Source organism: Asparagus officinalis, chromosome 6 (genome assembly GCF_001876935.1).
Source record: "Asparagus officinalis chromosome 6, Aspof.V1, whole genome shotgun sequence".
Taxonomy (NCBI): domain Eukaryota; kingdom Viridiplantae; phylum Streptophyta; class Magnoliopsida; order Asparagales; family Asparagaceae; genus Asparagus; species Asparagus officinalis.
This window is the reverse complement of record NC_033799.1, coordinates 27432186-27504274: the sequence shown is the minus strand read 5'-3', so window position 1 is coordinate 27504274 and position 72089 is coordinate 27432186. Positions and strand designations below refer to the sequence as shown.

Below are 72089 nucleotides of genomic sequence, written 5' to 3'. Positions count from 1 at the left end.
CCTACAGAACCCCCTCCAAAGTTTTCGAAAGTTCGCGGTTGACTGGGACGAATTTTCGGAATACTTTGGATCTCAACTTTGATCTTGGAGCTGTTGATTCCTTGCCACAAAGAAGTTGTTCTCTACACTCGCTTCAAAGGCATCTTGATTGAAGAGATTTGACACGCAGGACCTGTGTGATGATGAGCTTCAAATAGAAACTGTAGCGACGGTACAAGCTACTCATGACCAGAAGCTCTCAAACGTCATGTCACGGCTCATATCCATTCAGCTAATGGGTTCGAAAACTGTCATAGGATTTTTGACAAATCCTCAGCCATCAACGGATTTGATGAGCCTTTACCAACTACCGTTTGAGTCGGGCTAGCATGTGAATTATTTGAATCCGTTTCACATGTAACGTTATGCTGAGAGAATGAACTCTTTTAGACTTGATGTTATGATTTTGAATACATAGACTTTGTCACTGTTTCTTCCTGTGTTATGTTTTTTACTTGTAACACTGAAAGAAAATTGAAAGTGCCAGAGGTGTAGTATTAACTTGGCGTGAATTTTCACTTAGATTAAAATTCAGAAATTTTCTTCACTATCACTAGGATAATTCCAGAAAATCTTTAATCCATTGGGGATTTTATAATGAAAACTTGCTATTCTTATTGAAAAAGAATTAACAAGTTCATTGGGGGGGTTGACTGTTAGATGTGTGATGTTAACCTAACAGTATTTTATGGACCTATCGCTCAATTGAAGAGAGTTGATAAGCTGATTCGGTCGTCAGAGGTGTGGTGTTAACTTGACGGGTTTGTGGACCTATCGCTCTATTGAAGAGAGTCGATAAGTGGATTTTGTCAGAGGTGTGATATTAACGTGACAAGAAGAAATTGCGATCGGGGCAATTTTGAGGACTTATCGCTCTATTGACGAGAGTCGATAAGTTGATTTTGTCAGAGGTGTATTGTTAACGTGACAGGATTTGTGTTGCGATTGGAGCAACTTTGTAGACTTATCATCCTATTAAAGAAGATTGATAAGTTGATTGGTTGTCAGAGGTGTGATATTAACATGACAGGAATTTGTACTTGTGACTTGCACAAGATTTTAGGAATTAGAGTCTTGCTGGGGAAGATTGTGATTTGAGCAATTTTGAGGACCAATCATCCTATTGAAGAGGATTGATTAGTTGATTGTCAGAGGTGTATTATTAACGTGACAAATTAGGAGTGATGTAAACTGAACTCATACTCTGTGGGGGTGATGATCGTCAGAAGTATAATGTTAACTCGACGATGTGAAAGATTCGTTACTAATAATCCAGTGGATTCTAAGTAACCAACCCCCAGTCTTAATTAAGACTTAGCAGGGGAATAAAAAGAGGTAGACAAGACACATCGCCCAGTGGGGCACTATCCATGAAGTCAAAATAGAAGCACATCACCTGGTAGGCCATTATCTGATGAGTTTGACTATCAAAGGTAACTGTTAACGTAATAGTTTTGTAGACATGCTATCCTATTGAAGAAGACTGGCAAGTTGATGGACTATCAGAGGTAACTATAAACGTGATAGTTTTGACGGATTTTGTGGTTGACAGAGGTATTTTATTAAACGTGACAACTCAGAAAATTTATTATTCATAATCCAACGGATTTTGTGGTTGACAGAGGTATTTTATTAAACGTGACAACTCAGAAAATTTATTATTCATAATCCAATGAACTACAAATAAACCAACCCCCAGTTTATTCATAATCCAATGAACTACAAATAAACCAACCCCCAGTCTTGAACAAGTGTAGGGGGAAAAGGAGCAGACATGACACATCGCCTAGTGGGCCACTATCAAACAAGTTTGACTATCAGAGGTAACTGTTAACGTGATAGTTGTTCGACCTGACATCCTACTGAAGAGGATTGGCTTCAGTGGTCATAGTATCTTCCTCTTCTGACCGAGAAGATTAGGCTTGGTCCGATTGCTCAGGTTGATCCTGCTTACTTTGTTCTTCAGCTTTGATCCTGGCAATAATCTTTTGAGCCTGTTCACCTTGAGAGATTAGTTGTCTCCAGGAACGACATTCTGCAACCCCTATTCGGGCTAGAAGGTCGGTTTACAAATTGTGTCGACAGGTCTCCACTAGGGTAGACTGTGTCATACCTGTCGGACATCGCAGAGCCATGTTTCGAAACCTTTTGACGAAGGCTTTGACGGACTCCCTCTTCTTCTGCTTAGTGGCGAGAAGGGTATAGATGGAGACTTCTGTATCCTCTTCAAATAACCTTGACAGAAATAGTCTCTCTAGATCTGTCCACTTTTGAATACATCCGGCAGGAAGTTTCCTGAACCATTCAAAAGCAACTCCCTTGAGGGTGCCAATGAACAATCGAACCAGTATGGCGTCGTTTGATATCACATTTCCAGCCTGTGACTTGAAATGATAGATATGTTGGTTCGATGATCCCGTGCCGTCAAAAGTTTGTAACGTCGGGACTTCGAACTTTGGAGGATAAGGGGCTACATCCCATTTGGCAAGATAGGGCCTGATAATTTCCTCGTCTTGGAGCTCGCTTCTGTCAGCAATGGTATTAAGACAGGCTTCCAACTCTTCCATTTTGGCCGACTAGAGATTCTGCTCATTCTCCGTCTCTCTTCCTTCATCAGAGAAAGATTCCAAGTTATGAGCTTCTTTGTCAGAAGCAGCGTCATCAATCACTTTTTCCTTCCCTTTGCTTGTGTGAAGTCGGGATGAAGACGCTTTTCTCCTCCGGGAAGATTCTTGCCTAAGCGGCGAATCTGTCTCCTGAGATTTGGCCTTGTCTGCGATGATTTGAGTCAACATGGCCATGAATTCATTGATGGCCTCCTGTTGAGATTTGAGCATGGCCTCCTGTTCATCAAGTCTCTTCGCGAGATCTTCATGGTTTCCCATCATATAAGTGAAGCTCTCATGTTCAACAAAAGAGCTTGATGACTGGAACTCTGCAATGGCTGAGTGTTCGTCATCGGAATTAGTTCCTTTGGCTAAACTCCGATAGTTGATAGGAGGAATGGCTCCTGTTCGAGTCCGAGTGCGTTGGTAGACTCCTTCAAACTCGTTAGCGATTTCTCTGACGGTCGGTGAACGACTTGTCTTAGAGTCATCAGAACTAGGACCCGAGGCTTTCCCTCTCCCTATCACATTGATAGTGACCCCAGGATATTCGGTCTCTGGAGACTTCTTCCTGTAAGAACGTCGTCGTTGGTTGGGCAAAGCAACGTTCGTAAATTGGTCGATTACTATGAAACAAATGAATAGAATTGGAAAATACTATTTTGTTTCATGTTTATATGCCTATATATGATTTCACCTTTAACAAGCTTATATTTAATGAAATCATATTTAGTGTTTTGAATATATTGCATAGAATATGCAATTTTATGAAAATATTGTATTTCTAGGTTATAGACTTCATAACAACATGTTATATCTTTTATCAAGTCTATACAATCATTTCATAAGGTTTCAAAATGTTGTTTAAGTCAAAATATCAAAATATCAATTTTCAGGTTTTCATGTTTTTGAACTATTTTGTAAAATGATGATATTTTTCATTTGGGAAGTCCTTTTTGATAACCAGTCATTGTAGCATGTTTATTATCATGTCTACAATCATTCCCCAAAGTTTTACATTTTTTGGAATTTATTTGATATTTTTAAACAGTGTTTTAAAATCAGCTTTATTTTTCTGGGATGTCAGTTTTCGGTCGACCGGTACGGTCGACCGGTCAATTGACCATTCGTCAGTATTTTTCCAGAGAGTCATCGGTCGACCGGTCCGGTCGACCGAGAGCTCAAATCGGTCGACCGACGACCGCACCGGTCGACCGACGATGGTCCAGAACGTTTTCTTCGTGTTTTTGCTCTCATCGGTCGACCGACGGAATTTTCGGTCGACCGACAATATAGCCGTTGGCTACTAACGGCTATTTCTGAGCTATTTCTCTGGGGGCTGTTTTGTCATTTGTTTTGGGGTTTTTGCTAAGATCTTTAGAGGGTATAAATACCCCATTGCTGTCATCTTTCAATGTATAAGAGAATGTTTTAAAATAGTTTAACAAGCGTTTAAACTTGTTTAGTGTTTGTTTAAGTTTGGTTTAAGAAGCTTTTAAGCAAATTGAGGGTTTGAGTTTGTGAATTCAATTTCACAAGAGCAAGTGGAGATCATCCTTTGGTGTTTGAGCATTCACTCTTCCCCTACTCTCTTGTCATCTTTAGAGAAGTGTTTCTAAACTCATCTAGCAATTTATTTTTGATTATAATTTCCATAAGCTAGATTTATATCTGAGTTTAGTTTAATTGTTTTATTGATACTCTTTGTTCACACACAACCTATTGAGCTTATTGTATTTACATTCATAGTATAATTTAGGGTTGTGAGTTTGTGACATTGAGAGTGAGCTTAATTGAGTTATCACCTTGTTTTGAGAACAATCATTTGTCATATTTATGCTTATTGTGAGAATCACTTTGTAATACACTTGTACACCGAGTGAGGAGTGTGTGGTGAGAGTCGGGGATCGTCCCAAGAGGAGTGGCGTCGGTTGACGTGCCTAGGGAGAGGTTGTAACCGAGCACTTGAGGGAGACACGGCTAGGTCCAACACTTAGTGGGTGTAGAGTGTGATTGCAAGAGTGTGAGTTGTAGAGTTTTCGGTTAGCTAGAAAACCGAGTGTGTAGAAGAAGTTCCGGCTTCCAAACCGGATTGTGTTAGTGGATTTCTCCCCGGGAGTGGGGAGCGGAGACGTAGGACGGAAGGTCCGAACTCCGTGATCATATTGCTTGTTTGAGTGTGCTTTGGCGTTCATTCATATTTATGTTCATATCTTATATCGCCATTGTCATTAGCTCATTATCTATATCATCCACTATCTTGTTTAGATTGTTTACCCCTTGTGTTAGTTTACATATCCTATACATATATCATATTGTATATCTCTTTGATAGGATCATATTGTTTATCCTAGCTCACATATCTTGTTGTATTTTATACTTGCTAGGATAATGTATTAATTAATTTTAATTGGTATTTAATCGGATTAGATTAGCATAAGACCCTAATCACCCCCCCCCTCTAGGGTCTAACAGGTTGGGTAAAGCAACGTTCGTAAATTGGTCGAACACCAACAATTTGGCCGCATATGTGCAGCATTGACATCGCAAGAGGACTGTAGGAATCAGTCGTTCACATTGGAATGAACGAATGACTTGTTGCATCGGTCTTTCTCTCGATATGAACTCTCTCAAGTCTATTGTAAAGACTCGAGAATTACTCACTGATCGTGAGGTTTGAATTGGAACCCTCAGTCTATGATTGGACATGACTGGCTCCTGGTGAACATGGATCTTGGATCCACGTTGATCTTTTTGAACATGACGAATCGCATCGTGTTCTGAAGAAGAAACACGAGGGTCGTGTTCTGTTTTACTAACGCTAGACCGAAGTCTGCATTTTGTTGATGAAACGCACATTTGTCGGTTGCGTTTTTGTCGGTTAACGCAGTTCGTAAGTCTGCATTTTGGATCTTGAACGCACTCCTGAGAGTTGCATTTTGGTTCTGAAACGCACTCCTGAAAGTTGCGTTCAGTTTGTGGAACACGGCCCTGAAGGCTATGTTTTGATTTTGGGACGCACTCTTGAGAGTTGCGTTCTGCCAGATCAACGCAGTTTTGAGGTCTGCGTTTTGATGTTGAAACGCACCTCTGAAGGCTGCGTTTTGATTGCACAACGCGCCACTGAGGGGTGTGTTTGGCATAAACCGAGCCCACTCCTTCGGAGGAGGGGCTGCTCGAGCAATCTCGGCTAAAGGAGAGGGTTTCCTTTGGCATAGGAGCAACCATTGGAGCTTTAGTCTCCTTGGAGACTTTGTGGATCTTACGCATAGCCTTGAGGCTAAGGGATCCGGAGGAGATGGACTCCTCAAACTTGGCTTGATCAAACTCTACTATGAGAGTTTCGACGGTTTTTCAAGTGAGATGAACATCGGATTGCGCCACCACTTCTTCATCAGAGAAGCTCGTCCCCAGTGGAGTCGCCATCTTTTGTTTGTGGAAAATTTACAGTAAAAGAAATAATGAAAGAAAAATTAATTTGTATTCTCTCAAAATCGATTACAATTTGGATTCCGATTACAAAAGAGAGGAGAATGATCTGGATTCTCCCCTTTGTTTAATTATGGGTTCTTCACGGTGGCGATGGAGTGCCTCCCTCGATTGCTCGCGTCGAGTTTGCTCTCCGTTGACGATCCGAACGTCTTAATTCACTAAAACAATATCTTCTCCTCACGATTTGACGCTATGGAGAACTTGCGTGGGAAGTTTTAAAGAACTCTGAACGAGTTGATAACTCTAAACGAGTTTGAAACTCTATGAAAGAGTTGATTTAAACCGAAAGTTCGGTTAATAAGCCAAGGATGAAGGAGCTCACGTGGCCGATCTCCAAAGCTCCAAGAACTTTTTTGTTACCAAGCCGAAAGACCAAAAAGAAGGCTGAATCTGAGAGCCAAATCTCTAGCCAAAAAGCTCCAGCCCAGATCCCCAAAAGCCAGCCCGAACTCCATTGAGTTTACCCCTATTTATAGGGGATTTAGGGGTATAACCACCCCCTTAAATCTCTCCTTAATGAGGGTTTAATGGGGTGTAACTGCCCCCCATGAATCTCTCCATGATAGGGTAGTGATCCCCTCAAATCGTGGGGAGAAAACGGTTCTGGAACCATTCAAATCGTGCTTGAACAAGTCAAACTCTGAAAACAGCGTTCTGGGCCCGAACTGTGCGTTTCTGGACCTAAAACGCACAGTTGGGCCTGTTTCAGGCTGAAAACGCACAGTTGGGCCTGTTTTAGGCTGAAAACGCACAGTTGGCCTGTTTCAGGCTGAAAACACACAGTTGAGCCTGTTTCAGGCTGAAAACGCACAGTTGGGCCTGTTTCAGGCTGAAAACGCACAGTTGGGCCTATTTCAGGCTGAAAACGCACAGTTGGGCTGTTTCAGGCTGAAAAACGCACAGTTGGCCTGTTTCAGGCTGAAAACGCACAGTTGGCCTGTTTCAGGCTGAAAACACACAGTTGGACCACGCAGAGATGAACTCTGTGTTTTGGACATGGGACACAGAGTTGAGCTCTGCATGAACTCTGTGTTTTGATGTCATATCACAAGGATGACCTCTGCGTTTTGAGGTTATAACACAGGTCCGACCCGTGCGTTTTGATGTTACAACGCTGGTTCGACCCGTGTGTTTTGATGTTGCAACGCAGGTCCGACCCATGCATTTTGACTCTGTAATTCAGAGGCGAACCTTAGGCGGGCTTGGTGAGCTTCAGGCTAAGTCCAATGTTATGACGAAGTCCAGTCTTGCAGACGGACTTCAGAACATAACTTGCTGCGAAGAATATGTCATAACTTTCAAACCGTAAGTCGGAATTGAACGAATTATATATGAAAATCAGCTATATCGACAAGACAGAGCCGGCCAAACCCACCCCATAAGGTTCGGTTTGCTCTGTCGGTATTTCCAAATTTCTTGCGGTTTGAGAGATATCTGTGTTTTAATATGAAGAGACCGTCAATTTGTAGTCTCTTTTGCTAGAGCGTTGCAAAGATCGTCACCTTGTAACCTTCGTCTTGGCTCCTTGAAAATATGAGAGTCGTCAGATTATAACTCCCGATGTTGATTGTGAAGACTGTTGAATTAGAGCTTTCATTAGCTGTTGTGAAGGTCGTCAGATTATAACCTTCTAGATTGTGAAGACTGTTGAATTAGAGCTTTCATTAGCTGTTGTGAAGGTCGTCAGATTATAACCTTCTACGTGAAAGTCTTCAAATTGTAGCCTTCTGGGAGTCGTCAAATTATAACTTCCGTCATCGGTGTTTGATGGGGATAAGATATCTGTTGTGATTTTTAGACAGCCTACAGTTATTTGTCATTAAATGTATCCTACACATCAACTTTGAAAATCTTTTACTATAATAATCACTAAGAGAAATTTAATATTTATTTGGGATGGGTATGTGATCTTTCTGAGTCCCCTTATCTTTCATGATTTGTAATAAATTATTTGACAAAATAAATTATGTTGACATTCTATATTACTCACGTTCTTATAAGTTTATGAAGCTCATAGCTTGGATATGAATATTGTTGCAGATATTGTATTCTTCTAACTTATTAAGTTAAAATTTTGGATGTTGTTTGACATTTGATAGATATAAATTATTTTATTAAAATACAATCAATATGATCGCATAATATGTATAAATCATTCTCAGACTATATCATATAATTTTTATGAAACTAGAGAGTAATTGTTTTGACAAATCAATTAGTAGTTGGGAAGAAGTAAAAAGAGTACAACATCATACTTTGGAATTGATCACATAATTTATATTTTCTTTCTTGATTGATTTTGCACATTCTATTTAGAAAATTCTAGAACAATGTTTTTGAATATCTATAATACTTGGTCGCCGGATAAACAACAATAGAAGTAAATCATAGGTGGAAGTGATTTTTTTATAACTAAACAAAATCATTGATGACTAGATAAAACCTACCATTTTTTTTGATGAATAATTCAAGAATTTATTTTTTTCATTAATAATAATAGTTTTTTTAGTATCGCTCCTTTACATCATTAATATTTTGAAATTATACATTCAAATTACTAATTAATCTTAATTTATTAATATTTTAAGACTTTTAGCGTAACTATTTCTCTGGTAGAAAAAATGTTAAAACCACATAGGGAAATATCCAAAAAAATTAATATATTATTATCATTATAAAAAAAATTCAATCATGTAATAATAAATAAATAAACTTAAAGTAAAAAATTTTAATATTACCCACGTGCAATGAAGTGTAACATTCAATTGCTTAAAGTTACAAATAACATAGAAGTGTAACATTTAATAGTTTAATTTCATAAATAATAATGAAGTATAACATTTAATAGTTTAAATTCACAAATAACAATGAAATGTAACATTTAATAGTTTGAAGTCACGGATAACAAAGAAGTGTAATATTCAATAGTTTAGAGTTACAGATAACAACGAAGTGTAACATTTGATAGCTTACATTTAATAGTTTGAAGTCACAGATAACAAAGAAGTGTAATATTCAGTAGTTCAAAGTTACAGATAACAACGAAGTGTAACATTTGATAGTTTAATGTTACAAATAATAGAAAAGTATCACATGCAATAGTTTAAAGTTACAAACAACATAGAAGTATAACATTTAATAGTTTAAATTCACAAATAACAATGAAGTGTAATATTTAATAGTTTAAAGACACAAATAAGGAAGAAGTGTAACTTTTAATAGTTTAAAGTTACAAATAATAATGAAATGTAATATTTAATAGTTTAAAGTCACAAATAACATACCTAAGTTACAAATAAAAAAGAAATGTGACATGTAATAGATTTTGCACGTTCAGCATCAGCATGAGGTGAGATAATATTATAACTAAAATCATAAAAAACAAGTGTGCATTATTTTTTTGAAGGTTTGAACTCATCATCTTTTCATCTATTTTCTTATTCTTCTTCTTGATTTACACTTCTTCATTTCTTGAAGAAAACTCCCATAAATTATAAAGGTGAATAGTAAAGTACAAAAGTGATAATTAAAGAATAAAAGTGACAAGTTGGGGGCAAACATGACAAAGTAAGATTAAATGTGATAAAATCCAAAAGATCACAATTAAATAAATAAGTAGCGACAAAAATTCAAAATAAAGAAAAATCGACCAAGTAATAGTAAAAGAAGCAAAATAATGTTTAAGAACTTTTTAGATGAAGATTATGTTTGTGTAGGCGTCTAAAAATGGCTATAGGTATCCGCACACCGCTCAAGACGGAGAGAAGATGACGAACGTCGTTATCCGAGTCTAAGAGGATTATCTGACGCTGACAAGTGCATGAACCAGAATGGCGAACCAACTGTGTCTCGTGCGCTCACCGGCCACCTCCAATTGGTCGTCACACCTGTCGGTCAGCTCGCGTGTCAGTCAGCTCCAAGTGACTGAACACGCTCATCAGTCAGCTCGTGTGCGTCGGTCAACTCCATGTGACTGAACACGCTCGTTAGTCAGCTCGCGCATGTCGGTCAGCTCCAAGTGCCCGCCACGCTTGTCGTCAGCTACAAGTGTCATAAAGAAGCTAACGAGCGCATGAAACAAGTTAACAAAGCGTACAAGTCAACAAGACGACCAAATACACAAAACGACAAAAAATACAAGTCCCGGAAAATCGAAAAACACCAAAGAGTTCAGCAAAAGGCCAAAACTCCCGCGCCAACGTAGGACAGTGGCAGCTGACCCGTGCCGCATGAGTCAGTCGACACCGACCCGTGCCCCCTACGGATCAGCAGCGCATGTCGCGTAGTTTCGACCCTCAAATGCGTTTTCGATGGTTCTGTTGTTGTTTTCTCAGGATTTGTTCATTAGAGCTTCCCAACTGATTAGATATCATCCACAAACATGGTTAGGCCATTATTGACTGAACATAAGGCCAAATCACTCATTCTTATCCAAATACCCCCAACCGAAGCCTATAAATATAGACCTAAGGGCTCATTTCACATGGAGGACATCAAGAGGGCGAAGCGCTGCCGAATTAGAGAGTGGAGCCATGAATTTACGGTGAGGGTTAGCAGATCTTGGTGAATTCATGTGCATAAAGAGTGGAGTTCAAGAGATCTGAGACTCATCCCCTATTTCTCCGGATTTAAGCTTAGTCTTAAATCTCGAGAAGAGCCGTGATCACGCTTGGTCGGGATTATCACTGCAGTGATTACTTTCTTCGTGAATTAAGAGCTTTGATCAACTTAATCTGTCAATTGGATCTGATCCATGGTGGTCCACAGATATTAACGTCCCCGGCACAGGCGAAGTTCCCACGCAAGTAGCGGGTAATAAACGTCTGTTGCGCTGTTTGACAAGAGTTATACTTTTGTATTTTCATTGTATAAAGAGATCTTATAAAAAGATTAACTTTTCTCATTTATTTGAGTTTATTGTAATGACCAAAGTTGTAATAGATTCGATGACAATGAAAATAATGACTTTTGACCCAAACACGCTGGCGACCACAGTGGAAACCAATAGCTTCACTGCCAAAGCTATCGTGCCGCAACCATGGATTCGGATCCCGGTTGACGAGGAGGTCGAGTACGAGTTCGACCAACAGAAGTTCGAGGAATATCTGTCGTCCTCCTCCTCCAGATCCTCCTCCATTCGCAAGCGCAGGAAGATCAACACCCCCGTTGCTACTGCATTCACGCATTGTAACGCTCCTACGGCCTCCAACAAGGTCGGATCTGTAGATCTGGACTCCTCAATCAAGGAGATAGCTACTGGAGATGCGCCCACTTTATCAAAGAGAGCTCGCCAAAGACAACGCCAACGCCTCGCGTGCCAATTTACCAAGGCTTTGGAGCCTGTAGACGGGATCCGTTACGAAGCAGATCTGAAATTCAAGGAGCGTCGAGCGCCCTAACAGTGGACGAATGAGCAACCGTCCAAGTCCTCAACAAGTGAATGGATCCAAGTCAAAAGGATCCGTTCGACTCTTCGGGAGCGGATTCAGAAATACCGTGCATTGCTTGCACATGCAAGAATTCTTATGCAAGAAGCCAAAAAATTATAGAAGGAAGAAGTGAAAAAGAAGCCACCAAGACTGCAAAATGTATGGAGGCCAAAGTCCAAGACGACGGCCAAAAAGATCAAAAAAACACGGGTCACTTCAATCTGACCCTCCTGGCCGCGGGTCACTTCAATCTGACCCTCCCAGCCACGAGTCACTTCAATCTGACCCTCCTGGCCACGGGTCACTTCAATCTGACTCTCCAAGTCATGGGTCACTCAAGTCTAACCCTCCAAGCCGCGGGTCACTCAAGTCTGACTCTCCAAGCCGTGAGTCACTCAAGTCTGACCCTCTAAGCCGCGGGTCGCTCAAGTCTGACCCTCCAAGCTGCGAGTCATTCAAGTCTGACCCTCCTAGACATGGGTCACTCAAGTCCGACCCTCCCAGTCGTGGGTCACTCAAGTCTGACCTTCCAAGCCGCTGGTCACCCAAGTCTGACCCTCCCAGCCGCGGGTCACCAAGGTCTGACCCGCGCCAAGGCCAAGACATGAGACATTCTGCACCTGTTTTTCTGACTTCATCGAGTTCCTCCCCTATGTCAATTAATCCCGCACCTCTGGTGGATCCCCACGACAGCATGGATTTGTCCCGATTTAAGATGAAGATCATGGATCGTCTCGGTCCTTCGCACGTAGATCGAGGTAGAGCCCTAGTTAAAGAACGCTTAGGCCCGTTGAATGAATCTCAAGCAGTTTATCATGTTGGGGGTCGTAATCGTCCTTCTAAGTAGTGGAAGAGACCGCATGGTAGGAAAATCTCCGTAACCGACCGTATGGGATTGCGCATTGAAGTCCAGAAGCCCGTTGAGTTCCCGCGGTCACGAGAGCATAGATCTAAACAAGTGACTCTTGAACACACTGACAAAGTGTTATGTGCCCATAAGGAAACGTATTCGTCTGATGACGACATTACACCTAGGGATTCGTGCCAACACTCGATGGGTTGCTCCGATCATCAGACTGACGAGATGTACTATCGGGCTAGGGGTACGAACAAGTCTCAAAAAAGAAGTACCCGGGGGATGGATTGTCACTGTCCGTGTGTCAAACTAATCAAGGCAGTGTTATCAGCATGTAGCTGCCCCAAGACCGCTCCGTAGATGGTCTCGGTATTTGAGAGGATCTCTAACGGAACGACTAAGTCCAAGCCAAAGCATTTCCGTAAGAAACGATCAGTCGTTCAAGGTGACAAACTTTCAGAAGTCACAATTAACATGGCTGATAAAGAAAAGTCAGCTCGACCTTCTAGTTCTGACCCCCTCGTATCGCACCGTCTAACTCGGCTATGCGCAGGGACTACTAGACGTAGGGATTATCAAAGAATGCAGAGGGGATTATCCTCGGGTAACGAAGCATCAGATGCTAACTCCGCAATCGCTTTTGACAAAACTATATCCAGTCCAGGACAATCCGGTGAAGTGTTTATGATTAACACCGAGGAAGTAGCCAAAATGGTTAAGGATGCTCTAGCTAAGCAGAAAGAAGCATTCAAAATCAAATTGGAAATAGCCATGATGTGGATGAAGGAAGAGCATGACCAACAGATTCGGGCTCTATCCAATCAACTTGGTGAATCAAGCCGTTGTAACATTGCTAACCAAATAGGTAGCGATTCAAACATAGATGAACATCTCGATGCTAATAACCCTCCCGTTAACCAAAACACTAGGGGTAGCCCCACTGATAATAACGACGTCGGGGGTGGTCCCACTGAAGATAACAACATTGGGAGTAGCCCCGTTATTCCTCTTAAGAATCGTCCAAGACCTGATATGAGCGAGGATGAGAAAATGAAAGATCTTGAGAGTAAAATCAACGCTCTAATATCTACTCAAGAAGTGAAGAAGATCGGTATTTTGTGTCCTTACCCAAGGGAGTGAGATTCGATCTCGTACCCAGTGAAGTTCAACCTGATCAACTTCACGCCATTTGACGGGAAGGGTTCGCCTACTCAGCATCTAATTTACTTCAAGTCTCACTTGGGTGTGATTTCTGGGAATGAACCACTGATGGTTCGGTCATTCGTTAGTACCCTTCACGGGCCAGCCTTCGATTGGTACCGTCGTCTCAAGCCAGGAAGTATCAATAGCTGGGATGACCTAAAGAATTTTTTTCTTGGTAATTTCTTTGATGATGAAGTCGAGGTGTCAATCAGGACACTCTTCGGTGAGAAATAAGAAGACGATGAGACAGCCGACGACTTCGTTAGAAAATGTGAAGAGGTGTCATTATCTATGGTTTGAACTTTCCTTTATTTTACTTGCAGATTCACTCTTCACATTTTCTAATTCACCCTTACATTCTCCCGCACTATTTTTACGCTTTTCTTGCTTAAGACATTAACATCCGGATGAGTAAATTAGTAATTATATAGATTTTACGGTGAACCGAAAATAGCAATAGATTTACAGGGTATTATCGTATGTGAACAAAACATCCCTTATTTTTTCATGAAGCGGGAGGTACTTTTCATTTTATCTATTCTCGGTTTGAAATTTAATTATATCAAATGACAAGATGTTACCCCCTCGTCATTTTATCTATTCTCAGTTTGAAATTTAATTGTGCTAGATGACAGGAAACTTCACCGAACGCAGAAGAATGTAAGCATAAATTAGCAATGATTCGTATTCTATAGATGGATTGATAAGATAAATTTGGGTTTATATGTATAAATGCTTTTTCATTGGTGAAGAGGTGGGGACAGATTTTCAAAACCCAAAAAAAATGAGAATTCTCAGTAAAGCAGTTCCATGAAGGAACTATTTAGTAAACAACATGTTGCAAAAGCGCAAAGGGATAAAAAAAAGATGAAAAGGAACCGATGTTTCTTGACAATAGCAAGTCATATGGGTTGTGAACATGCTTAACATTCAGCATTGTATTTAATTGAAAGAAAGTATAATAGTTTTGGGCCCTTTTTGTTTAGCTACTTGGTGTTATCACAGAATGCTTGCCTGTATTATCGAGAGATTAAAACTTCTCATTCATTGGTCAAGATCAACATCTTAAATTATTGAAGTTGCTAGTTAGTTCCCCCATTCATATAAGTTAGGGTAAATTAGTTCCCGTGGTAACTTGTCATGATGATTGTATAAAATATTACGTTAAACTCTTAACTGAAAACTAATAGACTAATTTAGAGTGACTTATAAGACTAACTCTTAACTGAAAACTAATAGACTAATTTAGAGTGACTTATAAGACTAACTAACAATTGCATGATTAAACGGGCTAATTAAAACTATGAAAGATTTCAAGTGGACCAAGTGTGGCACAACAGAGAATTCCCATATTATTTATTGCCTTAAAGAAATAAATTTTCGTTAATTCTGAGATTAAATAAGCAAAATATTTTGATAAATTGCAGAGTAAATTAGGCGGTGTGTTATCTTTCAAATGCCAGAGCTCGAGGGGCTGAAGACCCCTTTTTGTTGCATATTGTATTGCTCAGCCGAAAAGCTGGAGCATCCTCATGTACGTTATTCCATTATTGGTGACCATTAATTGATTCTTTTGCGTGATTGTTTTTTGAAAAATTAAAAAATGAGATATGCAACCACGTGATTGAGTTTTCAAAAAACAACCATGAGTATGAATGTGAATGTGTTGTAATCTATGCAAAAAACAGAAACTAATTAAAAGCTTGAAAAGAAAAAAAGAGATGAGAAAAATGTATCTATTTCCTATTTCGGTTTAATCAAATAACAATATATATCTAAAATTAATATTTAAATATTAAACATAACAGATTTACCTTGATAGATGGGAAGAACTTGGCAACAATCAATATTTATATCCTCTAAAATTCTAACATGAAAATTGCAAGAAATTTAAAAATAATTTTAAAGTGCCATAACAAAGTAACTATAGTGTAAAAAAACAAATATCACCATTAAATCAATAGACGAACAATTATTTCTAAAGTAATAATCATATCATGAAAATAAAAAAGAAACATACCATGTTGAAGGAGATATGAAGTTAACTAATAAAAATTGTGTAATTTTTTTGTTATATACTAGGGCATGAGGTTATTGCATTGTGATAGGATAAATGTCTATATTAGAGTTTTAATTAGGATTAGGATTTGAATTAAAAATACTCTTAATACAATCGGATCTGAGCAATGATGAAAAAGTCTTTAGACAATTTAATCTATTTTTAAAATTGGCAATTACAGCGTGCTTCAATTAATCTGGAGTGCTAGCAGTAGAGTCTAGAGATAAGAATATTAAAGTAAAAGTTTGTTTACAGTCTAGAGAAGGATTATTACGTAGGTGGCTTGAAAATCACTCTTTAGAACAGTTATTAATCGGAATTTATCAATAAGAAAATATAAGCGCACCATAACAAACCCATAAAATAATCATAAATTAAATTTAAAAATTAGAATTTAATTATAGATAGGATAGTTCAAAACTTTATAAGGGTTATATTGTCCTAAAAAAGATTTTTCCTAACTCGTGCTCTTTAAAGGGAGTTATGATATTGATCATACATACTATTATCTGCCTCTCTCTCATCTCACTCGTATCCGAAAGCCGCCGGCTCTCGCATTCCTGTCTTCCAACCCAAGATCCGACCTGCCCAGCCGCGCACCTCTCTCCTTCTTCTGCACGCCCGACGAGCCTCTCCCGCGAGCCAACTCCTCCTGCCATGCCACTGCAACCTCGCCCAGTCCAGTCACCGATCGCCTGAGCTGACAGTCGAGCCCACGCTGCCAGCTCTCCCCTCCACGCGTGTCTAGTTTCTGCCCCACAGCCCCACGCCGTCTCCCCCCAGCAGCCCAGATTCTCCACGACTGGACCGGCCCCTTCGTCGGCACCTGTAGCCATCCGCCCGCGCCCCAGCACCAGCCCTCGACCCCTCCACACCCTCAAGCCAACCGCGCTGCTTTCGTTCCTTGCGGAGCCGTTCAACCGCCAACACACACCCTCAAGCCGACAGGCGCCCCGACCAGCCCCACGAACATGTTGCCTCGTCAAGTGCGCTCCAGCCTTGCATCGCCTAACGCTGCCGGTCCACATCAACGCAAACCAGGCAGGCTTGCCTCGCGCCGCTTTTTCAGCGCGGCCAGGCCAACAGCCATCCCCAGACGTACGATTCCTGTGCCTGGTTGTGTGTGTCTCATACCGCTCGCCGACTACTCATTCGACAGCCCCTACACCGCCATCGACCTTCGCGCAGCTACTTGTCACCATCGCCTCACCCGTAGCCTCACGCGTCAGCGTCGATTTGTTCGACGAAAACCCGAGGCAAGATCCCGTTGCTCAGTTTGTCATTCTTTACATTTTAGATTGTTATGAATTATCTGCATATTCTGAATTGTGAAATAATTATCTGCGTGGGTTGTTTGGTGAAATAATATTAGATAAATCATGATAATCCGATAAATAATATTTTCTGAATGATTATAATCTTAAAAGAAGTTATTTTGGTATCAGAATTATTTTGAGATGATTATGCTAATTTAAAAAGAAATTATATTGACAATGAAATCATTTTAGATAATTATAATAATATAAAAGAAACTATCTTGGAAGAAGAATATTTTTAGAATAATTATAAATAAATTAAAGGAATTTATTTTGAAAAGAAAATTATTTTAGATTTATTTTAATTAGAAAAGAAATTATTTTGTAAGAGGAAATATTAAAAAGAATGTTTTTAGAATTATTTAAAAGGAGATATTTTGGAGAATGGAACTATTTTTGGATAATTATAACAAGAAATAAATAATTTATTTTGGATAAGGAAATCATTTTGAAGTAAATAAATTTATTAATTTAAAGGATTATTTTTTTAATGTGTGATTCTCATTTTAATTATGTGATATGTCATGATATCGTTGCGCATGATTAGTTGTACTTATTGCTTGTGTGATTCTCATTTTAATTATGTGATATGTCATGATATCGTTGCGCATGATTAGTTGTACTTATTGCTTGCTATTGTGTTTGAGAACCATTAGTAGTTCTCATGATATCGTTGCGCATGATTAGTTGTACTTATTGCTTGCTATTGTGTTTGAGAACCATTAGTAGTTCATGACTTAGTGGCCTCGTGCATCGTGAACAGACTTAGTGACATGTGTGGGTGTGTTGACTGAGTTTAGGTGGTGAACCCGAGTTTCAATGAGGATTATGGTTGATTTAGAAAATACAAGAGAGTTGGGATGGGAAAGTCCATGTTCATGTGATCGGATAAGGCTGTTGATGTATCTTCCAGGCCTCCCCATGATCCAGTGTAGCTTAGGGTTGGTTTGTTGGGTCAAAGTGGAGCCGGTGTAGCCACTTTGGTCCGTGAGCTTGATATTCACCTGATTCTTGCTTGAGTTCGAACCAGGCCGGAATCGGATTGCGTGTAGCCCTCTAACCGATCCAGTGTAGCGGCGTATTGGGTGCACGTAGGGGATTTATGAACAGCCAGTTATCTGATGACAGGAGCGTTGACTCTGTGTGAGATGTGGACCAGTGAGTTGTGAATAGGATGCCAGTTGTTTTCTTTTTCATACATAGATCGGATTAATGTTTAATTATCTTACAATTAAGGCTATGCGGTATATACATGAGCGGTTCCTTGTTGGATTATTTCCTCGCACGTACTACGGTCTTCGAATGCTAGATTTTTAAGTATTAATTCCATCTATTGCTTACGATCTTGTGACCTTGGATGATTAGACTGATCGCCTAGCCGCATGATCTCGTTACCTGATCGATTTTGGATGCTTTATGTTATCATGATTTAGTAGTGTTTTCATGTTGATTTGTGGATTTTAGTTGTACGTTCTTTTGTTGTTTCTGTTATCGTATCGTTTTTCGCATTGGATTTCCGTTTGTTCTATTTTCTTTGTGGGGTCGGGTCTTGTCGTGCGTCATGCACCTGACGTACACCTGTTTTCTCTAGTGTACGTCAGACTTAGGAGAAGAACAGGTTCACCAGGAGCCAGATGATTCTCAGCAGGAGTGCCTTGTAGACGGAGCAGGAGATGGAGTCGAAGCTTATTCTTTGATGGTTCCAGTTTATTTTTGTAATTCTTTCTTTTTCCATTGATCGATGTATATTTGTATCTCTTCAGTATTCATTTGTTCAGTTTTGTATAAGGGCATGTTGACCCAAATATTATGTCTCGGATGTTATCCTATTTGTGATATGGTATTTTTATTTTAAGTTTGTCTATTATATTCTTGCTGATTGTGATTGGGGATCTGTGGCTTCGCATTGTACTTATTTCCAGACGCTTAGCATATTAGGTTAAGGAGAAACATTTATTTTTATTTATTCTCCTTGATCTAATACGTCGCGGACTTGTTCACGTTCCGATTCCCTGGTATTTTGGGAAGCGGGGCGTGACAGGTTTTTTTGGTGGCCTATGTAGGTCACGGTTCCGATCACGGTCCCGAGTCCTCACTAGTGAGAATATAATGGACAATTTAGAAACATATCATATTTTATCCATGAGACTAATCTTGAGCCATTATCCTATTCTCTTGATAGATTTTGTTTCGTCCCTATCTTATCACTCTTTGACTCCGGAGTTTTCCACAGTTCTTGTCCCATCGCTTCACGATTACCCTCTCTTTGTATCTCTCATCTATCCTCGTACCGGTTATTATTTTATGTATTATTATTTTTACAACTATATTTTTCCTTGATTTGACTTATATATCGATTTCTGCATTATTTATTATATTATTTTATGCATCATACATAGTGTTATATTGTGTGTTTTTATTAAAAATATATATCATTACTTATATATTTTAAATTATTCAAATCATATTATTAAGTGTTTTGCATTATTCTAGACTCCACGTATACATCACATAGCATATCTGATATTCAGATTATTTTCTTGTGTTTAAATATATTTTTGCATATCTAAACTTGTGTATGTGTATGTTTTTCTATCATATTATCTATTAATTACTTATGTTTAAATTATTGTATATTGTTTGTATTTTCATGATATACTTTAATAGATTCATGATTTTAATATTCTACATATACAGCATATTCTTATCATTTACATTTTCAGTATATAGTTTTTATCAGTAAGTTTGCCTTGTAAGATTATTTTATTATGTTCGCATTGGTTTTGTTATTTCTAAGAATAATGTATTTTTTATTTTGATATTCAAACACTTATTCATATTGTTAGGTTTGGATTGAGTTACTAATTATATAGTTTTGTTACATTATCTCGTATCATTGGTTATTAATCTTTTATTCCTAATATAAAAGATTTTTCTAAATAGCATTTGTGAGTATGTAAAGTATTTATTCATGGTTTGTTTATAGTGTAGTTGCATATTTGTTATTGTTTGCTTCGTTTTCGATATGTATTATTTTATCATTGTGACAATATACATTGTATACACGTGTCATTTTTTAGTATTTATTTTATGGTAATTTTTAGATTTTTATGTCTTTTATTGTGTCGTTGTTTGTTGTTCATTCTCCCTTCATTATTTTTGTTACTTGTATTATGTTTTACTTTTCATTCTTTTATAATTACTATTCTCTTTTCATTATAGTGTATTCACTTAGATTATTATATTTACGATGTTATTGATTTATAGTCATTCATTATTTCTAGTATCAACTGTGTAACCATGTTTATCTAAAATATATCGGTGTTTTTATTATACGGAATTATGCTCTTCTTATGTTTTCATTTGTTTATATACCTATTTTAACTTTTATAGTTTTTTTTATATATTATATTTTTTATCTAGTAGTATGTTTGTGAGTTTCAGTATTGTTAGTAAGCATTTATGTTCAGTGTATTCTACGATCTTTGTATGTGTTAATTTATTTTGAGTTTTATACTGTCAATTTGTTCGTTACTTATTTGAATGCATTGAGTCCTTCAATCATGTTTTTCTTTATTAGATTTGTATTTTTTATTATTTTAACTTGTATTGTTTTACATCATGTTACTCTTCTGTTTCGTTTATCTTATTTTTGTATTTTTTCGTAGATCATATTATATCAATATAGTTTTATTTTTATATTTTTCTTTGAATAGGAGTTGTTATTTTTCGGTATGAGTGTGTGGTGTTATGGCTTTATAGTTTGTGTAATGTTGTTACAATGTGTGTGTTTATTTAACTTTGATTTTTGTGTTTTTACATATTGTATTTTGGTTATGTATTTAGTCGTAATATTTTTATAGTTGGTGTGTCTTATATTTTATGCAGTGTATTCTTACTCATGTTTCTTTTCACGTTTTAATTTGTGTATTGCTATACTTATTGTGATTTAGTACTCAGTATGTTTCTTGTTAAAATTTTTATTTATTTTTTTATTATTTGTGGTCACATTATAGTGTAGTTGTTTTATTTTGTGTTGCATATATTTTATTAATCCTACGAAGTGTACATATTACTTATACATGTTTGATGTGTATGTTACCACATAATTTTGGTCACATTTTACTTTTCATGTACGCATTTTGTTATCATTATTGTTTGGTTATTTATCAAGTTATATGTTTTTATTATATGTGTTTTTATATTATCTTTAATTTTATTAATTTATTAGTTTATTTGTGTTATTTGGGTTATATTGTTTATTGGTTAACATAGTAATTTCTTTTACGTTTCATCAGTAGTTTCATAGTTTATTTTAGAATGTGAAATGAGTGTTATAAGTTTATACAGCTTAGTTGTAGGTTTTGCACATTGTAGATATTTTGTTGTGTTTATTAGTTGTTTTTCTTTTTGTTAGATTGTGTATATTTTACTTTGATAATGTATTTTATTTATCTATTCATTAATTATTTCAATTGATGTATTTATTAATTTTTTATATACACAAGTCTCTGTATTACTGTTTTAGATAACTGTTTATGTCCATAATTGATTATTGTTTTGGATATTATTACATGACAAATCATATGTTGTATTATGTTTATTCTTTATGTATATTGGGTTTATAGTTTTTGTATCATATTGGTTATTCTAACATGTATAATGATATAATGGATAATGGTATATTTTGATATTGTGATCGTTGTGTAAATTTATGAATATATAATTACATGATTGATACATATAATTTTATGTATTTTATCTACGTCCATTATTGATATGCTTTTTATTATCAACTATTATATGTATTATTTTTTGATTTACAGATTATTATATAATATCATACATATCTTATTTTAATTTCGAGGGCGAAATTTATTTTAAGGGGGGTAGAATATAAGGACCATGAATTTTTGATAATAGTTAAAATAATTTTAGTATTTTAAAATATTTAATTATTATTTTTAAAAAAGTATTTGTATTTTCTCAATTTTCTAGAATTTTCAATGATTTAAAGTCCAAGTTTTATATTTATTTAAATGATTTAGATATTCATAAACATATTTAGTGCAGTAAAAATTTCTAAAATTTATCCGTTGTGTTATTGATACTATTACAAATCATTTTGAATAATACGATGTATTATTATTATTATTATGTATTATTTCGTATAATATGTTGTATTATTATTACATATTATTTTGTATAATATGTTGTATTAATTCTAATGTTGCATGTTATCTGTCGTATTAGTATAACTGATACGTTTTATCACGTAGATAATTATCCTAAAATTATTTAATTTTAAATATAAGTAAATATATTTTATTTATTAATTATTCTCGTTTAATTATACAATATGTGTATATTTTGACTATTTCGTATCAACTGTTAAATTAGCACAACATGTACGTTTTTAATTGTAGATAATTATCCCATAATTATTTTGATTTTTAAATGTCCATAATTATTTATTTTAATTATTTTGTTTTAAATACTTAACCCTAAACCCTAATATAATAATATATATATGTATTTATGAGTTTCTCTCTCTCTCTCATCCTCTCTCTCTCTCCTCGTCTCTCTCTCTCTCTCCATCTGTTCACAAAAGCCGCCGCCCTCTTCCGTCTTCACCCAAATCCGACCCCGACGCCACCTCTCTCCTTCTCTCTACTTCCGACGAGCTCTCCCCGAGCAACTCCTCCTCATCCACTCCAACCTCGCCCAGTCCAGTCACCATCGCCTTAGACTCGATAGCCGCCCAAGCTAAACCCCGCTCCAGCTCCCCCTCCACCGTTATTCTCCCGCAGCCGCACCCATCTCCCACCACGCCCAGATTCTCCCCGCCTGCAACCCCCTTCGCCGGCCCCTGTAGCCAGCCGCGCGCCCCCAGCTCCCCCTCGCCCCCTCACCTTAGCCGACCTACTGCTCCTGTCGCCGGAGCCTTCACCGCCAACCACCACCCTCAGTACCCCCGACCAGCCCACGAACATGTTGCTCGTCGAGTCCGCCGTCCACCCTGCACTGCCTGACGCTGCCCCCACATCAACCAGAACCGAGCCAAGCTTTCCCCGCCGACCTGTTCCGCCGCAGCCAACACACATCCCCGCACCTCACTACCCCGCGTTGTAGTCGTGCTCCTCATCCGCTCGCCGACTACTCATTCGACAGCCCCTACACCGCCATCGACCTTCGCGCAGCTACTTGTCACCATCGCCTCACCCGTAGCCTCACGCGTCAGCGTCGATTTGTTCGACGAAAACCCGAGGCAAGATCCCGTTGCTTATTTTGTCATTCTTTACATTTTAGATTGTTATGAATTATCTGCATATTCTAAATTGTGAAATAATTATCTGCGTGGGTTGTTTGGTGAAATAATATTAGATAAATCATGATAATCCGATAAATAACATTTTCTGAATGATTATAATCTTAAAAGAAGTTATTTCGGTATCAGAATTATTTTGAGATGATTATGCTAATTTAAAAAGAAATTATTTTGAGAACGAAATCATTTTAGATAATTATAATAATTTAAAAGAAACTATCTTGGAAGAAGAATATTTTTAGAATAATTATAAATAAATTAAAGGAATTTATTTTGAAAAGAAAATTATTTTAGATTTATTTTAATTAGAAAAGAAATTATTTTGTAAGAGGAAATATTAAAAAAAATGTTTTTAGAATTATTTAAAAGGAGATATTTTGGAGAATGGAATTATTTTTGGATAATTATAACAAGAAATAAATGATTTATTTTGGATAAGGAAATCATTTTGAAGTAAATAAATTTATTACTTTAAAGGATTATTTTTTTTTGAAGGTGTGATTCTCATTTTAATTATGTGATATGTCATGATATCGTTGCGCATGATTAGTTGTACTTATTGCTTGCTATTGTGTTTGAGAACCATTAGTAGTTTATGACTTAGTGGCCTCGTGCGTCATGAACAGACTTAGTGACATGTGTGGGTGTGTTGACTGAGTTTAGGTGGTGAACCCGAGTTTCATTGAGGATTATGGTTGATTTAGAAAATACAAGAGAGTTTGGATGGGAAAGTCCATGTTCATGTGATCGGATAAGACTGTTGATGTATCTTCCAGGCCTCCCCATGATCTAGTGTAGCTTGGGATTGGTTTATTGGGTCAAAGTGGAGCCGGTGTAGCCACTTTGGTCCGTGAGCTTGATATTCACCTAATTCTTGCTTGAGTTTGAACTAGGCCGGAATCGGATTGCGTGTAGCCCTCTGACCGATCCAGTGTAGCGGCGTATTGGGTGCACGTAGGGGATTTGTGAACAGCCAGTTATCTGATGACATGAGCGTTGACTCTGTGTGAGATGTGGACCAGTGAGTTGTGATAGGATGGCCAGTTGTTTTCTTTTCATACATAGATCGGGATTAATGTTTAATTATCTACAAATTAAGACATATGGTATATACATGAGGGTTTCCTTGTTTGGATTATTTTGCTCGACGTACTACGTCTTGAATTGTAGATTTTTAAGTATTAATTCCATCTATTGTATGATCTTGTGACTTGGATGATTAGACTGATCGCTAGCTGCATGATCTCGTTACCTGATCGATTTTGGATGCTTTATGTCTATCGTGTTTTAGTAGTGAATTTGTATGTTGATTTTGTTGGATTTCCAGTTGCACGTTTTTTTGTCATTTTTGTTATTGTATCATTTCTCGCTTTGGATTTTCGTTTGTTCTATTGTCTTTGTGAGGTCGGTCTTTGTGCGCCTTGCACCTGACTACACTGTTTCCTGCTGGTGTCAATACTTGGAGAGAACAGTGTTCAGCAGGAGCCAGAGGATTCTCAGCAGGAGTGCCTTGTAGACGGAGCAGGAGAAGGAATCGAAGCTTATTCTTTGATGGTTCTAGTTTATTTTTGTAATTCTTTCTTTTTCCATTGATCGATGTATATTTGTATCTCTTCAGCATTCATTTGTTCAGTTTTGTATAAGGGCATGTTGACCCGAATATTATGTCTCGGATGTTATCCCATTTGTGATATGATATTTTTATTTTGAGTTTGTCTATTATATTCTTGCTGATTGTGATCGAGGATCTGTGGCTTCGCATTGTACTTATTTCCAGACGCTTAGCGTATTAGGTTGAGGAGAAACATTTATTTTTATTTATTCTCCTTGATCTAATTCGTCACAGACTTGTTCACGTTCTGATTCCCTGGTATTTTGGGAAGCGGGGCGTGACAAGGGCTGAGGGTTTGCCAAAAATCCTATAAAGTGTGAGAGTCATTGACGCACCAGCTTCATTAGTTGGTCTCATGGCTTGAGGATCCAATAACTTCAGAATAAGATTCATACATGCAGATGAATCAGCTTTAATAGTTGGTCCTGCAGCTCTGATATTTGGGACCGTCACGCTCCAATACCTTAAGGTCTTAAACTGTGTAGACTCCAGTAAACGTACGAGTATTAACATGTGTTAACGACGGTCAACGTGTTACATCAAAGGTTAACGCCAGTCAACGCGCTACGATAAAGGTTGATGTTGGTCAACACATTAGCAATTTCACCAAAATAAGGCAAAGGATGATTCAAGGAAGTTTGATCATATTCAGATATGAATTTCTAACGAAGATAATCAGTTCAAAGTCAACTCAATAACACGAGCTAAATTCAGAAACTTACGCATCAACTTCAGTTCAAGATTTCAACAACGGCCAGACGATAAACGTAATGTCGAAAGAACTTCATCTATTCGACAAAGCACTGAATAGACTGAAGGCTGAAGAAGTCAAGAATTGAATCAGTTCACAGGTCCATCTATGAGATTGAGGAAAGAGTCTATCTTATCCAAAGCATTCCAGACTTTTCTATAAAAGAATGAGTCTGAAATACTTTGGAGAGGGTATCTGTAGGCGTCTAAAAATGGCTATAGGTATCCACACACAGCTCGAGACGGAGAGAAGATGACGAACGTCGTTATCTGAGTCTAAGAGGATTATCTGACGCTGACAAGTGCATGAACCAGAATGGCAAACTAATTGTGTCTCGTGCGCTCACCGACCACCTCCAATTGGCCGTCACACCTGTCGGTCAGCTCGCGCGTCAGTCAGCTCCAAGTGACTGAACATGCTCGTCAGTCAGCTCACGTGCGTTGGTCAACTCCAAGTGATCGAACAAGCTCGTTAGTCAGCTCGCACATGTCGGTCAGCTGCAAGTGCCTACCGCACTTGTTGGTCAGCTCCAAGTGCCATAAAGAAGCTAACAAGCGCATAAAACAAGTTAACGAAGCGTACAAGTTAACAAGACGACCAAATACGCAAAACGACAAAAAATACATTTCCCGAAAAATCGAAAAACACCAAAGAGTTCAGCAAAAGGCCAAAACTCCCGCGTCAACGCAGGACAGCGGCAGCTGACCCGCGACCCGCGCCCCCCGTGGGTCAGCAGCGCGTGAGCACGTGTCTCGCAGTTTCGACCCTCAAACGCGTTTTCGACGGTTCTATTGTTGTTTTCTCAGGATTTGTTCTTCCAGAGCTTCCCAGCTGATTGGATATCATCCACAAACATGGTTAGGCCGTTATTGACTGAAGATAAGGCCAAATTACTCATTCTTATCCAAATACCCCCAACCGAAGCCTATAAATACAGGCCTAATGGCTCATTTCTTAGGGAGGACATCAAGAGGGCGAAGCACTGCCGAATTAGAGAGTGGAGCCACGAATTTATAGCGAGGGTTAGCAGATCTTGGCGAATTCCTATGCATAAAGAGTGGAGTTCGAGAGATCTGAGACTCATCCCCTATTCCTCCGGATTTAAGCTTAGTCTTAAATCTCGAGAAGAGTCATTATCTCGTTTGGTCGGGATCATCGCTGCAGCGATTACTTCTTTCGTGAAGTAAGAGCTTTGATCAACTTAATCTGTTGATCGGATCTGATCCGTAGTGGTCCACGGATATTAACGTCCCCGGCACAGGCAAAGTTCCCATGCAAGCAGCGGGTGATAAAACGTCTGTTACGCTGTTTGACAAGAGTTGTACTTTTTGTATTTTTATTGTATAAAGAAATCTTATAAAAAGATTGATTTTTCTTGTTTATTTGAGTTTATTGTAACGATCAAAGTTGTAATAGATTCGATGACAATGAAAACAACGAGTTTTGACCCAAACAGTTTGAAATTATGCAACATTGCACTGCTTTCATTTATTTAGTGTACACATATAACATATGTTTCTAGAAATAGTCTCATATTACCCTCACCATGCAGCAAATTGTTAGACCCTAGAGGGGGGGGGTGATTAGGGTCTTATGCTAATCTAATCCGATTAAATGCCAATTAAAATTAATTAACAAGTTATCCTAGCAAATGTGAAATACCACAAGATATATAAGCTAGGATAAGCAATGCAAACAAAGAGATATATCCTATATGATGAATATATATATGCAAGGATATATAAACTACACAAGGATAAACAATCTAAAAAGGATAGTGGATGATATAGATAATGAGCTAATGACAATGGCGATATAAGATATGAACATAAATATGAATGAACGCCAAAGCACACTCAAACAAGCAATATGATCACGGAGTTCGGACCTTCCGTCCTACGTCTCCGCTCCCCACTCCCGGGGAGAAATCCACTAACACAATCCGGTTTGGAAGCCGGAACTTCTTCTACACACTCGGTTTTCTAGCTAACCGAAAACTCTACAACTCACACTCTTGCAATCACACTCTACACCCACTAAGTGTTGGACCTAGCCGTGTCTCCCTCAAGTGCTCGGTTACAACCTCTCCCTAGGCACGTCAACCGACGCCACTCCTCTTGGGACGATCCCCGACTCTCACCACACACTCCTCACTCGGTGTACAAGTGTATTACAAAGTGATTCTCACAATAAGCACAAATATGACAAATGATTGTTCTCAAAACAAGGTGAGAACTCAATTAAGCTCACTCTCAATGTCACAAACCCACAACCCTAAATTATACTATGAATGTAAATACAATAAGCTCAATAGGTTGTGTGTGAACAAAGAGTATCAATAAAACAATTAAACTAAACTCAAATATAAATCTAGCTTTTCTAGCTTAATAACAATGATAATCAAATATATAAAAGAGCTAGAAATAGAGTTTAGAAAACTTCTCAATATATCAAGAGTGGAGGGAGAAGAGTTGGATGCCCAAACACCAATAGATGATCTCCTCAAGCTCTTGTTGAATTGAATCACAAAACCGAAACACTCAAATGCTTAAAAGCTTCTTAAAACAAACTTAAACAAACACTAAACAAGTTTAAACCCTTGTTAAAACCTTTTTAAACCATTCTCATAACCTCTAGAATTGAATGCATTGAGGGTATATATAGGAGGAGGAAATATCAGCAAAAAACCCCAAATAAAATGACCAAAAGGCCCAAAACAGAAATTCTGCAACGGCTAGAAAAATAGCCGTTGGGAGACCTGACAACGATTCGGTCGACCGAAAAAATGATTCGGTCGACCGACCCGAAAATCCGGTCGACCGCGAACAACCTTGAACATGTTACAAAAAGAATTTTTCAAATTGCATTTCCCATTTGTGAAAAATCATCATTTTACAAATATGTTCAAAAACATGAAAACCTGAAAATTGATATTTTGATATTTTGACTTAAACAACATTTTGAAACCTTATGAAATGATTGTATAGACTTGATAAAAGATATAACATGTTGTTATGAAGTCTATAACCTAGAAATATAATATTTTCATAAAATTGCATATTCTATGCAATATATTCAAAACACTAAATATGATTTCATTAAATATAACTTGTTAAAGACGAAATCATATATAGGCACATAAACTTGAAACAAAATAGTATTTTCCAATTTTATTTATTTGTTTCATATATAAACTCGAAACCTATTAAACCAAAAACATATATGTATATATATAACTGTATATATACAAAACCAAAACCAAAGCGTGTATGTGTGTATATGATTGAGCTTAAAGTACTAACACACATAATATAAAACTATACTAAATATACCCAAGCTTGATGAAGGTCTTCAATGAGCATGACTTGGTAAACTTTGCGGATGAAGCTTGAACTTGATCTTTAACTTGAATTGTATGGTGCTTCACTCCACAATCCCGCCAACCTCCATTTGATATCGTCGTTGAAGCGCTATTCCATCCATCCTCCAACTACGTTGTTTGTCTACAAAACATAGGAATGCACAAACACTAGACAAACAACATTAATAATAAATTGTTTGTTAAACATCATCAAAACAAGAAGGCCAACACAAATCTTCATCATAACATATCAAAAATCAAACCTTTTGTTATGTTCTTCACCACTTTGTATCTCAAGCTCATGACCAAGTAAAAACCCTGGAACACAAACTTCATCCATAAACAGCGATCAAAATACCCCTTCTCAAAAAATCACCCAACCTCTCAATCAAAAACATCAAAAATAGGGAACTTGAAGTGGAGCAAGGAGTTGGAAAGGGGAGGGGGTGAGAAATGATTCTCTCTCCTTGAAAATAATGTTGAAGTGACATGATGCCAAGGGGCAAAATAGGTATTTCTGTTTCAATTTGTACCAGATTACGATCACGGGGTTTCCATGCTTAAATAATTTGGTCAAGGTAGGTTTTAGAGTTTGACTTATTTTGAGGGAGGGGGGTGTATAATTCCTTAAATCCAAGTGACTACGATCAATTTTCCCTTTTTTTAAATTTCTTTTTTGGAGTCAAATAAATCGGTCTAAAAAGTTACATTTTAGATCTGCTGACGTTACACCTATAATTATATCTTGTTATCATAATTCTTCCTGAGTTAATTATCCATAAACTCGCTGTACTAAAAACCCCGTGAGTGAACTCTTTTCATATCTATATTCCACTACAAAGTAAAATTTTATCTATACATATAGTCATATATATGCAAAATATAATTGCTTGATATCAGTATAGTACATTAAAGCGGGGATATATACATCAATGTTTTTTTGGGGTTTTGGACATTAGTCCCTTAAATCATATGTATTTTGATATTAGTCCTTTAAATCCTCATTATTTTGGTATTAATCCCACAAATTATCTTAAAATATCGACACTAATCCAATCTAGTTAGTTGTTATTAAAATAGACGGGGACCATTCCGTTTTCTTTTAATTTTTCTATTGGGGGCATGTTTGGTTCGCACAAAACAGGTCTGAAAGTGAAGGAAAACCCTCTTTTTCCTCTGACACAAGAAAAATTTGTATATTTTCTCTCACAGTCTAATGTTTGGTTCACCGAAATGAAAACAGAAACATGGTCTGAAAGTGGTTGCCACGAGGGATTTTTATTCCCTCCGTTTTCTGCCCCAAGCCTCCCGATTTTGCTGAAAAAACGCAAAAAGTGATCTTTGCGTACATGAGAGAAGAGAAAAGGGAGAAAAAAGATAGGGTTCACAATCACCACCTCCTCTTTCTCCCGCCTCTTTCTACTTCTTCCGTGACAAAGATGGTGGAGGTGGAGATGGTAAAGAAGGCGATGGCGGGGAGTGGGAAGGTGGGGTTAATAAGATAATTATTTATTAATGGTTACTTTAAATAACAGCCGAGCTAACGGAAGGGCTAATCAGCAAATTAAGATTATATGTGAGACTAACATTAAAATATGAAACTTTAATCCGCGAAAAGAAAATATCATGATAAACATTGTACGGCGTACCCTTTTAACCGAAAGCGGCGCTCGACCCCGTTCGGTGCTCGCAATTATGTCTTGACTTCTTCGTCTCGGCCAGTCACACTCTCCCACGTGTCCACCCCATCAACCCGCCGGGTCATCATACCATATTCTACCCGAAGGTGATTGATGCAGAGCTCGAGATGGTCGATCGATGCAGTGGCTCTGATACCAGTGATCGAAACCGAAGAAGAAGAACAGATTTTTGAGGGGCTCCGGTAATGGGTAAGGGTTTGATTTTGTTTCTGTGTTGTTGTGTATTTCTCAAGGAGATTACTCCTCTTTATATAGGAGCCAGAACTTTTCTCAAGGAGATTACTCCTCTTTATATAGGAGCCAGAACTCATTATCTCCACCCCCCATAACTGCTCTTGAGAGAATTTCTCTCAACAAACCCAAATTTTCTCCACGTTCTTCTCAAACGAACGTTGATTTGGTCATCTTAGACCAGGTCAAGCTAACATCTCCCACTTGAACAAATCAACCAAGTGATATGCCTCCCACTATCCGTGAGATCAGATGTTTCTGCTTATCATTACTCCCACTATCCGTAGAGAGTAACTCATATTTCATTATTCTTGAAATATTACTTGGACTTATTTATTCCTAAGTCCCATCAAACTTACATGTTTGTTAAAAGATTCTGCTGGTATTTCTTTTGTCAAAGGATCAGCAATCATATCTGTAGTAGGGATATAAGTCACTTTGATTTCTCCCTTTTCTACAATATCTCGAATATAGTGATACTGGATCTCAATATGTTTTCCTTTGGAGCTATTCGCGCCACTATTGATTAAGCTAATTGCTGCTTGATTATCACAATAAATATCAATAGGTCCTTCTAACAAATTGAGATCAAGATCAATCAAAAACCGTCTTATCCAGACAGCATGTGTAGTTGCCATACTGCAAGCTATATATTCAGCTTCTTGCGTATATCTAGCAACACACTCTTGTTTCTTACTACTCCAAGAAACAGCTCCTCCTCCAAAGATAAATAAGTGTCCCGAAGTGGACTTTCCATCATCTTTATCACCTCCGAAATCAGCATCGGAATAACCGAGGAGTTCAAGCGAATCAGCTTGATAAACTAATCTATGAGTCAATGTACCTCTGATATACTTCATAATCCTTTTAACAGCTTCCCAATGTGCTGGTCCTGGATTACTTTGATATCTACTGACTAGACTCACAGCATAAGCTATATCAGGTCTGGTGCACAACATTGCATACATCAAGCTTCCAATTGCTTGAGCATAAGGAACATCTAATGGCTTCTGCCCCTCTCCAGGGCTTTGCTCTTTACATAATCTCTTTCCCATAACCAACGGAGTTGGTGCCGGATTGGAATTCTCCATTCCAAACCTTTTAAGAACTGATCTTAAATATTTTTCTTGGTTTAAACTTAGCATTCTAGACTTTCTATCTCGAATTATTTGAATTCCAAGAATATATGATGCATCTCCCATGTCTTTCATCTCAAACTTTTCGCTGAGATCTGCCTTGGTTTTATTCAACATTTCTATGTCATTTCCAGCGAGCAATATATCATCCACATATAAGGATAATATAGTAAACTTGCTCCCACTTTTCAAGACATATACACAATTATCTAATTTATTTTGAATAAAACCAAGTTTAGTAACTGCATCATGAAATTTGAGATACCATTGTCTAGAAGACTGTTTTAAACCATATAGAGATTTCATTAATTTGTAAACTTTATGTTCCTGTTCTTTCACCTGAAAACCTTCAGGTTGTTGCATATATATTGCTTCCTTCAACTCTCCGTTAAGGAATGCAGTTTTAACATCCATTTGGAATAACTCCAAATCAAGATATGCAACAATAGCCAAAATAATTCTAATGGATGCAAATTTAGCTACAGGAGAATACGTCTCCTGAAAATCTATTCCTGCCTTCTGGTTATAACCTTTGGCAACTAACCGTGCTTTGAATTTATCAATAGATCCATCAACACGATATTTCTTTTTGAGCACCCATTTGCATCCTATGGCTTTCCTATTTTCTGGTAGATCACATAACTCCCATACCTTATTCTTTTCTATGGAATCAAGTTCTTCTCTCATAGATTCTAGCCATGAAGCTGATTCATGCGATTTCATCGCATCAGAAAAAGTTAAGGGATCTTGTTCTTCTATATTTGTATCTACCGAAAAACAGGATGACTCACATGAATACAAATAGTAATCATCCATCCATGAAGGTTGTGTTCTTGGTCTTTTGTTGCCTACAACCGGTTGATTAGGTACATTATTTTCCATAGGTATTTCATCATTTTCAAGGTTAGGTTCATTCACAATATCAGGGTCATTAGTGGGAACAACACTGTAATAATCATCATCTATTACAGTTAGAGGTTCTGTTTCCTCTTGAACTTGTTCCTCTTCCTCTAGATTCTCTAGAAATGTAGCATCTCTGCTTTCAATGACACCTTTTTCTTTATTGTAGAACTTATAACCTTTTGACTTTTCTGAATACCCTATGAATCTACACTTTATTGTTTTAAAATCCAACTTATCTCTAAGTTGACATGGAATGAGAACATGGGCTATAGATCCCCACTTCCTGAGATGACTCAAATTAGGTTTCCTCCCATTCCATAATTCATAAGGTGTAGATATAACTGATTTGGTGGGAATTCTATTTAAAATGTAGTTTGCAGTTAACAATGCTTCTCCCCAAAAGTTTTTAGAGAGACCAGAATGAGACAACATGCATCTAACTACATTTAATAATGTTCTGTTTTTTCTTTCAGCAACACCATTCTGTTGTGGCGTATACGGCATTGTTGTATGCCTTTTAATTCCATGCTGAATACAATAACTTTCAAATTCTTTAGAATTATATTCTCCACCTCTATCAGTTCTCAGAATTTTGATTTTCAATCCAAGTTGATTTTCAACTTCTGTCTTATATCTCTTAAAGCAGTCAAAAGCTTCTAATTTTCTGGATATAAGATAGACGTGTGCAAACTTGGAATAATCATCTATAAAAGTAATAAAATATTCTTTATTACTATGAGTTTTGACACTTAGGGGACCACAAATATCCGAGTGTATCAACCCTAAAAGTTCATTGGCTCTATGTCCGCCAACAAAAGGTTTTCTAGTCATTTTACCAGTTAAACAATGTTCACATGGTGGCAATTGAACATTAGATAGTGCAGGAAGCAAGTTCATTCTGATAATTTCTTTCATTTTTGAAATACTAGCATGTCCTAGTCTAAAATGCCACAATTCAGATTCAAATATCCGAGTGTATCAACCCTAAAAATTCAAAATTTTATTATCAGAATTATTACAAACTACTGGAAGAATGCATAATTCATGCTCGGGCACATATTTTCCCATAGCATACACTTTATTATTCTTGCCTATAGAAACCCTGTTATTATAGAACCTAACTTCCAGTCCTTTCTTCATCAAGCTAGGAACAGAGATCAGATTGCGCCGAATTCCTGGCGCATAGAACACATCTTTAAGGATAAGAATACTGTCCCCAAGATCCAATCTATACGAACCAATACCTTCTACATCGAGATAGGTATTATTTCCCATATAGATTCTCTGTTCTCCTTTCTTCAGCTCGGTGAATTCTACGACTCCATTCTTGTCCTTTGCGATATGCCTAGTCGCACCGGAGTCGATCCACCAACCACTGATATCCGTCATCACAGCATTACATTCCGTCACACCGACGAATTCTCTTTTGCTAGTACCCCCTTGTTCTGGATGCTTATAGCCTCCTTTATTCTCCTGCTTTTCACCTTGTGGGCAATTGGGTTTGAAATGCCCAAACTTTCCACAATTGTAGCAGGCTCCGCGGGGTACTTTCTTTCTCTTGAACTGCTGCGATTTCGATCCCCGTGGTTGTGGTTTACTAGAACTAGGGTTTTTATAGCTTCCAGCATTATGCCTCTGGCGGACATAATTCAGCTCTTGCTGTACCATATTCAGTTCTGGTTCCTTCCTACTGGCTATTAAGTCCTGTTCTATCGCTAGGTGCATAGGAAGATCAGTGACAGACTTAATGGCAGGGTTTATTCTTAATGTGGTGGCAGCCACAGCAAGTGAAGGGGGAAGACTATTCAAAATGGTTGCCACTTGCATTCTTTCCGGGATTTCGGTCCCAGCAGTGGATAAGTCCTTAGCCATGACAATCATTTTATTTATATGCTCTACGACATTGTCTCCCTTTTGCATACGACAAGAATTATACTTATGCAAGAGTAGTTGGATGTTAACTTCAGAAGCAGTGTCGTATTTTTCTTTTATTGCATTCCACATATCCATGGAAGTTTTATAAGTTTTAAAAACTTTGATTAAATTATCTTCCATGAACATAAGCATAAGACTTTTCGCCTTTTTGTCTTTCGATTTCCACTGCTCAAACTCTTTCTTTTCTTCAGGTGTTGATTTATCAGTAAGGGTTGGAGCAGTGGTTTCGATTATATCATTAATGTTGTCATGAATAAGAGCATATCCTATTTTTTCTATGCCACATATCATAATTATTGCCATTAAATTTGTCAATTTTCCCTAATTCTGATAGAACGAGTTTACTAGCCATTCGGTAAAGAACTAAAACTAAATTCAATTTAAATATTTGTATAAGGTTGATATTTTGACAATAATACTAAATAATAATAAAAAAATGAATTAAATAAAAATGAACCTGATTGTTCCGAGTTGATGAAAGAGACTCCAATTTTAGCGAGATTATCACTCAGCGGAGTTGATTGGATCAGCACTTGTCGAAGTTTTGTCATCGTTTCTGACCGAATTTGTGGATGATCTGTTGTTGTCGTTGGATTCCACTGGATCAAGACAACTACCTTTTTTTTTATGGTATGGAAATGGCTCTGCTTATCAAAAAGGAATTGAGGGGCTGCAAATGAATGTAGGAAAGTGGGCCTGTTGCTGTCGTTTCTCAAGTGGTATATATTAATGTGGGCTTTGAAAATAAAGTAGTTTGGTTGCTTTGTAATTGGGCCTCAGTTTGGTTTAAAACAGATGGGCTTGGTGGCTTTGTTGAAGATGGGGTTTGGCTTTGATTCAACAAAACAAAAGATTGACAGGCTTTAGTGAAAGTGGGCCCGACAGGTTTTGATTTCAAAACGAAACAGAAGTGGAAAACTTGATCTGGGTGACAAATGATCAGACCTGATACAGCTAGGGTTTTTTTTTAACCTCAAAAGGGCAAGAGGCGTCTGACTTTTTCTCTCTATTCTTCTCCAAAAAATCTGGATCTCGAGCTTCGACCGATGGCCTCCGATCTCCTTCAGTCGTCGACGTCGCAGCAGGCTTGTCGTCTTCGTCGTGGTCGTCGATTTCAGCGGAGTCGTCGTCGTGGTCGTCGATTGCAGCGGAGTCGAAGGTCGTCAAAGGTGATTGATGCAGAGCTCGAGATGGCCGATCGATGCAGTGGCTCTGATACCAGTGATCGAAACCGAAGAAGAAGAACAGATTTTTGAGGGGCTCCGGTAATGGGTAAGGGTTTGATTTTGTTTCTGTGTTGTTGTGTATTTCTCAAGGAGATTACTCCTCTTTATATAGGAGCCAGAACCCATTATCTCCACCCCCCATAACTGCTCCTGAGAGAATTTCTCTCAACAAACCCAATTTTTCTTCACGTTCTTCTCAAACGAACGTTGATTTGGTCATCTTAGACCAGGTCAAGCTAACAAGTGGGAAGGTGGGGTTAATAAGATAATTATTTATTAATGGTTACTTTAAATAACAGCCGAGCAAACAGGAGGGCTAATCAGCAAATTAAGATTATTTGTGAGACTAACATTAAAATATGAAACCTTAATCCGTGAAAAGAAAATATCCTGATAAACATTGTACGGCGTACCCTTTTAACCGAAAGCGGCGCTCGACCCCGTTCGGTGCTCGCAATAATGCCTGACTTCTTCGCCTCGCCAGTCACACTCGTCCACGTGTCCACCTCATCAACCCGCCGGATCATCATACCATATTCTACCCACCTGTATCCCTACGTATTTCTCCCGGTGCCCTGCACGTGCTCTTCTTCTCACGTGGCACCCCCGAAAGAAAAATTCCCGCTCCACACTGTTCTCGTCGTCGTCGAGCTGAAAGACGTCCACACACTCTCTCTCTCTGTTCGTAGCTGATTTGAAGTTCATTTCCTTGCGCGCAAGACTTTATCTTTATTCCTCCGGGGGGGTGAAAAAAATTATCTCGCAAGATGTCTCTTTTTGAGGTGAGCAAAACGCCTGTAAGAAAAAAAAAAAAAAAACTCCCTCTTTCTTCTTCAATTTCCTAAATTGTAATCAATTTGCAGGACCTCGATCTCGATTTAGACGCGACCCCCTTCCTCTCTCGCCTATCGGCGTCCATGTCGGCGGAATCCTGCTCCGGAGACGTCGCCGACGAAGTGCCGTGACGACGCGCGGCGTACGCGGATGAAGACGGCGCGCGGTCGTCGCGAATCCGTTGATGCGGCGCGCAGTGATCGGCGTCGCGATCCCGCCTCGCGGAAAGTAAGCGGCGGTTGCTCCGCGCCCGACGGCGGCCGTTTCGTTCTGCAGCGAAGTGCGTTCGCCGCCGGCGTGATTCTCGCTACTGGGTTCGTTCATGATGTTGGTGATGCTCAATCGGCGCTGACGGACCCCTGTTTGTCGAACAGAATCCGTGGAAGACGTTTCCTTTCTCGGTTTGGTGCGATGTTGGCGGCGTTGCTGACGCTGGTGGTTGATTTCGTGGGACGCAGTTTTATGAGAGGAAGCATAATGAGGAGGAGGCTGGGGTGAGGAGGATGCGGCGGCGGTGGCGACGGCGGGGGTAGCGGAGGAGGAGAGGATCATGGTGGTGCCGGTGATGATGACGTGGGCCATGGGAATGATGATGGGTGTGGGAAGATGCATGTTGTTGGGATGCATGCGCATGGACACGGGCATGAGCATGAGCATGGGGATGTGGGTGTGGAGGTGGATGATGGGCACGTGTCCTCACACGTGCGACATGTTGTTGTGTCACAGGTACCATCGACCTCTTTGTAGACTTATAGTTGCAAATTTATGATCTTCTTTTATATGTATGTGCCTAGTTTGGTTACTCTTGGGATTGAACTTGTTTGCTGATTATAAGCTAAATGGACTATAAGCCATTATTTTCGGTAAATTTAGTAGGTTGTCGTTCATTTTCAATAGATGTTTGGTAAATTGGTAGCTTATAAGCCGTCATCATTGTCAAAATGACTAAACATTTGACGGGGCTGAAGAGAGATAAATGGGGCTTGAAATTTTTGAAACGATGTGAAGGTATATTGGTCTTTTATGTGGTTAAATATTGTGACTTATAAGCCATTAAAAAATATAAACTTGCCAGTAACATGTGGTTGTGGAAATTTTAAGCATCCTTTCGAGAACTTCAATTGATTTGAGAAAAATTATTTTGTTAATCGTGCTTTTTGAATGAATATAGAACATAGAGAAGATATGCATGGTGGTGTACAAATTTTGTTATCATTTTAGGTGGAATATGCTTGCATACAAGGAATGGAAAGCCCCAAGTAACTAATGTTGTGTGTATTGAATATAATTGCTTATGGTGCAAGGTTGGATGGAAAAAGTACAATTATTAAAGTCCTTAGGATCCTTCTTTGTCAAGCATCACTTTTGTCAAACGATACCTTGCGTGATTAACTGAAGCTACAGTTTGCAATGGTCTAAGGCTATAAGCTCAGAATATATAAGATGTCATCCCAACACTTGGATTGAATAACTTTGTATTTATTCTGTTTAAACTTACTCTTTCTTGCAATTACACTCTAGTGTTATGTGATCTCTATATAGCCCTTTAATTAATATAGAAAGTATTAAATATCTTTATTATACACTGCTACAAAAGAATGGGGTTTTTTTATTTTAAGTATGGATTACTTCATGATGTTCCCTAATGAAGGCTAAGATCTTATTTTAAACCCCCAACATGTGCTTGCTTTGCTGCTGACAATTATAACACGCATTCATCTTTCAATAAGATGATTACTTTATTTTAGTTTGAACTTTCTGGGTAGGTAATTGTTAGATCTTATAAAAACTTGAGATCTAAACCATAAAGCCATGATTAATTCAAAGAGATTTACAAGAATCAAAAGAAAAGAGCGTAAACCTATACCTGAATTCATAGATTAAACTTGAGATAGGTTTTGGATCTTCTAACCTTAGGGTTTCTCTAGCCAAATTTTTCTCTAGATGAGGGTGAATAGAATTAGAGAATGTAACCCTAGATTAGGGACCATAACCCCTTATTTATAGATGTTGTACATTTATAATTTGGCCCCTCATCAAATCATAATTACAACATGATATCTGCACATATAACCCCATGATTATATTTAAATACCCATTAACCCAAATTGATTGATCACTTTAGTGGGTTATCCTGAAGGATAGCAATACACACAGATTAATCATATGTGTCCACAAATAGATTTAATTAGATTTAAATCCAACAATCTCCCACTTGGGCACCATATGATTCCTTAAATTGTGTATAACCTTATGAGCTCAAAATTGCTATTACTGAAAAGGTATTTCCGAACAATCTCGTCCATTGACTATATCAATATAGGATCAAAGCGGCCTTCGTCATATTTATCGTGACTCGACCCATCAATGGTCACATATACCAATACAATCAAACGACATAGATCAATCATGGATATGCAGCATAAAAATTACATGCAATGTGATCAGTACATGTTTATTTTCAACTGGTCCTACTTTAGTGATGTCAATACCAAACATAATGTAACAGAGTGTCTTAACTGAATACTTTATTCCGATCAGACAATATAACAAACACAAAGCACCATAAATACAAACTCCCACTAAATCATGATATCCTCAAATAACACCACACCCATATGAGCAGTGTGCTCATGAAAGACCTTGGGTGGCAATCCCTTAGTAAGAGGATCAGCTATCATGGAGTTTATCCCAATGTGCTCTATGGATATCTGTCCACTCTATACCCTTTCTTTCACAACCAGAAACTTAATGTCAATATGTTTTGACTTAGTTAAGCTCCTATTGTTATTGGAATATATTACTGCAGATTTATTGTCATAATATAACCTTAGTGGTCTTTTCATATTTTTCAAAATGCGCAGTCCCGTGACAAAGTTTCGCAGCCATATTCCCTGATTGGATGCATCATAGCAAGCTACAAATTTTGCTGCCATAGTGGAGGAAGCTACAAGTGTTTGTTTGATACTTTTCCATGATATAGCTCCTCCTGCTAACATATAAATATAGCCTGATGTAGACTTTCTGCTATCTTGGCATCCAGCAAAATCAGAATCAAAGTACCCAATGACCTCCAGTTATTCTAATTTTCTGTATGTGAGCATATAATCTTTTGTTTTCTGAAGATACCTCATAACCCTTCTGACTGCTGTCCAATGATCCATACCAGGGTTGCTTAAGTATCTGCCTAACATCCCAACAATGTACGCAATATCCGGACGCGTACATACCTGAGTATACATTAGACTTCCTACAGTCGAAGCATAAGGAATCTTCTGCATTTCCTAAATTTTAAGGTTACCTTTAGGGCACTGATTGAGACTAAATTTGTCTTCTTTAGCCACAGGGGTGTCTCCTGATCTACAGTCTTGCATGCCAAACCTTTTAAGTACCTTATCGATATAGATCTTTTGTGATAATCCAAGAATACCCCGAGAGCGATCTCGATGTATCTGGATTCCTAATATAAAAGAGTCGTCCCCAAGAACTTTCATCTCAAAATTCTTTGATAGAAATCTCTTGGTTTCGTGCAGCATGCCTATATCATTAGTGGCAAGCAATATGTCATCGACATACAGAACCATAAAGATATACTTACTCCCACTGAACTTGTGATATACACAGCCATCAACAATGTTCATCTCAAAATCGAACGGGATAATTATTTGTTGAAACTTATGATACCATTGACGCGGAGCTTGCTTGAGTCCATAGATGGATTTTCTTAATTTGCAGATCATATTCTTTGGGTCTCCTGACACAAACTTTTCTGTGCACCATATAAATCATCTCATCAATGTCTCCATTAAGAAATACAGTCTTAACATCCATTTGATGTAACTCAAGATCATAATGAGCAACAAGTGTCATGATTGTTCTGAAAGAGTCTTTCGATGAAACCGGAGAGAAAGTCCATGTATAATCAATGCCTTCCTTTTGAGTATAGCCTTTAGCCATAAGACGTGCCCTATACCTCTCCACATTACCACTTGCGTCCCGCTTGGTTTTAAAATTCCATTTACAACTAATTAGTTTTGTACCTTCTGGCAATGGGACAAGTTCCCAAACCTTATTGTCTTGCATAGACTTGTACTCTTCATTCATGGCATCAATCCACTGCTGAGAGTTAGAACTTTTCATGGCCTGAGAGAAGTTGATTGGATCATCTTCTAACATTCCACTACTTTCCTCATGTTCTTGAAGAAATACAATATAATCATCCGAAATAGCATTTCTCCTTTCTCTCGTGGATCTCCTTAATGGCACTGGTTCTTGAGGTTGTTGAGTTTGTTCTTCTGGAACAGGGAGTTGTTCAACATTATCATCTTGAGGTTCCGGATTTACTTCTTGAGCAACAACAGGTATAGGAACCTGAATATTGTCAAAAGTAACTGTATGGATTGGATCTGAAGCCAATTCCTCCTCAAAACTAATGTCTCTAACCTTATTTCTCCCCCCAAACTCAACTTAACATCCTCAAAGAATGTTGTTATTCCCGTCTTAAAAATATTCCTTAGTGTGGGATCATAAAACTTATAGCCCCTAGAGCGTTCAGAGTACCCAATAAAGTAGCTGCTAACTGTTTTGGAGTCCAATTTCTTTTCATTTGGCCTGTAAGGCCTTGCCTCAGCTGGACATCCCCAAATATGTAAGTACTTTAAACTGAGATTTCGACTAGTTCAAAGCTCATAAGATGTTTTAGCAACTGCTTTACTTGGTACTCTATTCAGAATGTAAGCTGCTGTCTTAAGTGCTTCTCCCCAGAGAGACTCTGGTAAAGAAGAAAGAGCAATCATACTTCTTACCATATTCTTAAGAGTCCTGTTTCGTCTTTCAGCTATACCATTCATGCTAGGTGAACCCGGCATGGTGTACTGTGGGACGATACCATATTCCTCTAGGTATCTAGCAAATGGTCATGGACGTTGTTCACCTGAACCATCATATCTACCGTAGTACTCACCACCATAATCAGATCTAACGGTTTTAATTCTTCTGTTGAGTTGATTCTCAACTTCAGCTTTATAGGCTTTGAACATATCCAGAGACTCAGATTTTTTATGAATAAGATATAGGTACCCATAACGTGAGTAATCATCTATGAATGATATAAAATATTGTTGATCATTCCAGGATTCCGTAGGGAATGACCCACAAATATTCGTATGTATCAATTCTAAGACATCCGAAGATCTGTTGGCACCTAATCTCTTAACTTTGGTCTGTTTTCCCTTGATATATTCAACACATACGTCGAAATCCGAAAAATCAAGGGAATCCAAAATGTCATCAGACACAAGACGCTCAACTCTACCTTTTGAGATATGAACCAAGCGCTTATGCCATAATGTCTCTGAATTTTCCTTATTTAATTTATGCTTAGTACCACGTGATTCCATATGTAAGGATTCATTATAAGAAGCAATTGTATCAAGCAAATATAGGTTGTCATAAGTACTCAAGTATCCGGTTCCCACAACATTTGAATTAAAAGATAAACTGAATTGTCTGTTTCCAAATGAACAAGAATAACCTGATTTGTCCAATACAGAAATAGAAATTAAATTCTGTTTAAAAGACGGTACTACAAAAGTATCTTTTAAATCCAAATAAGAACCAGTTCCTAACAACAACCTAAAGTGCCCAATTGCTTCCACATCTACCGATTGTTCGTCGCCCACAAAGATGTGTCTTTTAACATCACTTGGCTTTCGGTAGCTCAGGCAACCCTGCATAGAAACACTTATGTGAGTAGTAACACCAGAGTCTAACCACCAAGAGGTACTGAAGCTAAATTAATCTCAGAACAGACCAAAGTAAGTAACGTACCCTTATTAGCACGTCAGGCGTGATATTTTGTACAATCATTCTTTACGTGTCCAGGCTTGTTATAGAAAAAACAACCCTGATTATCCTTATGTTGTTTCTTCTGAACTGGACCCTTAGCAGCTTTATTATCATTCTTCATTTTCTTGCCCTTATCCTTAGAGGCATAGGCCAAATGAGTACTTTTTGTCTTATCTTGCTTCAACATGTCTTCTTCTTGCACGCAGTATGAAATGAGCTCATTTAGAGTCCATTTCTCCTTTTGACAGTTATAACTCCTTTTGACAGTTATAACTGACCTTAAACTGATTGAATTGTGCAGGAAGAGACAACAAAACCAGATGCACCAATAACTCATCACAAAGATCGAGTTTAAGTGCCTTAAGCTTAGAAGCAATATGAGACATTTCCATAATATACTCCATGATATTTCCTTTGCCCTTATACTTCATTGAAATCAAGCGAGCTAAGAGCGTGCTTGTTTCTACCATATCGTTTTTCACAAAACGCTTCTCAATTTCGGTAAGGAAATCTTTAGCCTTAGTAATCCCTAAGGATTCTATGCCCCCGAAGGCTTTCGGAATGCTACGCTTAATGATTATAAGACTCATGCGATTTGAACACTCCCACTTCTCATACTCCTTCTTTGCATCAGGAGTGCTATTCGTATTAAGAGGTTAGGATTGTTTAATTCTTAATGTAAGGTCTAGATCCATGCAGCCAAGAACAATTAATATGTTCTCTTTCTAAACCTTGAAGTTTGTCCTATTTAGCATGGGAATTGAGTTGATGTTAGCAGAAATTGTTGCAGTAGATGCATTAGCTGAAATAAAACAAAAATGCTCACATCAATAACCATAATTAGTAATCAATAAAATTCAAATAATGACGAATCCCATCCAAGATATCTGGCACAACATTAATATCAAGTTTTTGGACATTAATATTAACTTGTAAGTGATACCTTGTTGCAATGATCAAACATTGACAATAACTCATGTCAAATAATAAAACTATCTTTGGATCGACTCATTATTCACATGTAAACCTTATAATTGTCACACGCTTATCATCGCAGATGTATATACAGTCTAAATAAATATTAATCTTCCTTTGGGCCGATTAAATATTTACACGTAAGCATACACACAAACATCTCATATTCCTCATAAACAATCTACACAAGAGAGGTTACTTTGGCAACTTCTTATTTCAATTAATCAATTAGAGTGAGAGACAACCTTAATACATTAGTGTCATAATATTTGAATTAAATAATTGATTAAAAACCAAATTAAATTTAAATTAAATTAATTTAAATTTCCATAGCTTAAATAGGGCCCATAACTTAATTGAATAAATTAAGTATACCAAAGTGGACCCATAATTTAATATGAGAAGCTGAGGCTTAACCATAGTGAACACGAAGTTCGCTTGACTTCGAACGCGAGGTTCTTCTGTATTGAGTACGAGACTCACCTAAGCACGAACGCGAGGTTCGTCTGAAAATGAACGTGATGTTCAACTTGAGAACGAACGTGAGGTTCATTTAAAAAATGAACGCGAGGTTCGACTGAAAATGAACACAGGGTTCAACTTGAGAATGAACGCGAGGTTCGTTTGAAAAATGAACGCGAGGTTCGTCTGAAAACGAACGCGAGGTTCGACTTAAATTGAGTGCGAGGCTCACCTGAGAACTGAGCGCGAGGCTCACTTGAGAACTCAGCGTGAGGCTCACCTTAGAACTGAGCGTGAGGCTCACCTTAGACCGAACACGAGGTTCGTTTGATTTGAGCGCGATGCTCACTTGAGAACTGAGCGCGAGGCTCACCTTAGAACTGAGTGCGAGGCTCACCTTAGAACGAACACGAGGTTCGTTTGATTTGAGCGCGATGCTCACTTGAGAACGAACGCGAAGTCGGTTAAATTGAGCGCGTGGTGGAGGCTGTCTAAAAATCACAATGGATAGCTGATCCCTATCTAGCTCCTACGATGGAAGTCACAATCAGATGGCTGTCTAATCACTGTATTCGCAATCCCACAATCGCTACAAACACGGCCTCATTTCTGAGATGATTGATCTTGATGGTTGCGACAACAACATGACTAAGATTATATTAGCAACTATTAGAGATGCTGATAAACAGTACAATGATTTCAGAAATAAAAGGTTGGACGTAGTTGGTGAGTTGCTTGGTAGAGAGCTGTGGGCAAATATTCATCTAAAAACACTATGGATGTTGATTCCCGTCAAGTTCCTACAACGAAAGCTACAATCAAATAGCTTTCGGGTCGACAATCGAAAGCGGCAAATAAAGGACTTTTCACATAGATCGAGAAGAGTTATAATTCAACAACACTTCCGACAACTGATGAAAACTCTATTCAGCAGTCTTCACATTCTACAGTGAAAATTACAATCTGACGACTTTCACACCCTACAACAGGTAAAGCTAGGATTACTGAACAACGGTCCTCGCAACGCTTCACAGAAGAAGTTACAAGTAAAAAAGCTCCTTCTGAAACGCGGATGTCATCCCCGCGTTATAATTCTGGAAATGCAGGCGACCCTCGCATTTCCAAGCCACCCGCGCGTTCGTAGGGGTTCAACCAACACCGACCCCCGCGTTTCCAAGCCACAGACCAAACGTGAGTGACCCTCACGTTCGTAGGGGTCCAGCCAACACCGACCCCCGCGTTTCTAAGCTACAACAAACCAAAACGCGAGCGACCCTCACGTTCATCAATGTTCAGCCAACACCCAACTTCGCGTCTCAATTCTAAGACACGAAGTCGGGTTCTGAACGCCAGATTGGGCGTTTTGACTTGTTCAAACACGAGTCGAACGGTTTCAAAACTGTTTTCCTACGATCTGAGGAAATCACGCCCACTTAGGATCGGATTTAAAGGGCAGTTACAGCCTCTTATCCACCTATAAAAGCGAGTAAACTCAACTGACTTCAGGGTTTGATTTTTCTTGGCTTGAATCGACCATTGGAGGCTGGCTTTCGTTAGAACAGGGAAGCGGCGGGTTTAGATTTTTGGCATCTGAACCGTACGGGTTGGATTCGGAGGATCAAAACCACTCGGGTTTGTTGATTCAGCAACAGCAGCAGCAAAATCCTTGGAGATAGGATTTTTGAATCAAGTTCAGAAGATCAAATCTGAAAAGATTCTTCAACAACAAAATATCAGCTTGGTCATTAACCGAATTATCGGTTCTAACAACTCTATTAACAGAGTTCTAACTCGTTCAGAGTTCTTAAACTCGTTGAAGAGTTACTTATAAAACTTTCCACAGAAGTTCATCGTTCCCACGAGATAGAAGACGGTCGGATCGTCAACGGAGAGCAAATTCGACGCAAGCAATCGAAGGAGGCATTCCATCGCTACCGAGAAGAACCCAGTTTTAAACAAAGGAGAGAATCAAATTCGTTCTCTTCTCTTTTGTAATCAAATTATAATCAGAATCAAAGGAATACAAATTAATTTTCTTTGTTCTTTTCTTTGTCACGTGGCTCACCTGAGAACGAACGCGAAGTTCGTTTGAAGCTTTCAAGTCTCGCCAAAATCTGAGGTAACCACCTCCTTAATTTTCGCCACGTTTTCACGTACGAACCCTTAGGGTTTCAATCTGAAACCTCCGTCGTCATTGCTCCTGCACCCAAAGGTCAAAACCCTAGGGTTTCCTGACACCACTGTCGCTGTTGGAGTCGAGAGTGAGGCCGCCAGCGACGCTACGTAGGCGAGGAGCACGAGACCGATGACCAAAAAACCAAATAGATCCAAAATTTCTCGATTTTATTTCAAAAATAGATCCAGAATCGAAAAAAAAATTCGTGATTCAGATCCAAGAAAAAATTCCAAAATGGTACTGTTCACGACGAAATTTGTTACTGTTCATCCGAACGTTACTGTTCATCCGAGAACAATTCTTAATCAAAACCAGAGATTTTAAGATCAAAAACCCAATTTTTTTAAGAACTTAAACCCCTAAGAATTAATCACATATTTCTCTGATACCACTTGTTAGATCTTATAAAAACTTGAGATCTAAACCATAAAGCCATGATTAATTCAAAGAGATTTACAAGAATCAAAAGAAAAGAGCGGAAGTTTATACCTGAATCCATAGATTAAACTTGAGATGAGTTTTGGATCTTCTAACCTTAGGGTTTCTCTAGCTAAATTTTTCTCTAGATGGGGGTGAAGAAAATTAGAGAATATAACTCTAGATTAGGGACCATAACCCCTTATTTATAGATGTTGTACATTTGCAATTTGGCCCCTCATCAAATCACTTATTTATAGATGTTGTACATTTGCAATTTGGCCCCTCATCAAATCACAATTACAACCTGGTATCTGCACATATAACCCCATGATTATATTTAAATACCCATTAACCCAAATTGATTGATCACTTTAGTGGGTTGTCCTGAAGGATAGCAATACACACAGATTAATCATATGTGCCCACAAATAGATTTAATTAGATTTAAATCCAACAGTAATTACCTTCTACTTTCTTGTTCTTGTCATGTCTGCAGTTCTTTAATGTAGTTTGCATTATTATGGCTGTGCATAATCCTTGTAATAGTTGAATATATATATTTTTATGGTATTAGCGAACATGTTATACTTTCTCTCGGGGGTTTAGTGGATTCTGGAGTATATTACTAAACACTATCAGACCATGTATACTACCAAGCTTTGGAACTAAATATTTTCTGAAGCTCAAAGCTTTGATATTCCAATAATGCTTATGAAAGTCTTAAGGAGGAATCTTAAAGTTGGACTGTCATTCTCCAACATTTGGACATGGAAAAACCTTGAAAATCTCTATTGGTTACGGTATCTCTTGATTCTTTCCTGTTGGAAGCATTGTCTAGCATGGTGCCATTGTCTGACAAAAAATACTTGTTAATTATAAGGTTGTTGAGGCTGAGTTTGTTTATGTCCTTATAGAATTTCCCTTCCGAACAATGTCATAGAAAAATATTTAAACGAATAAGTCATAGCGTTCGTTTAGATTTTTCAGTAGATATAGAATTGTTCATGGTTATATGTTACTGTGTAAAATATTCCTAGAGTTCTTCTCCAGCTGGAACCAATTCAGTATGAAGATAAAAAGTACTAAATTAAGCATTACGTATTGCCCTTCTGACTGAACTTAGTATCACCTTACAGATTCTGGAGCTTGGAATTGTATCACATTCTGTGATCATTGGGCTATCTCTTGGTGTATCACAGAGCCCATGTACCATCCGCCCCCTCATTGCTGCTCTCTCCTTCCATCAGTTCTTCGAAGGTTTTGCACTTGGAGGATGCATCTCTCAGGTATATATTGATCATTAATTATATAGGGATTGCTTGTTTTGGTACTTGAAATTGTGATGGTTAATCTATCCTACCCATTAAGGGGAGTGTCCCTAGTTTGTAGGAGTCCATGTTAGTGGAAGAAGTTAGAAGTTAGTGGATAATGTTAGTGGAAGAAGTTAGAAGTTAGTGGATAATGTTAGTGGAAGAAGTTAGTGGATAATGTTAGTGGAAGAAGTTAAAAGTTAGTGGAAGAAGTTAGAAGTTAGTTAGTGGTATGATCTTATATATATGTAAGCAATCATGTAACTTTTATGCATGAAGAAGAAAAACTCCCTGCTCAAAAAATTCGGCTCTCTCTCCCTCTCTCTCTCTCTCTCTCTCTCTCTCTCTCGTGTTTTGTGACAAATCTCGGTAGGTACTTAGGCCGATCCCAATTCAAAGCCATCAAATGGTATCAGAGCGCAGTGTATGCCTAAGTTTCAACCGAGATCTGAAGATATAACGAGTGCGGAGAAGATGACGACCAAGGTGGGTTCGCTCACTCATCAATACCCGACGCTATCGAGAGATAACTAAGCTTCGTGGGCAATCAAGATAAAAGTCTACATGAAGGCTCAAGATGTGTGAGACGCTGTTGAGGCCGCGACAGACGTGACCGTGGAAGTCAGGAAGGATCAGATGGCGTTGGCGGCCATCTATCAGGGGATTCCTGAAGAGACTTTGATGGTGATTGCAGAGAAGCAGACGACAAAGGAGGGATGAGAGACGTTGAAAACAATGCATCTAGGAGCGGACCGTGTGAGGAACGCGAAGGTGCAGACCTTGAAGTCCGAGTTTGAACTTCTCCAGATGAAGGAGAATGACAACGTCGACGAAATTTCGACGAAATTGACAGGAGTCGTCAACAAGATCCGGACTTTAGGCGGCGAGATGCAGGAGAACTATATCGTCAGAAAGCTACTTCAAGCGGTACCGGAGAGGTTTCTTACTATCATCTTAACGATTGAGCAGTTCGGGGACATCGACAGCATGACACTCGAGGAGGCGATCGGGCGTCTCAAGGCCCACGAGGAGCGGACACGTGTTTTTTGAGACAATATCGACGACCACCTATTGTTGATGCATGCGGAGTGGCAAGAAAGGGGCAAGAAGAACAGTGGAAACTCCTTCTCAACATAGACGATTAGTGACGGCAGTGGACGAGGTCGACGTAGCTCGCCAGGAGGGCGAGAGTAGCACAAACGGTGGTCAAGACAAATCCAACATCAAGTGCTTTGATTGCGGAGTATATGGACACTTTCAGTCGGAGTGTCACAAGCAACGCCGTAATCACGATCAGGAGGCTCATCTCACCCGAGTCTATGACGAGGAGCCAACCTTGATGATGACTGTGTTAGAGGAATCATCCACTGTCATCTTGCTTAATGAGGAGAAGGTGGTGCCGAACTTACTCACAGCCGGGGAGACACAAGTTGACAATGACATTTGGTACCTAGACAACGGAGCTAGCAATCACATGACCTGACACCGAGGCAATTTCAAGGAGCACAACAAGAACATCACCGGAACCGTCAAGTTTGGTGATGGATCGACGGTAGAGATCAAGGGGAAAGGCTCTATCCTCTTCCAGTGCAACAACGGCGATCAAAGGATACTACCTAAGGTATATTATATTTCGAGCTTAAAATCCAATATCATTAGCCTTGGTTAGATGACTGAAGATGGAAGTAAAGTTGTTCTTGCTGATAAGTTCTTGAGGGTGTTTGATAGGAACAGTGCTCTCTTGATGAGGGTGACACGTTCAACTAACCGACTATACAGGATAGAGTTGAAGACATGCAGGCCGACATGTTTGATAGCAAACATTGATGATCCAGCTTGGTTGTGGCATACTCGCCTTGGGCATGTCAATTTCTTTGCCCTCAATATGATGACCGACAAGAGGATGGCTTCTAGGTTGCCAAAGATTGTGCACCCGAACCAAATATGCGAGGGATGCCTTGTCGCCAAGCAAACAAGACTTCCATTCCCTTTGCAAGCAAATTTTAGAGCTCAGAAGTCACTGGAATTATTACATGCCGATTTATGTGGCCCGATCACCCCATCTACACTTGTTGGTAACAAATATTTTCTCCTTGTTGTTGATGATTTCAGCCGGTGGATGTAGGTGTACATGTTGAAGGCCAAGAGTCAGGCCTGTGAAGCTTTCAAGAAGTTCAAGACTGAGGTGGAGAATGCATGTGGCCACAAGGTGAAGACCCTAAGAATAGACTGTGGTGGCAAGTTCTTGTCAAAGGAGCTTACTCAAGAGTCATCAAGCGTCATCTCACTGCATCGTACACCCCACAACAAAACGGTGTAATGGAGAGACACAATCACACGGTGATGGACATGGCAAGGAGCTTACTCAAGAGTATGCATATGCCAGGAACGATGTGGGGGAAAGCAGTCAGGCATGCGGTGTACTTCCTCAACCGACTACCAACCAAAGCGTTGTGCGATCTCACACCTTACGAAGCTTGGTTTGGTAAGAAACCTCATCTAGAACACTTGAGAACATTTGGATGTGTGGCATATGTGAAGGTTGTAGGAGCTTATCATAAGAAACTTGACGACCGGAGCACGTCAATGGTGTATATTGGCATAGAAGAAGGGAGCAAAGCACATCGCCTCTATGATCCTCAACACATCAAAGTTCATGTAAGCAGGGATGTTGCGTTCGAGGAAGGAAACGAATGGGAGTGGAGTGTAGACGGAGATGAAAGACCACCCAACTGGGTGGAGTTCACGATGGAAGGGGAATCAGCAGCTGGCCGATCCAGCTCACCGACAGCCGCCGGCCCAGGTGCAAATGCTGAGGCAGCGAGTCCCGCTGCATCGGAGGCGTTCGGAACACCGGGCACTCCTATCTCTCAAGATGAACCTATGCGCTACCGTTCCCTAGCAGATATTTATGCATAGACAGAGGTGGTTAACCTTCCCACAGAGTAACTATTTCTGGCCACTGAAGAACCCATGAGCTATGGTGAGGCTGCAACAGAGTAAGAATGGCGGACAGCCATGGAAAATGAGATGGAGGCCATCGAGAAGAATAAGACTTGGGTACTCACGGAGCTACCGCGGGGCTCCAAACCCATTGGCCTCAAATGGGTGTACAAGCTAAAGAAGGATAGTGATGGCAACATCCTCAAGCACAAGGCGAGACTTGTAGCGAAGGGCTACATTCAACAGCATGGCGTGGACTTCGATGAGGTGTTTGCACCTGTGGCGAGACTTGATACCATCAGGATGATCCTTGCTATATCAGCACAACGTGGATGGGAGGTGCACCATCTGGATGTCAAGTCGGCATTTCTAAATGGTGATCTCTAGGAAGAAGTGTATGTGGTCCAGCCTGAAGGGTTCGTTGTGAAGAAGGAAGAACACAAGGTCTACAAGCTTTCTAAGGCGCTCTACGGTCTACGCCAAGCACCAAGGGCGTGGAACACATGACTTGACAAATGCTTGAAGGGCATCGAGTTTGTAAGGTGCTCTCAAGAGCAAGCGGTATACACTAGGAGCAACGGAGGGGGTGTACTCATTGTTGGTGTGTACGTGGACGACTTGATCATTACGGGCTCAAGTGCGGATGAGATCAGGTTTTTCAAGCTGCAGATGATGAAGGAGTTTGAGATGAGCGACCTTGGGCTACTTTCCTACTATCTTGGTATAGAGGTGGACCAGAGAGGTGATTGCATTTCGCTAAGGCAGGCGGCCTACGCGAAGAAGATCTTGGTTCAGTTCGGAATGATGGATTGCAACCCGACCCAGTATCCTATGGAGGCAAAGCTAAAGTTTTAAAAGGACCCTGAAGTAACACCGGTGGACATGACACAGTATAGACGAGTCATTGGATGCTTGAGGTATCTAACTCACACCCGACCCGATATCTCTTATGCCGTGGGGATTGTGAGTAGGTACATGGAGAAGCCTACAATTGTGCATCGTCAGGTGGTCAAGCACATTCTGAGATACGTAAAGGGCACCGTGGCCTATAGATTAGTGTACAGACAGAGTCGATGCAGTGAAGAATTGGTGGGATTTACTGACAGTGATCTTGCGGGAGATGTTGATGACAGACGCATCACAGGCGGCATGACATTCTATCTAGGTGACAGTCTGGTCACTTGGACATCACAGAAGCATAAGACGGTGGCATTATCCTCTTGCGAGGCTGAGTTCATGGCGACAATAGCTGCAGCATGCCAAGGTATGTGGTTGAGGAGCTTAGACAGCAAAGTGACCAAAAGTGAGCCCAAGCCGGTTACTCTCTTCGTTGACAACAAGTCCGCGATTGCCTTGATGAAGAATCTAGTATTCCATGGAAGAAGCAAGCACATCGACACACGTTTCCATTTCATTCGTGAGTGTGTTGAACGAGGGCAGATTAAAGTGGAGTTCGTGAGCACGAGCGAGCAGCGAGCGGACATTCTCACAAAGGCACTAGCAAGGGTGAAGTTCATCGAAATGCGGGACCTGCTAGGAGTAAGGAACTTAGACTCTCGTCCAGATTAAGGGGGAGAATGTGATGGTTAATCTGTCCTACTCATTAAGGGGAGTGTCCCTAATTTGTAGGAGTCCATGTTAGTGGAAGAAGTTAGTGGAAGAAGTTAGAAGTTAGTGGAAGAAGTTAGAAGTTAGTGGATGATGTTAGTGGAAGAAGTTAGTGGATAATGTTAGTGGAAGAAGTTAGAAGTTAGTGGAAGAAGTTAGAAGCTAGTTAGTGGTATGATCTTATATATATGTAAGCAATCATGTAACTTTTATGCATGAAGAAGAAAAACTCCCTGCTCAAAAAATTCGGCTCTCTCTCCCTCTCTCTCTCTCTCTCTCTCTCTCTCTCTCTCTTTTTTCGTGACAAATCTCGGTAGGTACTTAGGCCAATCCCAATTCAAAGCCATCAGAAATCATGTTCCTCCAACTACATAGTATTAAAAAAGGATGCTTGATTTTTTTTCAGGAAAGAAAACGACGCTTGGTTAATTAATGTTTCTGCAACAACATGTTTACTGAAATTCCGGCCTCTAAATCAATCATGCAGTTGCAGTTGCACTAAAAATGAATGTAGTTGCAACTACATATTAGAAATTGTATATAACAGCAACCACATTATTTTTGGTCTTATCACGTTTCAACTAGGCTTATTTTTTAAAAACAAATGCGTAGAAAACTAATTTACAACTACACGTTTTAGTTGCAACTACATTTTAAACTCTAAATTATTTGGTTATAGCTGCACTAAAAATGAGTGTAATTGCAACCAGTTTTTATGGTGAAAATTGCATGAAAATAGACTAAAAATAATTAATTTATTTTTAACAGTTTGATAACATAGTTTGAGAGCATGTTATCCAAGCACTGTATTGCAACTACAACTCTTATAGTCGAAACATTAATTTAGACTGTTTCATCAAATGTGAACAACCAAAAAGCTGATCAGGATTAGTCTAATCGATCATCATTATTCGATCATTATAGGCGCAGTTCAACAACCTCTCAGCAGCACTAATGGCGTGCTTCTTTGCAATCACAACTCCAATGGGGATTGCAGTAGGAGCAGGGATATCATCGGTATACAATGCTAAGAGCCCTAGGGCACTAGTGGTGGAGGGCATATTAGATTCAATATCAGCAGGGATTCTAATCTACATGGCTCTTGTAGACCTAATCGCTGCAGATTTCCTTAGTCGCAGGATGAGCTCCAATGTCCGGCTTCAGGTGGCATCATATATTGCTCTCTTTCTCGGAGCCCTATCGATGTCCTCCCTTGCAATATGGGCTTAGCAAAGTGTAAAATATATAGGATGCCTCTGTATATTCATAAGATAGGTACAGTCACGGGATAACGGACTTCGTGCGCCTTCCGATGGTGATCCCTTTCATATAAACACTGGAATATAAATCTTATCAGAATATATGGAGTGGAGTGTTCTGAGCCATAAAAGAGGCAATCAAGGAAAACCAAATTGCCCCTCTATTATTCCGGTGAATGACTGAGACCATCCTACTCGTACGCAGGATGATCTGCTAACTTTGTGCTCTACATTGGCGGAGTGGAAAATTGCACTCTTGTCGTAGTGTTCCAATGTATATGAGAAGATTTGTGGCTCTCTCCAGTTTTTATTCTAGAGTGAGAATCTCTCAAACTCTTGTTCGTCTGTATTTGATAAGTTATTACACATTTAATTAAGGCATCATATTTTTTTTCTTATGTGTGGTGAGTGGTTGTGCTGATGAGAGCATCTAGCTATATGTTTGGTTAATGGTTTGAATTGTGCATCTCTTTTATGGGAAATTTGTATTCTTTCGGATGTATATATCACTAGAATTAATCCTGCTCTAAGAAAACCTTCAAACTTTTCTACATGCTCTTTGCGAAATTTACCTGCTCTTGGAGCATTTTATTATATTTTTTTGAGGTACACATCTCTAAATAGGATCATAAACTTTTTTTTTTGGGGGGGGGTGTCTTTTGTCATATTAATTATATCCTAAACTATTTCTTAGTTTTGTAGTAGTCCCCAATTCTTATGTCTAATTTATACCTCAAATTTATTTAGTTGTCTAAATGGCACTTTCAAAACTTTAACATAGTTAGTCTTTAAAGTCCTTTACTAATTTTATTAGGTAGAGGGTGAGCCTTAGCGTATCGGGAAAGGTTGCTGCCATGTGATCTGGAGGTCACAGGTTTGGATATCATAAATAGCCTCTCCGAGCCCACAACGGTAGGAGGCTCATGTGTCACGAACCGCCCCATTTTGGCTCAATTGAGTGCATTTGGACTCACTTATTCATGGTTAGGTCTATGAAGATCCTAGGGTTTTCTAGAGTTTTCTTGCATAATAAAGATATGATAAATATCTTGTATCTAGATCGAAGATTCTAGGAAAGTCCTGTTAGACCCTAGAGGGGGGGTGATTAGGGTCTTATGCTAATCTAATTTGATTTTATGTCAATTAAAACTAATAACAAGTTGTCCTAGCAAGTGTGAAATACAACAAGATATATAAGCTAGGATAAGCAATATAAACAAAGAGATATACCCTAGCAATGAGATATACTATGAGATATATGCAAGGATATACAAATTAACATAAGGGTGAAATAAACATAAACAAAACAAGAGTGATAGTGTGCAAATAAACAATGCAAACACACAATATGATCACGGAGTTCGGACATTCTGTCCTACGTCTCCGCTCCCCACTCCCGGGGAGAAATCCACTATCACAACCGGGTTTTCTATGCTCACCCGAATAACATTTACACCTCACACTACGGTTTTCTAGTTTACCGAAAACTCTACAATAAACACTCTTGCAATCCAACTCTACACCCTCTCAAGTGTTGGAACTAGACGTGTCTCCCTCAAGTGCTCGGATATAACCTCTCCCTAGGTTCGTTAACCGACGTCACTCCTCTTGGGACAATCCCCGACTCTCGCCACACACTTCTCTCAGTGTACAAGTGTATTACAAAGTGATTCTCACGATAAGCACAATTACAATAAATGGTTGTTCTCTAATATGGATGAGAACACAATGAAAGATCACACTCAATTATTACAACTCTCACCAACCCAAATATATTATGTATAAAAATACAATAAGCTCAAATGGGTGTGTGTAAACAATGAGTGAAATAAAATCTAAACTCAATATAAAAATTAGCTTTAAAGAATGATAATCAAATAAATATGCAAATGTAAAGCTAGATAAGAGTTTAGAAATGTTTCTTTGAAAAACAAGATGGAGAGATGGATTAAGATGAAGCTCAGTCAATGTAGATGATCTCCTCCACTTGTGTAAAACTATTTCCCAAACAAAAACTCTTTTAAACAAACACTATACAAACTTAAACCCTTGTTAAACTCTTGTTTAAAAACTTCTTGGATTGCTTGGTAGTTGGGGTTTGAGGGCTTTACATAGGAAGAGAAACCCACAGCAAAATCCTCAACCAAATCCCCCAAAAACCCAAAAAAAGATTTTTCAGATTCTGTACAAAATGAGACGTTGGGCATACGTCGGTCGACAGTGAAAATCTCGCGGTCGACCGCGAGCCACTTTCGAGGCTCAGAAAATTCCAGAAACTTTGACGGTCGATCGTGGCGGTCGACCGTGGGTATTGGGGGGGGGGGGGGGGGGGAGCCACTTTCGAGGCTCAGAAAATTCCAGAAACTTTGACGGTCGATCGTGGCGGTCGACCGTGGGTATTTTTGAGCTGACGGTCGACCGTGGCAGTCGACCGGGAAAGTTACTGTTGGCTCCGCAGGTTAAACACAAAGACGCGGTCGACCGTGGCGGTCAACCGTAAACTGACATATGAGAAAACAGGTTTGAAAGTTAATTTTCTGATTTTAAAACCCTGTTTAAAATATCAAATAAATTCCAAAAATTATGAAACTTTGGGAAATGATTGTAGACATGATAATAAATATGCTACAAAAACTGGTTTTTAGAAAGGACCTCCCAAATAAAAAATATCATCATTTTACAAAATAGTCCAAAACGTGAAAATGTGAACACATGAGTTTTGACATTTTAGCTTAACCATGTTTGGAAACATTACAAAATGATTTTGTAGACTTAATAAAAGATGTATATGATTATTGTTAAGAAGTCTATAAATAAACACACACACACACACACACACACACACACACACATAGAAACCAATAAAATATGTGTGTATATGATATTTGAGCTTAAAGTACTTAACACACATATATATATATACACATAGAAACCAATAAAATATGTGTGTATATGATATTTGAGCTTAAAGTACTTAACACACATAATATAACACCTAAACTAAATTACCCAAGCTATGATCTTGATCTTCAATAAGCTCTTCTTGGTAATCTTACGGATGAAGCTTGAACTTAGATCTTCAACTTGAATTGTATGGCTTCACTCCACAATTCCGCCAACCTCCATTGGATATGATCGTTGAAGCGCAATTCCATCCATCCTCCAACATATTGTTTGCCTAGAATAAATATAAAACACAAACACTAGATAAACAATATTAGATGTAAATTATTTGTAAATCATCATCAAAACAAGAAGGCTAACAATCTCCCCCTTTTAGATGATGACAAACAATTTACAAAAAGGATATATGCATGAAGGGAAATGAATATACAAAGTATAACATATCATGCATATAAACAAGAAAGAATATACTCACAATATTTCTCCCCCTTTGACAACATCAAAAAGGGAAAAAATAAAAGAATGAAGAGAGCGAAAGCTCCCCCCTATAAATAAGCATGGGTGAGTATAACAAAAAATATATATAAGGATTGCTCCCCCTATCAAAATGCCATATGGAGTATATGAAGTAAAGACCAAGGCAAAACATGTGAGCAAGCATAGATGAATATGCTAAATATCACTCACATACTACAAGATATTGAGAACACATATGAATGTACCATTGAAATAATGTGCCACAAAACATAAACATAAAATTCATGTATAAAAATAGATTTATAAAATCAAAAGAGAGGAATATGAGAATCATGCGAAAAGTTTTCAAATAAAAACAAATCAACCAAAAGAAATCATAAATCAAAGTTTATATCCAAAGATGATGTTTGATCAATAAAGAAAATTTTCTTTGTAAAACTTGGTCAAACCACATAAAGAATACATTATAAAGCATATTTGAAATTTGAATCATCTATTGTGCTTATATAATGAATTCAAAAGAACAGATCAAAGCAAAATTTTCATAGTTCAAAAGTAACATACAAGAATCATGAACTATGGACTAAAAATCATCTTTAAGAGTATAAAACCAAACCATCATTGATTTAAAAAAAAATCAAGAGAGACAACCATATCTAGCTCTTGAGCTAGTAACAACCCATATAAACATTTAAGCACCCGGTAAATAAGATTTGGGAATAAACACCCAATAAACCCGGGGGGTTATATAAACACAAACCTCTCATCAAAACAAAATCAATAATTATGAAAACAAAAGAATTGATCAAAAGACTACTGTTTTCATTTACAAGAATTTCAAAACATTTTTCAAAACCAAGACAAAAGAAAAATAAAAACACTAAAATTCTTGGTTTAAAATCAAATTTGTTTTGGTACCCAAGTATTCTTGGTACCAAAAGGTTTAGGGACATGACCCCTATCATTAAAGTTCAAAGCCCTAGGGTTATGAACCCTCTTGGCCGCATGTGGTGCACGAACACGGTCATAACAAAAATTACTTAAATGACCCTTCCGATTGTAATAAGTACAATGGAAAGGAAGCATTTGCTTATGTTGACCAAACGGTTGTGCACGGGAAACATTAGAAATATTTGCAAACATGAATGGTCTTTTAAAATTATTTTGCAAATGTGAAATTCTCTTTAAATCAAAACAAAATTTGACCAAATGACCAAATCAACCACAAAACTCACATTTGTACATATGAGCATGTTTATGATGATCTATATGTGTGTGTACATGTGAGCGTGATGATGAAGCTTGATGGGATGCACAAACATGATTAAGCTTGATGGGTTTTTGTGCATTATAACAAAATCTAGCAAGGTGGCATTTACGACCGCAATTAGTGCATTTATAGACTTTGTTATACATGTGTGCATAGTGTGTAGGTTTCTTAGAAGAGTTTGCATTAGACTTTGCACACAAGTCCATAAGCTTGTTATGATTATCAATGCATGTGTTTAAGGTTGAATCTAAACAAGATATGCGGTTTTTCACATGATTCAACTCATCATTAGATACAACATCATTGATAATAGAAATAGAGCACGTATGGTTATTCTTAAAAGAATCAAATTCATTTCTAATGTATTCTACTTCTAGCATGGCGTTATCTTTCTCATGAGTTAACTTACTAAAGTTTGAAATTAAAGAATCATGATCCAATTTTAATTTTGCATTATTTTCTTTAAGGATGATATTCTCATTAGAAATAGTATCAAACTTAGAAGCTAAAGACTCATGATCGGATTTCAAATTAACATGCTTGCTTTGTAAATCAATAAAATCATTTTGTAATTTCTTGTAGGCATGCAATAATCTTTCACTAGCACAAGCAAGTTCATCATTAGGTAAATTATTAATAAATTCGAACTCGCAAACCTTACTAGGGCTATCGCCTAGTGCTCGTGTGCATGAAGCTCCTTTTGAACTTGAAGCGGGATCCTCCAAAGCTTATCAGATCGCCTCCAAGTCCCCTTGATGTGCTTTAATAAGTTTTCATAAGGTGTAAGCACTATCAAAATAAACAAACTTGTTAGACATAGATGAATTAAGAGCATTTAACAAACATTCTAATAAAATCTTGTTCATTGTAAACATCCTTTTATCATGTTTGCTCCACTTGGATTTTTCCAATATGGGTACAATATAAGCATAATCAATGACTTTCCATAAATCGATATTTTTAGATTAAACAAATATTTTGAATCTAAAACACCATTGAGCATAGGGGAAAACATTGAATTTAGGAGCAATACTAGAATCATAGCCTAAACAAGATGCATCATTCATATCCATAATTTGTAAAAATATACAAGCAAGATACAAAAAACTCAAAATTGGATTAGCACAAAAAGATAACTTGGATCTTTAACTCAAGGCGATTAGACCTTAAAGCAAAGAGCACCAAGCTCTGATACCAATTGTTAGACCCTAGAGGGAGGGTGATTAGGGTCTTATGCTAATCTAATCCGATTTTATGTCAATTAAAACTAATAATAAGTTATCCTAGCAAGTGTAAAATACAATAAGATATATAAGCTAGGATAAGCAATATGAACAAAGAGATATATCCTAACAATGAGATATACTATGAGATATATGCAAGGATATACAAATTAACACAAGGGTGAAATAAACATAAACAAAACAAGAGTGATACTGTGCAAATAAATAATGCAAACACACGATATGATCACGGAGTTCGGACCTTCCGTCCTACGTCTCCGCTCCCTACTCCCGGGGAGAAATCTACTATCACAACCGGGTTTTCTACGCTCACCCTAATAATGTTTACACCTCACACTACGGTTTTCTAGTTTACTGAAAACTCTACAATCAACACTCTTGTAATCCCACTCTATACTGATGCGGCATAAAAATGTACCAAAAAGGTTACAAGTGCATAACCGTGTCAAGTTATAGTATTTAAGATATCGATCCCACGAGGAAGGTATTTTGTAGGAGAAAATATGAAATCGGTTCTTATGTTGTGTGCGTGACAAGTAGGAGTGATAAGTGAATGTGATTGTGAAGAGATTAAGAGAGTGAAAGTGGTGTGTAAATAGGTGCAAAGTGTAAATGAGAGTGAGTATGAACAATAAGGTGAGAAGGAAAAAATATCAAGAAACAAATAAAAAATCAAGAATGAAGAACAAAATTCTAGAATAAAAGAAAATGCAAGAAATTAAAGATGGTGGATTCAATTATAGATATGGGTAATCTAAAATTGAACCCACTTCTTAGAAAAGGGTGATTCCCTAGAGGGTTCTAGCCTAAAGGCGAATCAAACAAAATAAAAATAAACAAAAAGAAAAACTAAACCCAAGAGGGTTCTAGCCTCAAGGTGAATAGTATAAGAAATTAAAATCTAACTACAAAATAAAGTGCAAAATCTAAACTACAAAATAAAATTGCAAGAATTAAATGCAAGAAAATAAATCTACTCTATAAGCATGAAATAAATCTAAGGCAAGAGGGTTCTAGCCTCTTGGCTCTTTGAATTTGCTTTTTGCTCTTCTCTAGCCAAAACATAGGAGGCCCAATTGATTTTCAAAAACAAATAGAAATCAGCCAAGTCCGGCCCAATTATCTGCACACCAAGCTCCGGTTCCTTTGCCTTTCAAAATGGTGGTCAAAACCGAAAAAAAAATTTATCTGCAGCAATCAGTAGGTCCATGCACACATGTGATTTTCAAAAGAAATCCAGGTCCGGCCCATGCAATCCAAGTCCAGCAGCCGGTCTTCAGCAATCAAGTCCACATTTTAAAAAGCTGCAGCAACAAAATTGCAAGCTTCATTTGATAAAAAAAAAATATGAAGGTCCGGCCCATTTAATGATTTCCATTTGATTTTGAAAGCCAAAATCCGGCCCAATTCAGTCCGTTCTCATCTCAGCAGCAAATAAGTGGTCATTTGAACTTCATTTGATTTTCAAACCAAAATTGAATGGCTGCAGCAAAGTCCGGTCCTCAATGTAATCATTTGTGGGCCTTCAAGCTTCAAAAATTTCACTTTAGAAAAACAAACTGAAAACCCAACAGCCATCAAGTCCGGTTCTTCAAGCTTCCCATTGTGTAGTCATTTTTGTTAATGGGCTTTGGGCTTTAAAGCTCTCTTGAGAAAAAATAGGACTTGTGCTGGCTTCATGGGCTGTGCATTAATGTGATGGAGGATTTTTGGCATTGCTTCATAATTCATTTGTGCTCTTTGGGCTTCAAAAATACTACAAAATAGAGAAGAGAGGTTTTTAAGGGGTTTTTACATTTAATAATATTTATTTATATTTTCATTCATTTATGTGCAAACTAAGCTAACAACAATTATTAATGGTATATTTATTCATGTAAAATAGATAATGAGGGTATAAAATTGTAATAAAATGTGATTATCAAATACCCCCACACCTAAACTTTTGCTAGTCCTCTAGCAAAGAAAATAAAAAGAAAATCCTAACTCACTTTCGCAGGAATCGCGGTTGTATTTAGCGCATACAACAAGCCTTTAAACCCCTATGTTACCCTAGTGGACGAATTATAGTCTCGTGAGGGTTTGCAGTGAATATACCCACAAAATTCGGTCAACTTGCCAAATTAAAGGAGTCAATAAATAACTAAATTCACTTGATAACTTTTAGATAATCTAATTGGAGCCAGTTATCACTCAAGAAAACATTTTTATATATAACTCTAAGGTATATTTTCAAGAAAATCTTCTCATTGTAGCAATATAAAACCAAACTTAGAAATTTAATTAAAAAATTTTGAAAAGAACATGCTAACTCTTTTTTAACTCTTTCATCCTTGGTGATTTTTTTCTACTTTAACGGGCTTTATAAGTGACCTTTTAACGAGTTTTGGGCCAATGGATCCCAACCCAAATGGGCTTAGGTCATTAAGTATGGAAATACTCCTTGGGCTTAATTACTCGGTCAGCTTAGGCTTTATAAGATAGAATCACCTTGAATTCAAGAGTTTTTTTTTCTTTTCGTTTTTGGTGCCCATTTTTTTTTTTTTTCCCTCTTCTTTTGCCTTTTTTTTTGTATATGTATATATATTTTGAAAATATGTAAATCAAGACACTTTGAAAAAAATTATTTCCAACTCTAAGTTAAGCATGCAAAAATTTCATTATTTTAAATAAAAGTCCAAGTTAAGGCTTAAGTAAAGTATACAACTTTGAAAATCATTTCTTAAGAAATTTATTTAGAGTTATCATAAAAGGTGAACTTAAGTAAATAACCAACTAAGGATTAGAAAATTTCAAATTTATCAAATAAATCAATTATTACTTAACTCTATCAATTTGGCAAGTGACGATATTTTTATAAATTTTTTTTAAAAGAAAAAGGAAAAAAAATGTAACTAAAAAGTAAAATAAAGAGAAAAAAATAACTAATTCCCACCCCCACACCTAAATTTTGCATTGTCCTCAATGCAAACTCTATGATGCATAAAGTAAAGCAGATAAGAAGTGAAGCACTTACATTTGGTCGGCTGATAAAAATCTGCAATTACCTTTGGTCTGAGGAGGATGAAAACAAAAATTTATTCTTCTGTTTTCTTTTTCTTTTTCTTTTTTTTTCTCTTTTTTTTCTCTTTTTTTTTCTTTTTTTTCTTTTTTTTTCTTTTTTTTAACAACTGAACAAGAAACTCTCACATGAGATAAGAATAAATTATTTTTATTATTTTGAAATAAACAAAATAAACAATGTAGAATGAAATATTCAACATGAAGAGTTCATGTTCTACATTGAATCCTACCTTACTGTTGAAAATTCTTCCCCGGATTTTAAACAAATTCAGAATGATATAATCAATAATGTGAATTTTTAAGCATTTCGGGGTGTTCAGTAATTCTTGCAACAAAGTAAGGTAGATATTATTGGTGTCATGCATTTTGCATTTCTTAATGAACTTAGACTCTTGTACTGTGAAGTTTTGTTTTCTAACAACCAATTCTTCTGTGAAGTTCTGAAAATTTGGTTGTTGATTATTCTCCAAGAATCTAAGTTCATCAAGAAAGAGTTCTTCAAAATTTAATTCAAAGCAGCAAATGTTTAACACAGTTTTATTATTCTCAAGGACCTGATCTGCTTCTTCTAAAAACTCTAACTCTTCATCAAAAATTTCCTCAAAACTTTTCTTCTTCTTCTTCTTCTTCTTCTTCTGATTTTTCCTGAATGTAGTTTATTTCTAGAGGCTGATTATTTGGTTGGTCCCCTGGATTAAAAATGTTGAGATCAGCAGTCAAATTCCCAAAGGACAGCTTCATTTGACCAGTTCTACAGTTGATAAGAGCATTAGAAGTGGCTAAGAACGGTCGTCCTAGGATGACAGGTGTCTGTCCTTTGGGATTGGAAACAGACTGTGTTTCCAAGACTATAAAATCTACTGGAAAAATAAAGTCTCCAACCTTAATCAAAACATCCTCTAACTCACCCATAGGGACCTTAACAGATCTATCAGCCAACTGTAAGGTGCATTTGGTTGGGTTCAGTACACCTAGACCCAATTGCTGATAGACTGAATATGGAAGCAAATTGACACTGGCCCCTAAGTCTAAAAGCGCCTTATCAATGTGAGTATTACCAATGATACATGAAATGATGGGGGAACCTGGATCTTTACGTTTCAAAGGTATGGGATTTGACAGCATTTCACTGATATTGGCGGCTAAAAAGACTTTCTTTGGAACATTTATTCTCCTCTTCTTAGTGCACAATTCTTTTAAAAATTTAGCATAAGATGGAATTTGTTCAATTGCATCTAAGAGAGGAATGTTGACCTTAACCTGCTTGAATGTTTATAGGATCTTCTCCTCCAGAGGAGAGTGTTTCCTAGACCTGAGTCTATCTGGAAAGGGAGCAACTGGTCTAAATCTATCAAAAGCAAGCTCAGGTTCGGGTTCAGGTTCTTGGTCATCTGTAGGGAGTGATTGTTGAATAGATTCATCAGAAGGAGAAGGAGAAGGAATTTGTACAGGATCAAGAGTTTGACTTGGAGGAGTTCTCACTTGATTATCGACCTGTCTACCTGACCGAAGTGAATGGATTGCATTCACTTGGGCTTCATAGGATGAACTGCATCCTGTGTTCTTAGGGTTGACCACGGGTTGACTTGGAAATTTTTCCTTCTCTCTTTCACTCACGGCACTAGCTAGTTGACTAAGTTGGGATTCTAATCTAGTTATAGCTTGAGTGTTGGAGTTGAGCATTTGTCCAGTGGTTTGCATGAAGGAATTCAGAGTGCTAGACGTTTGAGTCAACATATTCGTGGTTTGAGTGGAGGCCTTAATTATGGTTTCCAAACCCCTTTCCAAGACGTTGAGACGTTTATCCTGATCTGGATTGTGATGAGTCTGAATTACAGCTTGATGAAGAGGGGACTGATTTTGATACGGCAGATTGGGGTGTTGAAATTGTGAATGAGAATTGAACGGAACTGTGTTTCCCCTAGGAAAATGTTGGGTCGAAGCGGGAGTGAAGTGTTGAGTTCCGGGAGAATTTCCTAGATTCCACGCAAAGTTGGGATGATTTCTCCAACCTGGATTGTAGGTTGGAGAAAATGGATCATTTCTAGGGTGCTGGAATGCAGCGTTCATCTGTTCTAATGTATTGTTATTTCCTAGAAGAGGACATTCCTCTGAAACGTGGGTAGGAGACTGATAATTATGACATCTTGAGGTAGAAACATGATTGATTTGAGCTGGAGCTCGTTCCTTAATTTCTAAAGCTTCTAATCTTCGCAAAATCGTCGCCATCTTTGCTTCAGAAGCAATGTTTGACTCTAAGGAAAGACCACAAGACTTAGATTGGGAAACTGATAAAACCCTATCATCGCATTGTTCCCATTGCATTGTTTTTTCAGAAAGACTCTCCAAAACTCCCAAGCTTCATCAGCATTTTTCCTCATAAAATCCCCGTCATTGTTTTTTCAGAAAGACTCTCCAAAACTCCCAAGCTTCATCAGCATTTTTCCTCATAAAATCCCCGTGGCACATTGATTCTAAGGAAGTTTTTGCAGAATAATCTAATCCCTCATAAATTATTTGGCACAATCGCCATTTCTCTAAACCGTGATGAGGACATTGGATGAGAAGATCTTTAAATCGGTCAAAATACTTCCAAAAAGGTTCTCCCGGGATAATTTTAAAGTTTTGAATGCTGTTCCTAAGCTTTACCGTTTTATGAATAGGAAAAAATTTCTTAAGAAAAACGGTGACAAATTCATCCCAAGTTGAGATGGAATTTGTTGGTAAGCTGTACAGCCATTTTTTAGCTTTATCCTTAAGAGCAAATGGAATAAATCTAAGCTTAACCGCATCTTCATTTAATTCTCTCATTTTAATCATAATACACACTTCCTCAAATTCCGAAATAAAAATATATGCGTCTTCTGTTTCATTACCAAGGAATTTGGGAAGCATGTTTATGTATTGCGGTCTAAGCTCAAAACTTATTCCATTTGTTTCGGGGAGCCTAATGCATGAGGGGATTGCATTCCTAATGGGATAGCACATATCATGAAGAACGGGTGGATTAGGATGCTCCATTTCTATGATTGATTCAAAGCGAATTAATCGATGTGTATTATCCCTAATCCACTGTTGCATACACCAAAATATTTCTTTTTTTTTTAATTTTTTTTTCTTAAAGAAAAGAAAGAAAATTAGTTTTTTTTAGAAGATAAAAAAAAGAAAAAATCCTAACTGAAACAAATCAAAACAATCACTTTTCAATCAACTCTAATTCTGGGGTTTAGCCTAACTCAACTAGACCAGCTCCTAACCAAAAACACCTTCAGTGAAAAGATCAAAGTTTTACCCAGGTAGTTAGCCAGGTAAGGATAGTACTAGAGGGTGATCAAAGATCAATTAAGTACCTCTTTCCTTACGGAGCGCTTTACGCAACCCCTAAACCTTGCCTTAGACACCAACTAATCTGAGAAAACTTAAACCGGTTCACTTAAGGATTTCTTGTTCCTTATTGAGCTCGAATCCTAGGGGCCAACGTCTAATGAGTTTTTATTAGGCTTGGGTGGTGTAGTGAGGAATTAGTGATTTTTGGGCTAAGGAAAGGGTGATGAAATCCCTCACCTTATCTTGATTATGGGGTTTTGCCCTTAAAAATATTTTTAAGTGTGTGTCAAATCAAGATGCTCAAATCACTTGGTGAATTCCTACACTATATGAAATGCAACCCTATGAATTAAAAGCAACTAAAAAGGATGGAAAAGAAAAATCTTTTTTTTTAATTAGGGTTAACAATCAAACAAATGAGAAGGGGGGATTTGTTTGAATTTATTATCTTGTTAGTAAATGTCAAAGTGGAGGATGAATTTTATTATGGTCAACAAAAAAAATAAAATCTTTTTTTTTGAAGTCCTAATTGTCTCTAATTGTGAAGAAGTAGCTAAAGGGTGGAATTAAAAACTAGAAAGAGGACTTACCTGAAAGCAAATCTTCAAATCCTAGCTCTCCAATCCGCGATCTTCAAGCTCCAAGCGTTTCCTTCACAAAAAACACACAAGTTAAAGAACCAAAATAATTAAAACCTACTTAAGCACCTTCCCCGGCAACGGCGCCAAAAACTTGATGCGGCATAAACATGTACCAAAAAGGTTGCAAGTGCACAACCGTGTCAAGTTATAGTATTTAAGATATCGATCCCACGAGGAAGGTGTTTTGTAGGAGAAAATATAAAATCGGTTCTTATGTTGTGTGTGACAAGTAGGAGTGATAAATGGATGTGATTGTGGAGAGAGAGAGAGAGAGTGGAAGTGATAGTGTGTAAATCGGCACGAGATATAAGTGAGAGTGGATGTGACAAAGAATGAATATGATCAATAAGGCAAGAAGGAAAAAGAAAATAAAAATCAAGAATAAAAGAAAATGCAAGAAATTAAAGATGGTGGATTCAATTATAGATATGGGTAATCTACAATTGAACCCACTTCTTAGAAAAGGGTGATTCCCTAGAGGGTTCTAGCCTAAAGGCGAATCAAACAAAATAAAAATAAACAAAAAGAAAAACTAAACCCAAGAGGGTTCTAGCCTCAAGGTGAATAGTATAAGAAATTAAAATCTAACTACAAAATAAAGTGCAAAATCTAAACTACAAAATAAAATTGCAAGAATTAAATGCAAGAAATTAAATCTATTCTATAAGCATGAAATAAATCTAAGGCAAGAGGGTTCTAGCCTCTTGGCTATTTAACAAGAAAATAAAATCTAAACTACAAGCATAGAAATAAATCTACACTAATAAGCAATAAAAAGGAAATAAAAGAGAAAAAGGAAAGAAAATGCAAACCTCTAAATAATTCTTCATCTCCATCTTCATCATCCAACAAAGAGAAGAAATATTTAAAGTGGTGAAAAAATTATTATTATTAATTGCAACTAAAGTTACAATTTTGGAAGGCCTTCTCAATTAAGAGTAGCCCTCCTCTCCAAAAGGAGTTTACAGCAATCAGTAGGTCCATGCACACATGTGATTTTCAAAAGAAATCCAGGTCCGGCCCATGCAATCCAAGTCCAGCAGCCGGTCTTCAGCAATCAAGTCCACATTTTAAAAAGCTGCAGCAACAAAATTGCAAGCTTCATTTGATAAAAAAAAAATATGAAGGTCCGGCCCATTTAATGATTTCCATTTGATTTTGAAAGCCAAAATCCGGCCCAATTCAGTCCGTTCTCATCTCAGCAGCAAATAAGTGGTCATTTGAACTTCATTTGATTTTCAAACCAAAATTGAATGGCTGCAGCAAAGTCCGGTCCTCAATGTAATCATTTGTGGGCCTTCAAGCTTCAAAAATTTCACTTTAGAAAAACAAACTGAAAACCCAACAGCCATCAAGTCCGGTTCTTCAAGCTTCCCATTGTGTAGTCATTTTTGTTAATGGGCTTTGGGCTTTAAAGCTCTCTTGAGAAAAAATAGGACTTGTGCTGGCTTCATGGGCTGTGCATTAATGTGATGGAGGATTTTTGGCATTGCTTCATAATTCATTTGTGCTCTTTGGGCTTCAAAAATACTACAAAATAGAGAAGAGAGGTTTTTAAGGGGTTTTTACATTTAATAATATTTATTTATATTTTCATTCATTTATGTGCAAACTAAGCTAACAACAATTATTAATGGTATATTTATTCATGTAAAATAGATAATGAGGGTATAAAATTGTAATAAAATGTGATTATCATATACCCTCTCAAGTGTTGGAACTAGACGTGCCTCCCTCAAGTGCTCGGATACAACATCTCCCTAGGTTCGTCAACCGACGTCACTCCTCTTGGGATGATCCCCGACTCTCGCCACACATTTTTCTCGGTGTAAGTATTACAAAGTGATTCTCACGATAAGCACAATTACAATAAATGATTGTTCTCTAATATGGATGAGAACACAATGAAAGCTCACACTCAATTGTTACAACTCTCACCAACCTAAATATACTATGTATGAAAATACAATAAGCTCAAGTGGGTGTGTGTAAACAATGAGTGAAATAAAATCTAAACTCAATATAAAAACTAGCCTTAAAGAATGATAATCAAACAAATATGCAAATGTAAAGCTAGATAAGAGTTTAGAAATGCTTCTCTAAAAAACAAGATGGAGAGATGGATTAAGATGAAGCTCAATCAATGTAAATGATCTCCTCCACTTGTGTAAAACTATTTTCCAAACAAAAACTCTTTTAAACAAACACTAAACAAACTTAAACCCTTGTTAAACTCTTGTTTAAAAACTTCTTGGATTGCTTGGTAGTTGGGGTTTGAGGGGTTTATATAGGAAGAGAAACCAACAGCAAAATCCTCAACCAAATCCCCCAAAAACCCAAAAAAAAATTTCTAGATTCTGTACAAAAAGAGTCGTTGGGCATACGGCGGTCGACCGTGAAAATCTCGCGGTCGACCGCGAGCCACTTTCGAGGCTCAGAAATTTCCAGAAACTTTAACGATCGACCGTTGCGGTCGACCGTGGGAATTTTCGAGCTAACGGTTGAACGTGACGGTCGACCACGAAAGTTGCTATTAGCTCCGCAGGTTAAAAACAAAGGCGCGGACGACCGTGGCGGTCGACCGTAAACTGACATATGAGAAAACAGGTTTGAAAGTTGATTTCTTAATTTTAAAACCCTGTTTAAAAATATCAAATAAATTTCAAAAATTATGAAACTTTGGGAAATAATTATAGACATGATAATAAACATGCTACAAAAACTGGTTTTTAGAAAGAACCTCCCAAATAAAAAATATCATCATTTTGCAAAATAGTCCAAAACATAAAATTATGAACACATGAGTTTTGACATTTTAGCTTAACCATGTTTTGAAACATTACAAAATGATTTTGTAGACTTATTAAAAGATGTATATGATTATTGTTAAGAAGTCTATAAACAATGAATATAGTATTTTCACAAATACAATAGAATATGAAACATATGAGTATGAATATGAATATATATTTGTTTCATATCTATGAAATTAAACCAAACCAATTTATCCACGTAAAAACAAACATGTATGAATATAAATATTTATTTATATGCTAGTAAAAACTTTGTTTGTCGATACACCAAAATCCAAAATGTGTACATATATATATACATAGAAACCAATAAAATGTGTGTGTATATGATATTTGAGCTTAAAGTACTTAACACACATAATATAACACCTAAACTAAATTACCCAAGCTATAATCTTGATCTTCAATAAGCTCTTCTTGGTAATTTTGCGGATGAAGCTTGAACTTAGATCTTCAACTTGAATTGTATGGCTTCACTCCACAATTCTGCCAACCTCCATTGGATATGATCGTTGAAGCGTAATTTCATCCATCCTCTAACATATTGTTTGCCTAGAATAAATATAAAACACAAACACTAGACAAACAATATTAGATATAAATTGTTTGTAAATCATCATTAAAACAAGAATGCCAACAAGTCCCATGTAAATATCTAGGGAGATATTTTAGGAGAAGTGTCTAGAAACTCAATCCTAACCACCTTCATTAACTCCTCAAACTCGAGAACGTGTGCAGGACTAGGTAATTATTTTTTGTAAAATTTTTTATATACTTTTATGATTGACTACTTGCACTAAAAACTATGATTTTTTACTTAATAAGATAATATTTGCTTAATTGATATTTCTTAATTATGTGATTTTTAAAAAAAATTCAGGCTATCCATGCAAGATTAGGAGGGGGGTAGCTCGAGTCTTCTTTTGACGATGATTAGAGATGAAAGAATGTGTATTCCACAAACTTTTATTTTAATTTGTTTTAGATAGTTTCATGTATTTTTCTTTGGAACAATTAGGATATTAACTCTTGTTATTAGTATTGAATATTTGGGGATGGTGGAATTTTACTTATTGATGTTATTAATGAATGGAATTTTTATTTTCCCTCTTATTCATTATTGGGTATTTTTAATATATTTTTGTTGTGAATCTTAGTGTCAGATTGAGAATAATATGATAGTTGCCTATGAATGGAAATATTATTATTAATGTATATTAGAAATTTTTAGTCTACAATGATGGTTTTATAAACGCATTTTGTTCATCAACGAAGGAAAAGCACCGTCGTTGATGGGTGACTAATTACCCATTATGAGGACTTTTATGATGGTATCCAACCGTCATTAATTAGTCTTCAACGATGAGAAAATATCCCCGTAACTAATGATAACGACGGGAAAATATCTCGTCACTGATGAACGATGGGAAAATATCCCCGTCACTGATGGTAACGACGGTGATAATTACTATCGTAAATATTAATGACAGTAATATGTTCCATCATTATAGACTCTATAACGACGGGTAGTATATCCCTTCGTGACCCTTTAGCGAAGAGGGCTTCAACGACGGGTTACAAAGGGATTTTTTCCCTTCGTTAGCATACAATAACGAAGGTTTTCAGCTCTTTAACGAAGGGAAATCCCTTCGTTAAAGATGTAATTTCTTGTAGTGATTGATTGTAAGAATAATCTAGAAGGCTAATCATAGCCATCCATTGTAAGCTAGCTTTGCCTATAAATAGGGGGCTAAGGCATTCTATTTGTATCAAGCAAGAATTGGTAAGTAATAAAGCAATAAGAGCTACCACTTTCACTCTTGAGTGCTCTCTTCCCTTCTCTTGAGTGAGTGTTTGAGGGATTAGGCTGACTTAGCCATTCTAGTGAGAGAAAGAGTGACTAAGTGCCATACGGGTTCGAGTGAGGTTTGTGATGAAAGAATCAACATGTGACATTTAGTATCAGAGCCAAGGTTCGAAAGTGATAATGTCAAGCTCCGACCTTCGTTCCAAAGTACTTGGTACGATGGATCCAAAGGATGCTCCAAGGCAACATAGGGAGAAATCTCATGACATCATGACGACGTTGGAGGCACGATTGGCTAAGGTAGAGCTTACTGTGGTGGATAAGATGGAGGCTTTCGATGAGCGCATCGAGAAGTTAGAGTCTGCGGGAGACGAACTTCGGGGGGAGATGCAGTTGGCCTTGAATTCCGCCATCAACATACTCCAACAAGGGATCACATTCGTACGTGAGGAGTGTGCATTCTTACGGAGCCAAAGAGAAATGTTCCTGAAGGAGATGACTGAATTTAGACGTACGTGAGGAGTGT

At 37.8% G+C, this 72089-nt stretch overlaps 1 protein-coding gene across 1 annotated transcript; it reads left to right on the top strand.

The window, feature by feature from the left end:
* Positions 37202–54283, top strand: LOC109845962 (zinc transporter 7-like). Its single transcript, XM_020415189.1, is given in 8 exon segments — positions 37202–37234; positions 37236–37268; positions 37270–37465; positions 37468–37515; positions 37518–37603; positions 37606–37743; positions 48034–48183; positions 53683–54283. Coding segments are annotated over 8 exon segments (990 nt in total). The 3' UTR covers positions 53989–54283.